Here is a 60,948-nt window from a genome sequence, read left to right on the forward strand (position 1 = left end):
CTTGATCACTGAGACTACCAGGGAAAGTTCCAACATTACCACAATAAATGCAAATTCCTGATCACTTATGTTTAAGGCTGAATTTTTTATTTAAGACACCAAAAATTCACCTCTCATAAAACAGAAGGCCAATTCACGTGCGATTTTTCCTAAAGTAACAGTGAGCCATGCTTGCTGGAGCATGAAGATTTTTTGGAGTGTTTTGAAGTTTAATTGAATTAGCTTTTCATACGTAAAACATTTTTTCCAGAATCAAACATTTTCTTAATTTGGCAACATTACAGAAGTGTGACTTTTTTGCACCCATGCTTTAGAGCCAAAATTACTCAAAAACAAGATTCATGGTCAAAGTTTATACAAAAAAGAATGTGTTTTCAGCTAAAATTCATAAATGAGAGATTTACTACTGCTTTTATTGATAGTGTATTGGTAGTGGAGACATTGAGATGGCGCTGTTTAAAGTGGGTGTGGCATAGTGGCTTTAATGAATGTCTTACCTTAAACACCCTGCTTCCAAGTCCCCAGATGTATTGACTGCCTTGGTAAGAGCATCAAAAACCTTTGAGACATTGTCCCCTCCTTGAACATCCTGGTCATCAGTTGATATTATTTGTAGGGTCTGAGACTGAGAATATATCTGCAGGAGAAAGAAAATGATTATCAAGAATTGTCAAAAATATAGACAAACATTAAGAGCAAGATTTGGAGAGAAAACATTGGTAAAGAAAATGGCCAAAAACAGCTTAAGTCTACAATGAAGGTCACCATATCATGCACCATTTATCTAAACAAGATGAACATTTTTCTTTGAGAAATACAACAAAAAGATTCCTTGATTATATCCTGGGTTTGTTGACCTCAAATGACCTTTGACTAAGAAACTTGTCATTCATTTGTGATATCTAATTATCATACAAGTTTCTTTTTATTTCAATTCAATGTTTTGTAAAATAATGAACAAAATATAAATTATTATCCAAAATGACAAAGCCCCAACTTCCAATCAATCTCATCTAATGTCTGAAAGCTGTTTACCATAACATCCATGCATGGAAAGAGTGAAAATAAGTATGGAAAAAAGATCCTTACTAAGTTCTTGATATTTTCTCTTTCCATACATGCCAAACAAAAGTTAATAATTCAGATCACATTTTTCTAGCAGCCATATTTTCCCCTAAATTAGGGAGTTTGGTGACTTTTTGAAATCTTGAAGAATCCCAACAAATTTGATATCATTGGAAAGCTTGTGAAATAGGAAAAATAATGGTGCCTCAATCAACTCATTGTCTGATATATTGATGGAGATATTCCAATTTACAGGGGAATATATGCAGATTTTTAGTCTGTCAAAAAAAAATTAAAGGCTTGTTTGAGTTGGGGAGACAGTTACTTTTTGAAATCTTGAAGGAATCCCAACAAATTTGGTACCATTGGAAAGCTTGTGAAATTAAGAAAAAGAATGGTGGATAAATCAATGCATGATGTCAAATATCGACAGAGATATTTTTGTTTAAAGGGGAGAATATGCAGATTTTCCTACAGCAAAATTAGATTTTTCATAACGTACACAAAATGCAATAAATGGGACTATGTAATACTTTTTTTTAAGTGCAATGCGCTGTTATGCGGGGCAAGGCATGACCTTGAATTACACACCATTTTATTCATAAAACCTCGCAGTTTCTCATGGTATAGGATTTCTATAGGGTTTTTCCTCCTCCTTTAATGGCTTTATACTTGTTTTATACATGGGTGCACAGATAGATACAAATTCTAAAAGTGGCATTTTCACTGAACTCCCTACCTAAATCAGCCTGATTTATGTTGACACTTTTCAGAATGGCTTCAGACACCCCAATAATAGTTAAAACTTAAATGTCTGGCTATTTCTTTAATATCCGATATTGATGACATATTCAATAACCAAATTTGGTTGGTCTGATTCTACTTTATCTATTCAAATTATATAATTTTCAGCCTAGTCCTAGAGTACCCTTTGAATTTGTTTACATATAAGACCGTGCACAAATATAGTCACGCTCCAATTATTGGTCACTCCATTTCAAGACGGATAAATCCATCACGGAAACGTGCCAAACTCCGTACACTTGCACGTACAAAAAATCGTACGCGCCAATATAAAGTCGCCCTGTCATCCCTGTGGCGTGGACGTGGGTTAAAGAAAATCGTACGATACCTTCTTGGTTCCATCAGAAACCATCAGGATGAGTAGCTGCAAATTCCGATTTAGAGTCAAGTAACTAGCACATCATCCTTCTCCTCTGCAGTTCTGGGTTTTATCGTGACCAGGATAATGCTCAGTTCTGAGTTCTGTCATAATCCCGTCTTAATTCTGAGGAAATATTCGGGTTTCGGGAAGATTCATCTGGCATCTATCTGCTACATGTAATTGGGCAGCTGGCGCCCGTATTCTGATATGATAGCAAGTTTAAAGTTGTGCCTTGTGGTTGAAGTATGGATAGCCAATTGTCACATAAATCACTAACAGTATAGATATCATACTTCAGCTCATTTGGCTCTCAAATCATTCATATTTGTCTAGGAAGTATGATTGTATTCACCATCGATGAATCAAGAAAGAGCAAAGTAAACATTAACTCCATGAAAATTTTGATACTTATGGCTTCCCATACTTAAACCACAACTTTAAAGGGGTGGTCCAGGCTGAAAATATTTATAGTTTAATACAATAATAGAACTCACCGAGTAAAACGCTGAAATTTTCATCAAAATCACATAACAAATAATAAAGTTATTGAAGTTAAAAGTTTAGCAATATTTTGTGAAAACAGTCGTCATGAATATTCATTAGGCGAGCTGATGATGTCACATCTCCACTTTCCGTTTTCTTATGTTATTACATAAAATCATATTTTTTCATTATTTCATACTTGTGTGAATAAAATGTCTCCCTCATAATGAAAAAAGTTGCAGCAATAAATATCTAATGCACTAATCAGTTGTCAATAATCCAATTTTTCTAGTTCTTGGAGGAAAAAATTTGAATAAACCTAATTTCATATAGGCCTAATAAAATACAAAAGAACAAGTGGAGACGTGACATCATCAACCCACCTAATGAATATTCATGACGACTGTTTTTACGAAATATTACTAAACTTTAAAATTCAATAACTTTATTTGTTGTCCGATTTTGAAGAAATTTTTGGCATTTTGCTCAGTGAATTCTACTCTATTTATTAAGCTATAAATACTTTAAGCCTGGACCACCCCTTTAAACCTGAGTTTAAGTTAAACACGACTTCAGAATACGGGCCAGTGTGTTTGCTTGGTTTGCACGCGCGCACTGTATATAGACGGGTCTATACGACCAAAAATACCCCTACCCGGAACAAATTGCAACAAATAATTTTGTACTATCTGACATCAGGAACAACATATTAAAAATCTACCAAAATCCGCATCCGGGAAAGTGGTTATTTTCAAGATGGCGTCCAAGATGGCGCCATTCACTGAAAATGGATACAACTGAAACATTATCCACCCGAGATCTTATTTCGGCCCATATTCCGTGGTCTATAGATGGTACGGTACAAAAATTGTTGATACAGGCTAGAGTGAAGCCCGCCAGTGTACCTGGAAAATTCCAAGATGGCGCCCAAAATGGCTGCCATAGACTGAAAATCCACAATTCATTCGTCAAGTGGCTTTAATTTTGGTTTTTATTCATTGTTTTAAGGGTGAAGTAGTACAATGGAACAAGTTATAAGGACAGCCAGTGGTCTGGTCCAAAAATCCAAAATGGCTTCCGAAAAATAGAGTTTAGGCTGTTGATAATTAAAATTGTCACAGTTGATCATTTTATAAAAAAAAGGGACAGATATGAAAAGTCAATAAAATTTTTGTTTCAAATTATGATCTCTATATTTTGGTGTCAATATATGTGCTCTGAAGTCTTATCTTTCAAATGCCATTAAAATAATTTAGTTTTGTTCATGCTTGAGCCAACATGGAATGTTTTTGTCTGAGGTTAAAAAGGAGGCTTGCGCCAAAATGGCACAAAAATAATAAACATGATGGTCGGACTTCTTGCTAATCAGCAGACCTCCTCTCAACCTTTTCATTAGGCCTATATTTGCCATAATTTTCGAATACTGCGGTCAAAATTCTTAAGAGCAAATTATTTTACTGACAAATGATACGAGCTATCTGATTTTCTAAGAGCAATTTTTTTCACTGACAAATGATACGAGCTATCTCATTGGCTAAGAGCAAATTATTTCAGTGACAAATGATACGAGGTATCTTGTTGGCTAAGAGCAAATTATTACAAATGAAACGATCTATCTGATTGGCTAAGAGCAAATTATTTCACTGACAAATGATACGAGCTATCTGATTGGCTAGAGAGCAAGTTATTACAAATCAAACGACCCACCCATCCATCCATCAACTCACCCATCCATCCACCCACCCCTCCATCCAATCTACCCATCGATCCAATCCACCCACCCATCCATCCACTAATCCATCCGTCCACCCATTCATCCACCCACCCACCACCCATCCATCCAATCCATCAATCCAATCCACCCCTCCAATCCACCCCTCCATCCATCCACCCATCCATCCACCCACCCATACATCCATCCCTCCACCCACCCATGCACCAACAATACTATCCATGCAGGCATCCACCCACCCATCCATCCATCCACCCAACCATCCCTCATCCAATCAACCCATCCATCCACCCACCCACCACCCTCCCATCATCCACCCACCCATCCCTCCATCCAATCCACCCATCCACTCATCCATCCACCCATCCATCCACTCCATCCATCCACCCATCGATCCATCCCTCCCTCCATCCACCCACCCGCCACCAATCCATCCACCCATCCCTCCACCTAATCCACCCATCCAGTCCACCCATCCATCCACCCACCCATCCATCCACTCATCCATCCATCCACCCACCCATCCATCCAATCCATTCATCCACCCACCCACCCATCCATCCACCCACCCACAAGACCATCCATGCAGGCATCCACCCACCCATCCACCTACCCATCCATCCCTCCAGCCAATCCACCCATCCATCCACTCATCCATCCACCTACCCATCCATTCACCCACCCACAAAACCCACCTATCGACCCATCCATCCACCCACCAACAATGCAGGCATCCATCCACTCATCCATCCACCCACCCATCCATCCACCCCTCCCTCCATCCACCCATCCACAATATCACCCAATCCATGCATCCACCCACCCACCACCCACCTGGTTACACTTCGTATTTCCGAAGCTTCGTAATTCCGAAGGTTCTTTATTCCGAAGGTTCGTAATTCCGAAACACGTAAATTGCCTATACCTCGATGTTCGTTAATCCGAAAACGAAAAAGGGTTCGTTAATCCGAACATTTGTGGCGTAATTCCGACGATTCGTTATTCCGAAGGTTCGATAATCCGAAAACGAAATAAGGTTCGTTGTTCCGAAGGTTCGTAAATCCGAAAACGAAATAAGGTTCGTTGTTCCGAAGGTTCGTTAATCCGAAAACGAAAAAAGGTTCGTTATTCCGAAGGTTCGTTGATCCGAAAACAAAATAAGGTTCGTTTTTCCGAAGGTTCGTTAATCCGAAAACGAAATAAGGTTCGTTAATCCGAAAACAAAATAAGGTTCGTTTTTCCGAAGGTTCGTTAATCCGAAAACGAAATAAGGTTCGTTAATCCGAAAACAAAATAAGGTTCGTTAATCCGAAAACAAAATAAGGTTCGTTAATCCGAAAACAAAATAAGGTTCGTTAATCCGAAAAATGAAAACCGGGAAAGCAGAGGCAGAGGCAAGGGAGGGGGGCGGGGGACACTGTTGCCGTTCAATTATCATATGAGGATGGGAAGGCAAGGGCGGCGGAACGAATTTTCGTTGGGGGTAAAGCCAAAAAATGAAACTCATACGTCAAAATTGGGACTGTGGTGATATTTTCACCTTAAGATTATCATCTGCTTGAAGTCATTGTCTGTTTGATAGTGATTAAGTAGAGAATAACTTTTTTGAAGTGACTTCTTATTATGGCAAAATGTATATTTAGGCTTTATTTTTCGGGAGAGAGTATAATGAGCGAGCGGCTTGGTAAAACAAATTCAAAGGTGAAGTTGTACACTGTTAGAAAAAATAAAAGAAGTTCTGCAGCAGAGTCTCGAGAACACCTGTAATCTTACGGAATTGCGTAATAATCACTCTGTAAATTCATAAAACAAGAATTTTTCTGCAATTTAACAGAACAGGTCTGTTTAAAAAGGGGAAAAGGGTGTTTTATTCAAGGAAATTTGTAAGATTCCATACATCAAATACCAATTTCCTGTAAGATTACGCAATTCGGTAAGATTAAAGGTGTTCTCGAGACTCTGCTGCAGGAACTTCTTTTATTTTTTCTAACAGTGTATAACGTTTTTTGTGGTCAGTTATTCTTAAAATGGCATTATTGCGAGGTGTTGCGAGCGTGAATCACTAGCTAAATTTTAGGTTATTTCAATCAAAAATGAAAATTAGTTTTTAAAAATCCGAGCAGATTTCTGCTGTCATTAAAAAGATGTGCATCTAACTAAAGAATTAACATGAGCGCAAAACGCGAGCTTAAACATACTGACCAGAAAAGGAACCTGTTAAAGAAAGCATTTAGTGACCTCTTTAGGATGCATATTTCACCAATCGAATGAGAGTGCGAAGCGCAAGCTGAAATTTTCAATATTCCAGCCTGAAAACTTAACTTAACTTGTATACTTTAAAAAGAGTATTTTATTTCGAAAAAAACATGAAAAACGGCATATTTATTTTTGAAAAAGGAACTTTCCCATTTTGGAAAATATTAATTCCCTTGTTTTTTATTCCATTTTTGATGCCCCTGCCTCCCTCCCGGCGGATCCAACTTTCGTCAAATAGAGGGGGGGGATTTTTTTTAGCCATATTTTCCTTGATCGGCAGTTTAAAGTTGATTTTTGTTTGTTTCTTTGAAAGGGTAGTCCTAACAGTCAATAATTAGCTTTATCCTTATAAAATAAAGTAAATATGTAATAACATGATAAACCCTTTTTAAATAATGCGAGCGCGAGCTATATTTTTGTTAATATGATGGGCAATATGTTTGTGATCTTCAAAGCGAGATGCCTATGTAACTAAATTTAGATAATAACTGCTATAGCAAGAAGCGCGAACAGAATTTTTAAATATATAAGCTCTGATCTGATCTAAAGGGGACATTTTAAGAACTTTTTGCAGTTAGCCATGAAGACGATGCGTGTTTTAGCCAATGGCGGCGGAACGTATTTTTTTTTTTTTGGGGGGGGGCAAAGTAAAAAAAAGGGGGCCAATAGGGGCAATTTGGTGCAAACGGATATTTTCACCATTAGATTATCATCTGTGTAAAGAGGTTGTGTGTTTTTGTAGTAACTAAATTGAGCACAATTTTTTAAGTGATCACTAAACATGCTAAAGTTATATATTTACGTTTCATTTCTGCGAGCGTAGAGAGCAAGCGGTTTGGGGGAAAAAGTCAAATCTGAAGATGTAAAATTCACCTTTTTGGTCAATACTGTGAAGGGCATCCTTGTGAGATGTTGCGAGCGAATCACGTGCTCAAACTTTTGGAAATTTCATGTGGGCCTAGAATGATGATATTGATATAGATATCATTTACCCAGGGAAGCCACTTCAGTTCTGAAAACTATTCTCCCAGCTATTATTATTTTTTTTTACAAGAATGCTATAGAATGTCCAGTTTTCAGGTTGGAAAATCGGAAAAATTTGGCTCACGTTTCTCGCTCGCATCAAGTATTGTTTATTGAGGAACTCATTCTATTCCTGGTTACAAAAAAGAAGTATGAAATGTCCAGTTTTCAGGTTGGAATATCACAAATTTTAAGCTTGCGGTTCGCGCTCTCATTATTTAGTTCGTGAGATATATATTCTATTCATGAGTCACTAAATGCAGTCCTTAAAAGATTACTTTCTGAAGCCTGTTGCATAAAACTTTTTACCTGAGAAAACTCTGGTAAAAACTGAAAACTAAGGTTAGTCTGATTTCCGCCAATTACTTTAGCACAGGGCAAAAACTCCTGTAAAAACAACCTGAGTTTTCTCAGGTAAAAAGTTTCATGCAACGGGCCCCAGGTCAGTATATAAACAAATTACAACTCGCCCTCGCTTTAATTCTTTAGAAAGATACACATCTTTCTCACGATTACAAAAAATGCTCCGAATGCTCACTTCACGTCTTGTTACATGAAATGTCTACTATAGTTTCAGCTTGCGATTCGCGCTTTCAACATCTCACAAGGATCATTATTAGTATTATTTTTATTTTTATTACCAGCAGAAGCTGTTATTAAAAATGACATCCCCTCCAATACAAATCCTATTATCTAGAGGTTGCTCGCACGCTTCCAACACACTTGATCCCCTGCATCTTTAATTAAACCGTTTGCTTATAGGCAGCAATTGCTCAGATAAAATCGAAATTAGCCTATGCTTGATCAGGGCGCCATTCTTAATGAAATACATGCTTTGGCCCCAACACACATCATCGATCGTTATTACTATCATTGCATAATATCGTGTAATCTTGTAATGACAACATCGTTTTTGTTACCAAAATGAATTATTTTCATTTTCGGAAATACGAACCTTATTTAATTTTCGGATTAACGAACCTTATTTCGTTTTCGGATTAACGAACCTTATTTCGTTTTCGGATTAACGAACCTTCGGAATTACGAACCTTATTCGGTTTTCGGATTAACGAACCTTCGGAATTACGAACCTTATTTCGTTTTCGGATTGACGAACCTTCGGAATTACGAACCTTCGGAAATACGAACCTTCGGAATAACCGAACCTTCGGAATTACGAAGCTTCGGAATTACGAATGTATGCGCACCCACCTACCCATCCCTCCATCCACCCACCCACAATACCACCCATGCAGGCATCCACCCACCCATACATCCATCCCTCCACCCACCCACCAACAATACTATCCATGCAGGCATCCACCCACCCATCCATCCATCCAATCAACCCATCCACCCACCACCCTCCCATCCATCCACCCACCCATCCCTCCATCCAATCCACCCATCCAATTCACCCATCCATCCACCCACCCATCCACTCATCCATCCACCCACCCATCCATCCACTCCATCCATCCGATCCACCCACCACCCATCCATCCAATCCATTCATCCACCCACCCATCCATCCATCCATCCATCCACCCACCCACAAGACCATCCATGCAGGCATCCACCCACCCATCCACCTACCCATCCATCCCTCCAGCCAATCCTCCCATCCATCCACCCACCCCCACCCATCCCTCCATCCAATCCACCCATCCAATTCACCCATCCATCCACCCACCCACTCCATCCATCCGATCCACCCACCACCCATCCCTCCATCCACCCACCCACAAGACCATCCATGCAGGCATCCACCCACCCATCCACCTACCCACCCACCCATCCACCTACCCACCCATCCATCCAATCCACCCGTCCATTCACCCACCCACAAAACCCACCTATCGACACATCCATCCACCAACAATGCAGGCATCCATCCACTCATCCATCCACCCACCCACCCCTCCCTCCATCCATCCACCCATCCATTAATCCATCCACCCATCCCTCCCTCCATCCACAATATCACCCACGCATCCACCCACCCACAATACCACCCATGCAGGCATCATCCACCCACCCACCTACCCATCCACCCACCCATCCATCCCTCCCTCCATCCAATCCACAATACCGCCCATGCAGGCATCCACCAACCCACCCATCCCTCATCCATCCACCCATCCACCACCCACCCATCCTTCCACCCATCCTTCCACCCAAGTACCCATCCTCCAGTTTTCCTTCCAAGAATGATAAATTTGGACCGACTCGTGATTAAGATCATCATTCATTGCTGCAACATACAAGAGCAAGATATCTTACACATATGTATGAAAATATGAAATAAAGATTTCATTTAAGTGTGGACATGACATCACTCAACCTATTGCATATTCATCAGCCCAAGTACATGTAACCCTTTGATTTCAATGAATGATTAATATTTATGTCGGAAACACAGATCAAATTGAACACTACCAATTAAGTTAATTTATATAATCCGTACATTTTATTCACATAATCAGAAGGTTAAAAATCTCATTACTTAATAGATATATTCACAACATTGCTTATACATTTACATTCAAAGTCATATATCTTCATAATAAAAGTAGCATATACATAAAAATTTATTGAACTTATTTACAACGAAGGCACAAAATTCTCATATCTACACCATTAATAAAAACATGGTGATTTATGTTCATAAATAAGTATGGGAAATGGCTTTATGAAACACTAACTTGATCAAGTGGAATGTAATGTTACTGCTGTAAAGTCAATTTCTCATCAGTCATACAGGTTTCTGTGGTCCATATACAGTACGAAGCGATGACGTCAGTTGCCATGGTGTCATGGCGGCCTGGTTCTAAACAAATGAACCCGCCGAATGAAAGCGTGTTTCTCATAGGAGAAAATGGCTGCTATCGGAATTTGATCGCTTGCAACCTATTTTTGTCAGACAAGCCAAAGTCATACAAATGTGTACAGACGATCGTCGGCTGCAACGCTGTTTAGAACCAGCCCGCCATGACACCATGGCATCTGACGTCACACTTCGGTAATCTATGTAGATTCAATTCAGAGGAAGCTACATGTATTTCTTCTCTATTGGTGCTGGATAGTCACCTACCTCCTGTGATTTTGCAATTGCGCATTTCTTATTTCTATTTGAGGCAAGCAGAAGGCGATATTTATGATCACTTAATTATTACTTGCTTGAAAGTCAATAAACGTGTACACTTTACAATCAAACATCTATGCTAACTATCTACCTCATTACGTTACTTCCATTGCAGTGCATTGAAGTGGTCAGTATACACAGTGCTTGGCTTTTAAAAGTACAATGCATTTAGTTGAAACCTTAAAAAGATGGAAAGATTGAAATTCATAATCCTCTCAATCGATTTCAATCAAGTATAAAAGGAGACAATCTCAGGGATGATGGGCATAATCCCAAATCAATGGGTGATTTCAAGTTCAGTGTTGACCTTTTGATGTTGGTGTCAATTTTAACATCAAACACTAGTTGTTGAGATGTTAATGTGATCTGGTTCGGATTAAAAAAACTCAATAGGTTTTGGAGCTGAGGGGAAGCAATCCAATTTGTGCTTCCAACACCAACGCCAGACTTGAAATCACCCAATGTAGACATTAAGACTAGCAAATCTGGAGAGGACTTTATGAAACAAATACCGGTAGTCACGATTTTCCACTGCGAAGAAATCTGTGAACACCTCCCACTGGGGACTGAAGACCAGCACAGGATGAGTGTGTCTTTGCCTTTAATTACTACTTGTTATAAGCTAATTTCATCTGATAGGCTCATAACAAAATTGTTGTGAAAATAACTGACAAGTTGCTTCATTAATTCCATGAATGTCAGCAATATTCTGATTTTTTTAGGTTTTAAAAAAACCTTTTGGACTGATTTAGTTTCAATTTTGCTAGATACAGCTTTGGCAACAATACACCACACAGACCTAGATATTCTCCAATGTCTCTGCAACGATGCTTTATTCCCTTGCTTCTTAGTGTTGCAGCTAGCTCAGGAACAATATCATCCCCTGATTACCCTGGATACCAGTGATGTTGTTTATAGGTTTTGTGGTCCCTTGTTTATTCAATAACATTTGTTGGCCATAAATACACCACACAGATATATTATATTGCATAAAGTCTTTCTAGCGATGCCTTGTTCGTTTGCTTCTTGGCGTTGTAGCGAGCTCCGATCCTCTGCGTTTGGTAGCTGGTCCTGCTTGCTCCACAAGCCTAAACAAACAAGAGAGGTAAATGGTAAAAGAAAAACAAGAAAACAATGGTTTCAATAACAGAATAAACTAGATTTTAATTCGTCATGCGGACGAATTAGGTGGTCTGTCTTTATTCTCGCCATCATGATTACTATTACCATGTTCATGCATATCAATATGATCTTCATGATGACAACGGAATGCTCATTATAGATGGAATACTTGTGAAAGACGGGAGATGATAACGCCCTGTGAAAAGGGTCTCTTTGATGTATGACAATACATGTGATATGAAAAAATTGAAATCTGTTTTATCTTGCTAAATTTTAACTTTTATACCATTAAATTATCATGAAGGATCATGTACGAGGTGGTAAAAAGAAAAAAAAATGGAAAAAAAATCTTGTTTACCCCAGGACTCGAACCTGCGCCCTTTAGAAAGCAAGTCAAATGCGTTATCCATTGAGCCACGATATTCCCCATAGAGAATACACGTAAGCAATTTTGAGAATTACAAGTCCAATTTTGCAAGTAAAAAACGGGCATGATCCCGGCATCTGATCAAAAAATGGAGGGCACATTTTGAAAGCTTAGAATCTCAGCTACAACATACTAAAAGCTCAGGGAAAACTGACAAGAAACAATGGAGATATGGCTCACGAAATAGAGGAATGTCGAATCTAGTTTTGACAAAGTCATTTCCCATTGACATTACACACAAAATAAGGAAAAATGACATCCCTCTTTTAATCGCTGTTTTACGCAATGATGCATTTCTCAAAACAAAAATTTTATGTTCATTATGGAGAAAGTACATTCTAAACTACTACATATCAAAATTTGGGCGAAAAACGATCTATATTTGAGAAGTTACAACCAAATTTGCATAAATTTGATGACGTCATTTTTGAAAAAATAAAATTTTTAGTTTAGGCGCCATTTTGATGACGTCATGATATAATTTAGGGACATTGATGACATGATGTCAAATCTACATTTCATATTCTATCGATATATGAAAAAAAATTGGGGGTCAATGGACTATTTAAAGAGCTACAGTGAATTTTCAATAGGCATGTTTTTGCCCATATATGGCCTATAGTGAGAGCTCGCGCGCGCACGTGCTGCAAACTTTAACGGGTGTTAATTTCGTTATTAATGGTCGTAGAAGGTTGATCAAGGTATCAAATTGCTCAGAATTTTATTATCAATGCAATGATATTAAAAAAAACGGTGTTTCTGCATTGCGTTAAGGCGTTATGATAAGCGCGCGCGCAAATTTTTGAAATGCTTAAAATGACCTGAAACGTACCCAAAAAATTTTATAGGCCATTTGGACGATTTTTTACCTTTGACGCGCGCGTCATGACCTTTACATGACCTTTGATGACATTGACAGTTGACCCTTGACCTGAAGTTAATGTCATGTAAATATTGTTAATTTTTGATAATTGATAATGAAGATATGATCAAATGAAGAATTTTACAAAATGGCGCGTAGATGACGTCATCATGACCATATGACCTTGAAAAGCTTAGTATGCCGTCTCTATGATAGATTCTATGTATGACGAAAAAATCAGCAAAATTGATTCAGCCAATTCCGAGAAAAGTTGGCGACAAACATAGGTGCCAAGAATAAAGAAAGAAATAAAGAAAGAAAATTCTGACGAAAACAATAGGTGATCTTTCACAGACAGACCACCTAATAAGTGATAAAACCAAAAGCAACAACCACAATGCCTGCATAACAAGCACGGGTGTCACTGGCATCATCATCATCACAAACACTATCACCATCACCACCACAATTACCATTTTCATCATCATTGTCATCATCACCACAATTACCATTTTCATCACACCACCACCACCACCATCGTTGTCATCATCATCACCACCACAATTACCATTTTCATCATCACCATCACCACCACTACCACCATCATCATCACCAACACTATCATCATCACCACAATTACCATTTTCATCATCATTGTCATCATCACCACAATTACCATTTTCATCACCACCACCACCACCATCATCGTTGTCATCACCATTACCACCACAATTACCATTTTCATCATCATTGTCATCATCACCACAATTACCATTTTCATCATCACCATCACCAACACCACCACTACCACCATCATCACCAACACTATCATCATCACCACAATTACCATTTTCATCATCATTGTCATCATCACCACAATTACCATTTTCATCATCACCACCACCACCACCACCATCGTTGTCATCACCATTACCACCACAATTACCATTTTCATCATCATCGTCATCATCACCACAATTACCATTTTCATCATTACCACCACTACCACCATCATCATCACCAACACTATCATCATCACCACAATTACCATTTTCATCATCATCGTCATCATCACCACAATTACCATTTTCATCACCACCACCACACCACCACCATCGTTGTCATCACCATTACCACCACAATTACCATTTTCATCATCATCGTCATCATCACCACAATTACCATTTTCATCATCACCATCACCACCACCACCACTACCACCATCATCATCACCAACACTATCATCATCACCACAATTACCATTTTCATCATCATCGTCATCATCACCACAATTACCATTTTCATCACCACCACCATCGTTGTCATCACCATTACCACCACAATTACCATTTTCATCATCATCGTCATCATCACCACAATTACCATTTTCATCATCACCATCACCACCACCACCACTACCACCATCATCACCAACACTATCATCATCACCACAATTACCATTTTCATCATCATTTTCATCATCACCACAATTACCATTTTCATCATTACCACCACTACCACCACTACCACCATCATCATCACCAACACTATCATCATCACCACAATTACCATTTTCATCATCATCGTCATCATCACCACAATTACCATTTTCATCACCACCACCACCACCACCATCGTTGTCATCACCATTACCACCACAATTACCATTTTCATCATCATCGTCATCATCACCACAATTACCATTTTCATCATCACCATCACCACCACCACCACTACCACCATCATCATCACCAACATCATCATCATTACCATTAATATTTCATCATCATCATGTCATCATCACCACATTACCAATTTCATCATTACCACCACCACCACCACCATCATCACCACACTACCATCACACCACACATTTACCATTTTCATCATCATCGTCATCATCACCACCACAATTTTATCATCATCACCACCACCATCACCATCATCGTTGTCATCATCACAATTACCACCACAATTACCATTTTCATCATCACCACACCACCATCATCATCCTCATCCTCATCATCGTCGTCATCACTATTACCACAATTACCATTTTCATCATCGTCATCATCACCACCACAATTACCATTTTCATCTTCATCACTACCACCATCACCACCACCATCGTCATCACCACCACTATCACCACCAAAATTGCCATTTTCATCATCACCACCGCCACAATTACCATCCTCATAATCATATGCAAGATTATCATTCTTTTTTTTTTTCATTTACTTACTTTGAAAACTTAAGTAGAATGTATACTTACTTCTGTAAGATAGGCTTGGCTTCGTTGATTATGTAGTTTTCTGGATCTGGGCTTGGGTCTAGGACCAGATAATCAGCAATATATTCAGGCTTCAAACACATGATACCAGATTGAACCAACTCATCAAGGGCAACCTGAAATGGCAAAAGATGTTGAAATGCTTTAAATTTATCTACAAGTATGAAAAACTCACATTAAGAGCATTTTACATCAAATGATTGTTCTAAAAATTTTTACATTCAGACTTACTTATCACAATATTGTATACAAATATACTAACCACTTAAATGGGATAAACAAACGTAGATATATGGGCAATTTTATAACATGATTTTGAATTTTTGAACATCTATCCTAGATTTTCCTACATGCATACTCCAAGAACTGCTCAAGCCAAAACAGAAACAAATCATTTGAGGATGGTCTAACATACAGTGGTCTCAACTGCAAATAAAAAAAAATTATCCTACTTATTTGAACAGAAGGCTAATGTGCGCATATCCTTACCGCTTCGGCTGTGACTTTGACCTTATGAAGGTCAAAGAAAGCATGGCTAGCATCAAGATGGTTGGTAAATGGAGGTCTGACAGCAAGGACTTTAGCGCCACCAGCTTCCAGAAGACGTTTGAAACACATCTCTTTACTCTTCTCAACCATCAGCACGACCTTCCAGCCATCAAACGCTCCAATGCTTGAGCCCATCTAAACATCAGATAATAATCAAATTTAGATGGTTACAGAAAAAACAAATAAACACACAAGTTATGCCCAAAAAATTGTGAACCCAACTACAAATTGCACTCCTTCATGTCGAGTGTTGAATGTAGACAACACTACACTGTTCGGTGAGCCCAGAGAAACAAACATTATAAAATGTAATATTTTATCACCTGACTTCAAAATTAAATATCTAAAACATGGCAGGACTTGAACTCTTTAGATATGTTCATTTTCGTGTGGGTTACTTATGAGCACCATTGTAGGTGATGACTTTGCCTCTTGCATCATGTATACATGTCTAAGCCCCTCAAACAAAACAAAGTCGAGTCTCTTTTCTGCATTGATATAATGAAAATAACATTAATCCAAGATATGTTACCTCAATATGTCATCCCCATGGCAACACATCAAAATATTCAGAAAATGCCGTTTGCATTTCTTTGCTCCATGACCACTATGTTTAGCAGTAGTATAATTGAAGCAATGTGCCAAGTCATTTAGTAATGGTGGCTCACATATTTTGATATTTAAAAATCAAATATATGTATATAATTGTAAGGATATTCAAGCATTCCAGCAGTTGATTTCTCACATTTTTTCAATTCTTTTGAATACTACAAATCCTCATCATGTGGATAATTCCATATTAATAACGCATTTTCTACTGAATAATGCTACATTAGGTTTTCACTTTATAAAGTGATCTTCTAACCTTTTCTTGTTCCTGAATCCGACACCTCCATCTTGTAGCAGCACGAGCCATCTTCTTACCGGTCTCACTCAATTTACTCAGATCGGTCCTATTACCCCACTCGTGAGGTTCTTCCTATTAAAAAAAGAGATCAATCGGAATGTTCATGTGGTGAATTCCACTTATTTGATTAATAGCATTACGCTCATATTTTAAATTATGAAATATTTCTGATTTCATGTAACAAAATAAGGGAAAGTACTGTCATGACATCATCAGTCTACTGAATATTCATGAAAATGTGAATATAACTGTTTTTACAAAACATTGCTGAAGTTGAAAATTTGAAAACGTCACCTATTATCATTCTGCTCCTTGAAATTTAATATATATATCTAGATGTAATTTTCAGTCAAGAGTACCCCTTATTTTATTCTCAAATTTTTGATATATACCATCAATATTTATTACACCATTGCTAAGGACAAATTTGGCCAAAAAAAGAGATAACATTTGTCTGGTATAAACATGTATGGGAAGTTGCTTCGACTTAGGTCACTGCTTGAAGGTCTACTTATACAAATTGTGGGGGCATCATGATCTAGTGGTTTTGACTCGTCTTTCAATCCGAGAGACCTGGGTTTGATTCCCAGCCATAGCGTGTTTTCCTTCAGCAAGAAATTTACCTACATTAGGCTGCACTCAACCCAGGTGAGGTGAATGGGTACCTGGTATGAAGAAATTCCTTGAATGCTTCGGCACCTACATGGTAGCACAGCTACTGCCAGGGTAATAATAGCAGCGATTTGCATCATCAGGCAAAAAGCACTTTATAAATCCAGCTATTATTACTATAATTATTTAAGGTTGACTATATACCTAGATGAAGTCAAAGATGACATACCTCAACAAAGGCCTTCTCTGCTCTGCAAGCCTCAAAGTAGGATTTATGAAGAACCCATTTACCGGTAGCGAGAGCCGCCAGATACTTCTCATTCCTGGTTGGATTACCTGAAATAAAACCAAACAAAATATAACACATTTTCACATTATAATAAACACAATAAACATAAATATATAATAATCGATTCTTAGAGAGGCGTAATACCATATAATAGTCTATACATGTGGAAGAATTGTTTTAAACTTTGTATAGTTCTAATACATGTACTAATAATACTAACAATAACAAATTGTATTTACATTGCAGTTTAAATCAAGTTAGATAAGAATTCAAACATCGAATTGTTACATCATAAACCAAGTCGTATCGTAGGAGCCTAATGAAATATATCTTAGACTTAATGTCGGACCTCTCGAGCATCCAAAGCTTGGCTAATATTGCCTTATGTGGGGTAGCACTACGCAAAGCAGACTTCATCTGTATCTTGCCATAAGAAAGTCTGAAGATATTGCTAATCCGACGCCAAGTGATACGATCACATACCTACAATAATATGAGAGCAAGAGGCATCAAAGTATTGAGCGTCTTTAACTTCTCCGCCAAGCTCTTCGATGAGGGCGCTATAATCAATCTTCTCATGAGCTCCCATTCCAGTGAACAGAAACTTGGGAGGCAATGCTGGTTGCTTAGTCAAAACCTGGGGAGAAATAAGAATATTGATATTTCACATCACATCTATGGACAGACCTTGATTGATTTTACTGAATACAATTTTTTTAAATTAATATTGCAAATATTACTCTCCTCTTCCCTCTACAATAATCTGAAGTCCTGACAGATGTCTCATGCCACAAAAAACTTTTGTTCCACTCATCTAAAACAGTCTCAACTTTCATCATGATCATTTTTTTTTGGGGGGGAGGAATGGAATGGTATACACAGGTTGAATGCTTTATTTCATTGATAATTTTCAAGTTAACACAAAGCTGGATAGCCAAGGTTAATTTTTTTGTTAGATGATATCAAGGGAAAGAATGACTAACCTCTTGTTGTGGATCATCCTGCGTATCGTCCATTGGTTGTGGAGCCACGGCGGGCCTTGCAGGGGGTAGTCTAATAGGAGGAGCTTTAGGGGTAGGACTAGGTGGGCTGTCCTCGTGTTTGTGAGAACTGCTTGCACCGTGTCGAGCTACATCGGTCTTGGTTTCCGCATGATCCTGGTATAAACAAGAATTTGATCAGTTTAGAATGTATGCAGCCACAAATATTATGTATCATATCATACCACCACCACCACCATCAATCATCACCATCGTCCTCATAACCAGCTTCACACATTCATCAATATGAAATATAATCTAGCATTAGTAAAGTGGAGGATGGGGTCCTTAAAATTCTATACAAAGAATAATTTGTGAGTTTCAACAGTCCGAACATTGAAAGGTTAGGTCACTCAGTCAACAAAAAACCTATCCTTGGCCGAGGGGTTTCTACCTATAATTATACTAATCTGACCAAAATCTTTATTTGCATTGGAAATATTTCAGTGTTCTCAGAAAACAATGAGTCTGGATTTGTAGGTACCTCGACCATTTGCTCTTCCATCTGCTGGGCATCCTCCCCATCTTGTTCTTCAGGTTCATCGAGTCCATTGTCTGCTCGCTTGATCTGAGCCATGATCTTTGCTTTCTCTTTCCGGCTCGTAGGATCATCCCATGTAATCTGAACACTCTGAGAAGCCTCAACATGTTGACCTATAACCAAAGAAAAAAGAATTCTTCTACTTGTTACCGGTACTAAAATTAGAAATGGTCTTGCTCCTACATACCTCCAAAATCTCATTTCAGATAAAGTAAAAGATAAAAATCTCAGAACTTCTTCTACACACTTGTTACAGTCTCCTTCACTTCATACTTTTTATCACTATGGTACCATGCTTTCACAGTCAGTGCTCCCACTCTCTGGAATAATCTTCCCTTACAAATCGGTCAGTCCACTATCGAAAATCCTTTAAATATCTTCCTATCCTAATTATAATTATTCTGGATTTCTCTTATTCCTTTTATTTGATTTAATTTTTCATGAAATGCATATATTAACTAATTAGTATTACGATTTTGTGCTATTTCTATTCTGAAGTTCTTTGAAACCTGTATTAAGAAGCTATAAATAAATATACAGTCCGACCTCTCTTCTCTGGCCTCCCCTTATCTGGATCTCTCTATTATCCGGACATGCACTTGCCAAGATTTTTTTTTAATTCAATCTAGTACCTGAGGAAATGAGATTTCAATCTAAACTCAATCCTATACGTAAACTCACTTTGATTACATATATTTCCCAATAAAGTCAACCTACAACAAAATTATTTTTCATGAAAATATTTCACCCAAATCCCCAAAAGAACTTGGGCATAATAGTTTCCAGTAAATCAGGGTGCTGCTCAAACATTTCATTACGTTTCTCTTTACGCTTCGCGGGAAAAAAACACGTATTGCTAGCTAACGTAAGGCCTCAATACGGACAGCGCCATCTGTCATGTTTGAGCCTACAGTCAGTGTAATAATGGCTGACATTGCGAAGCTGCGATAACCGCCGCGATGATCTAATTGTAAAACTTGGTTTTATCGAGTCATTCTCTTTCTTTCGAGATATGCTTGATGTATACCTCAGTCATTTTAGCAGGTAAATTATCAGAGCTTTGGCCATCGATCGATTTCATTTTCGTAAAAACACTGCATACCGGTATAATTTGCACTGACACTGCAGTGAACACTGTCCACTACAATAGTGTAGCTATGGCCGTTGGCCTAGGGAGGCAGCCGACAGCGCAGCTTTGTGTATTTAATATTGGGTCTCCCAGATCCGGATAAATCCCTTATCCGAATCGGTGCTGGTCCCAACGTGTCCGGATAAGAGAGGTTGGACTGTAATGTATTATTTCATTAAGATCATTTTGTCATGATGACAAATTGAGACAATTCTATGAAGTACGTACATGTGACCCTCTGCATGCAAGAACTGACCAGATTTATCTCTTTGTTCTTCAGATAAAAAGAGGGGTCTACTGCTCATGGCTTGAGGAATGAAATTAGGAGAATAAGGGGTCGGATGGACAAAAAAGTTGGTTTAATGGATTTGCCCAGAACAAAACCAAGCTTATACTTTTAGAAAGCTTTGGTTATTCTTTTTACCTGAATACCATCTTTTATTACTTTGATCTACTAACATCTTCATGCTCATCAATTTCTTGTTTTCTAGCAATTCCTGAAATTGCAGCTACATAAACACTGGCGATCATTTAATGGCAAAAGTTCTTCAAAATGGAACTATATTCACTGTAACCCTAAAGCTTGAGGTATGCTACACCATGGGTGGGTGGGGACAGAATCCACCGGACATATACAAGATATTGCATAATGTTGGAAACCTTAGCTGGATATTATTTTGCTCTTGGATACACAAGATGCTACAGCGAAAAAAAAGTCATGCAGAGAGATCACATGAGTCTTCTAGAAGGTGGATTTAACTCCACCTAGCCCTTTTAGGGTTAAAAGAAATTACAAACATTTGGTAAATTACCTGACAAACATTTCCAAATCCATCTTTGGCAAAATAAGGAGTAGTCTTGACACTATGCAAGTTAAGATTCTCGATCTACTTCTCATTATCATAAAAGTCGCATACTTTACCTGAATCTTTGCTAGTCCCTTCCTCCTTTTTCTTCACCCTAGACCTTGTACTTCTCCTTCCATTGCTACTGTCATCAGCACTGGTCGTATCTCCAGCCAACGAGATGGAAGCGCTGCTACCAGGCCGCCGGCTACGTCTTCGACTACCCCTTAGATTCCTACAATAACACCAGTAATAACAAAATTCACGCTCTAAGATATCTATTTCTCAAGATTTGTCTGACTATGGACACATGCAGGGGGGTGTTTCATCAATATTGTCGCGCGACAACTGTCAGCGCTGACAAAAATTGCATTTCACGAAACTCACGGAGCTCCTCTGACAATGGTCAGAGCATTTTTATTTTACAAATCGTCTTGAACGAGGTTCGCTGACTAATTAGGCCATGCCCACTTCCAAAGTCGTGAAAAATAGGAAAAGTTTGATGTTTTCGCCGCGACGATTCAAAATGAAACAAAGAAATTAGTAGAAGCGAAGGTCCCCGGAGAGGTGAATGAGGATTTTACCGTAAAACCCTTCAAAATGTTGTTCATATTGTATGTAAGGTGATTGAATTATTTGTGGTGCGTAATTATCAAATAAATTTCAAGAAAAGGATCTTCTGGCAGGACCCATGTCCAGACCAACAACGGCCAACGGCAACGTATAGTCTGTCCATACACGTTTTTATGATCCGCACATGGCTGCAATTTTATAAATTTTGCAAAGAGAATTCTTTATATTGTTCTACCTTTATGTCATTCTATGTTACAAATCATAATTTTTCATTTCCTTTGGTCTTGTATTAATTCTTTTGCTCGGTGTGGTCGGAGATATCCTCGATCACCAGGCAAACCAGCATGTGCAATTGTTAATGTACACATAATCTATAGGGCCATCCTAATTCTGTGTTACAGATATTGGAATTGAACAGGAGCTAAACCACATGGTAATAGCGTGAGTGGTAAATTGGATGTTCTCAACTTATTTAGCATATAGGCTTCCGTGCTTCAATAGAAATGAACAGCTGCTTGAATAATTTTGTTGCTAGTTGCAAGTCCAGCCATGAAAACTTCTTTGCACTGTGCAAGTGACCCTGCCTTGAGGTACTAGTAATGACTAGTGTGTTTGGGTGTGTATGAGTGTTTGTGTGTATGTATACTAATATGCATGCATATAACCAAATCTCCATTCTTTGTCATTTTTTGTGTATTTTTTTTATTTTATTTTTTTTTGGAACAGGAGGTCAGGAGAACAGCCTAAGTGAAAATATGATTTCTCTCATTGCAAATTAAATAAAATTTAACGACCAAGAAATCCATTCTATCATTACCAGTTATCAGAAGTACAGACAGACAAAATACTACAGATAAATGCACAAGTTATCCATTACAAAGTTGTAGGTAGTATTAATCGCCGGGAGAGATCACTTACCCTCAATGGACTCTTTCTCCAAACTTTCCCTCTGTGGGTGCCTCACTTTTTACAGTCCATTGTTTATAAACATTCGAGAAAGCAAGTCTCATTTACCCACCCTTGTTCAGGGTTCAAATAGGGGTCAATGTTCGGAGTTCACATAATTTCAATTTCGTTGTAGATTGTGCAATTTATGGTGTGATCTCTCTGATCTTTCGTACTTACTCTGGAGTGAGATTAGTGATTTACCACATGTTTGATACCAAAACAGTATACAGTCAATCTGAGAGGAGAACAGGGCTTCTTATCTGCTCTGTAAGCTCTAACACAATTTATTCAATGGGATCATTTCTGAAAACTGAGACGCACGGTCGGGGCGCCTGCTAATGTTGAGCCCTGGATTACCCATGGCAAAGGAAAGGAGATGGAAAGTCCACGACTACATAAGCATCAAATGTGATCAAAGATATCTTGCTTGACCCTAGATTTCAACAGCTTATATTGAAACTCATGTTCAGCAATCGCTTCGTACACTGAAGCTTGATGCTCAGGCCCAAGAGGCCCGATATTGGATCTTGAATTAAGTGTTTTACAAGAAATCTAAAAAAAAAAAATTGACCACTTGGAGTCACAGGTAGAGACCCAATCCTAAACCAACAAGCAAGCTCTTCACCAGATAATTCAGCAAGAACAATATAGGAGGAATTTTCTGGGTTTTTTGGTCTTCCAAAGACAAAAGATGAATCTACAGATGCTTTGGTCATCAAACTTTCATCAAAGACCCTTGGAGTCCCACTTTCTACTGAAGATCTTTAGAGCGTACCCATCGTGTCCACAGGAAGCTGGCAAGTAAGAAGAAGTCGATACTTGAGAACCTAACACCAATTAACTCCAACTTGCTCAACAAGGCCTGTAACAGCAAGCATGTCAAGTTGGTGTGGTCAAGGAAGCAAGAAGACATTACCAAGCTCTTGCCTCATTAGGAGGATTGATATGATCTCAGACTCCAAGAGTGAAAATCATTGAACCAAATCATTCTCAACGATGTCTTCTGGTCATACTTTTTTTTCTCTTATTTCATTTACCCGAACTTTTTGATTGTTTTCTTGTATCCTCGAGTGTGCTTTGTATTTTTATGTGATTGTGTGGTGGAACTTCAAAATGTTTTTCTTGCCAAAATTTTTCTCTAGAAAGATTGGTGATGCAGTGTGTGTTTGATATATGGACCTGTTCTTTTGGTTTTAATGATCCTGTGTCAAATTATTTAAGTACCCAGTGTATAAATATATTCCCTATTAACCATTCTGAAGATGATGATTTTAGATTAATTTTAATGAGCCTTTTCTCCTTGAACAAGGATGAACATTTGCAAGACTGAAGCATCTGAAAATTAATCCTCTTTGTTTAAATATCAACATATTTTAAAAAGATAACGTATTCTGTGACATCCAAACTGGAGGCACTCTTTATAAGCCAACCCATTGCAAGTATTTTTTTACTGACAAGCTGAATAAATCCCCTTATAATAATTCCCTTAGCCGTATACACTTCAATGCACAAAGTTTGCCCAAAACTTTGGTGATATTTATGCACTTTTAACTTCTTCTGGGAGAATGTTTACAGCAATAGGTACATCAGAAACATGGCTGAATGAAAAGATAAATAGTAACATGTACAATGTTGATGGATAAGGATCCTATGTGTGTCTAGGTGTGTTTATGTATGTGTGGGATGTGGTGCGAGCAGTGGGTGTGTTTGCACAAGGGTGCATTTGTATGAGTCCCTGCATGTACAATTTCTTTTTTTCATTATTTTTGTAATTACTTTGTAATACACCATATGTAAGGGCCAATATTTTACAAGCTTCTGCTTCTTTTTTGGTCCTAACCATTTTGTTATATATTATGCTTTTGTAATTGAGTTATATTTTACATTGCTTGAATAAAATGAGTGGATATATAACTGGCCAGTGAGTTGTTAATCACAAGAACAATTAGACAAAGTGTAAGAAACATTCCAGACAAGATGCATCAAGTTTACAGCCAAAGGAGAAATTTTCTAGTTTTATACAAAACTATGATGTACCAAAGTGTGGTGTCACATTTTTTTTGCGCATTTCAGCATTTTGTGAGCATATTTTGATAGAGCAAATTGATAAATCTCCACACACTAAATTTGACATGACTTGGTTCATGGTGGACCAAGGTATGGCTGCATAAATACCTGAAAGACCAAATTGATATCAGCTTCACTTGGTCTGGTCCATATTAACACAGCCCGAGTTTGGAAACCAAGGACAGCTACAAAATTCAGGTTCTTGGTTTTTTTCATCATGCTTTGTCAAAACACTGACATGGACAAGTTTTTTGATTGCTTTCAGTACTGCATAGATTAGAATACACTCGACTTACATTGTCGATGGCATGATGTCCTCAAGCTGTTTCTGAAGATTAATAGAAGTCCCATGATCCCCTGCTGTCTTGCTTTGCTCTTCGTTCTCTACCGCCCTCAACAGTTCATCATCGGACATGGTATCTGCTTCAATGTCTTCTTTCTTCTCAACGGCTGGTGGAGGTTTAGGTGGAGGTGGTTTAGGGGCTAGTGGTGTGGCCACGGCAACGGGTGTGACCTTTGACCTCATTGAGCGAGCAGGTGTGCGACCTTGGGAAGCAACCACCGACTGCAAGAGAGTTTATGATTAATGCAGAATATTACTATTTACCAATTGAGAATTTTTAAGAGGTAATGTAATATAACCAAGAGACATACTAGTAGGAACAAATTGATAATTTTGCTAATGTATGTAAATCCTGAGAAATAGGTTGACATTGCTTGCATAAGTCACTGATTCTCTCCTGTTCAAAGCAAATACAAACCATTAAATACTAGTTTTACTGGCATCTCAGTGCTATATCTGATTAATCTTTCTCTTTTGTGCTCATTATTTTACCAAACCACAAAATGAAAACAGGTATGAATGAGTAAAAAAGTAGAAAGACACACAAGTTCCTGAGAATTATTTTAGACAAGCCAGTTTTTATTGTATTAAATATGAAGTCACTAAATCTTTTATGATCACAAATATCTGAAAACATGCATTATTCCGGTACGCACCATAGATCTGGGCATTATTTCAACTGATTGAAGATGGCCATAAACCACTCTTATCCAGTGTGACTTATTTTTCATAGAATGATTTATTTTTTTCACACAAAAACATGTAAAGGTGACTTTCATCCTAATATACATTATTTTTCATTTCAATAATCGTATAGATAAAAAGAAAACAACTTATTAAGATACTAACCAGACTAAGTTTTGGGTTGTAAGTGTGTGGGTAGCAGGATTCATCAAGTCTCTTATTTTCTTCTTGACAAGCCAGCAGCCAATGCGAGGAAACGATGATCTTCCCTTGGCTCTTGGCTAGACGGAATTCCTTGGCCGTGTCATTGGCTTTGCCCTGAAACAAAATCATACAGAAAGCAGAAAAATAGCTGATTTACTGTGAACACGAGCAGACTTTTCACGAAAATCAAACAATGAAAATGACAAGTTATTAAACAAGTCAAAATCAAGGAAAGTTGTCAAATCTGAATGTTGATTGAACACTCTCTTGGGTCCTGTGGGCATGTTGTAATAAACACATAATTTCCTGAACAAACTTATTGTCGGCATATCAAATGAAAGAATTATGAAATGTTATTGCACTTGTATTAATATAATAAATAAGTTTTATGAAATAGGCCCTAGAGAAAGATGGTGACTGATGGAATGGAGAGATGAAATGTGACAGCTGACTAACCTGGAAGATAAAATGAGTGCACTTCTCATCGTAAGTCCAGTGGTACTCGGCGCCCAATGCCATGGCAATGTCGTTGTAATCTCCTTGCTTTCTGCTCAGTTTCTTACTCACACAGATGACAACTCCATGAAGAATACCAGGTGCAGGCTCCTAGATGTGGATATACAGAGATCAGTTAGATATGTTATAAAGGCACTGAGATATGTTGACAACAGTGTCCTAAACACCATGGTTAACAATGCTCAACAACGAATCAAAATCAAGGATTCCTTACATATTACCATAGAAGTTACAACTATGCAACAGGGACCTGATATTTGCTTTCGTTGGCTCTAGAAACTGTTACCATTAGGTTTGAGATCAAGTGGCGAGTTAGGTCACAGAGAACCTTGGTCTCGTGAGCAATTAACTACTTTACAGAATAACTGGCCGTCAAATCACATACAAACCCACCTCATTTATCAAACTTTCATTTATTCACTGTACTCTATGAACTGGATGCATTCTGTCTTGGCTAACTTATTCCAATGCACAGAAAATAACTATAAACATTAGTAATTTTCACATTTTTCCATCTCATACATCCAAAATGGAATAACATAGTAAAGAAATACCCACAACCCCAAATAAATTGATATATTTCAACAATAGATCCCTCTCCATCTACATAGCTTCTCATTACTTTAGTATTAAACCCAACCTTGTGTCTTACACAAATGGACACTGCTCCTAAGGCAGCTGAATAAACAAGATTGGATTGTATCAAGTCATGTACCCACTACACCAACCTCTTCTTTGAAGACAGTGTCATCATCTTCATCTTCTGACCTTCCTGCTTTAGTACTTCCCATCTGTAGGGCATTGGTGATGTTCTGATGAAAGAATTCCTCCAAGGGCTAAATGAAATGTGGACAGACTAAACTTTCGAAGTTCTTACTAGTATTTCCATGGTCTTCCGACAGTCTCTCAAGATTTTTAGAGATCACTGTAAGACTCATGAGAGGTCAATGAAAGATCATTTGAAGACAAGAGTCCATCGAAAGACAAGGAAGAGTCCATGGAAAGAATTCTAAAAGATCATTTGTTGCAGAAAAGATCTCTGAAACACCATTGAAAGATATCTATAGGACTTGTATAAAAGTATCAGTCTTTCATAGTTCTTTGAGGAGTCTTTCTGAGCCATTCCCCAGAGAAGACAAATTTCAGTGATCTTGAAGATTGCTTTAAGACCTTGCCAATTTTTGGTCTTTCAAACTATGTGGAATGGGGGCCGATGGTGGAAAAACTTACATGTTGAGGCAATTTCATTCATTCCCCCAAATAGTCCAACACAATACTGGTAAGATTCTGATATGTATAATGATTTTATTGTAAAGGATAAAGCCACTCTGAAATTGTAACAAAATATTTCACAATACCATAATTCCTTGGGAATAGTCTCTCAATGTATTCTATTATTACTCACATGTTAGAAAAGTATCAGGCAAACCATTTAACGGCCATATTGCAATAGCACAGGAAAAACCTGTTTTTACTCTCTAACATCCTATTATATTTCAAATTCTGAAGATTTGGTCAGGTTTGAGCAGCCTAAAACCAAGTTTTGATACTCCCAATAAATCATCATCACCATGATCAAATAAAACTCACCAGACTAGACTTCCTTCGATGACCCTTCCCTACTGGCATTCCAGGAGAATCTAAAGCTTCTACAGCATCATCCAGGTCAAACGAGGGTGTGAAACCTGGACGTAAGATCCTGCTTGGAGTGCTCTCTTTGCCAGGAGTCTGACCTCTGACCTGTTCAATGCTCTTGTTTGCGATTGGTTGTTTCACCATCTCTAGGGTTTTGTTCCTGACAGGCCGTCCAGCAGGGGTTGTGGCTTTAGACATCAGTTTGCTAGTACTTGCTCCTGTATCCTGCACAGATCTCTCCTTGATTGTTACACTCTTTGGTGTCTTCTGAGGATGATCCTCAAGAGGCTTTTCTTGTTGATTTTCTGACTTTGGAATGGTTTTTGTTTGTTCTGGTGTGGTTTCCTTGGCTTTTAGCATTTCCTCGGGAGGTGAAGATGGTTTCTTTGGTGGTAACGGTTCCTCCTTAGTAGACATGTCACTTGGTTCTTCCTTTGGGAGATCCACAAGGTAGTTCTTTTCTGGTTGTTTTTTACCTGTTCTGGCGCAGTCCAGAAGCCATCTGCAAAATACAAGATTAATATTTTAAGCTGCTCACTAGATAAATAATTGTCTCAAGAAAAAAAAATCATTTTAAAACGAAACTTGAAGATGAGGTTTAATATAGCTTCAAGAAAAATAAATTTTGGAATTTAAACAATATCAAATTCTGATCCCAACATGTAATGGACAAAATGAATTTCTACAGCAAAATTGCAAAAAAGCAAATTCCGAGCTGTGGAACCCTGGAGATGAATCAACTGTCCTCAGAGAATTTATGGAAAGATCAGAGCAAATGACCTGGATGAAAGACGACACTTACCGTCTAGTTATGGCAGGGACCTTCCATTTCTTAGAAGCCACATACTTGGTACCCTCTGGGTCTCTTAGTAGTAGATGAGTGTTTGCTTCTAGGTTGTTTATAGCTTTCCTAACAAAGTACTCCTGGCATTGTGCTCCCAACAGCTCAGCAATGTGAAGGAGACAGTCGCGTTCTACGAAGCTGTACTGACTACAGAAGCAGAAAGAATACAATCTTTAATCATATTAGGAAGGCAAAATATAATTAACATACGCTCACATCAACTATACACAGTGTTTTTTCAAATTCAGTTTAATTTCAGTCATAACAATCAAAAGATGACTTATATTTGCTCAAAAGGGTATCATTAGAAGGTTAATTTAAAATCAATATCAAACATTATCTTGGTAATTTTAAATAGATGGACTAAATTAAAAGCTGCGATAAAAATCTGATGAATAGATCATATCACTCAAGATACACGTCAGGATCAGACCAGTAATTTATGTTAGTTTTTGTTTAGTATGCTGATCGTCTTGCAGTCAAATCATACATACAGCATATCATGTAATGCTTTTATTTTAAAGGGACTATCTTGGTAAGCAATTTTAGATCAGTGAATTATCCCAGATAATCTTAACCTACTGAAATCCTTGCATCTGATTGGCTAAGACGTAAGTTGTCTGTGGATGGATATCACTGACAAGACCCTTTCGTGAAACCCGCCCTGTGTGAAAGAGAACTGACTGACCTTATTGATATGACGCAATTCCTGAGAGGCATGGCTTCTTTCATGATAGGGATAGGAGTGAAGAGATCGTTGCTGGAGGGTTCTAGTAGTGTCTCCGCCTCAAGGGACATCTGAAGCCAACAGTTGGTGACTATTTCACCTACGGTCATGTTGACGAGGGTTCCGATGATGGGAACCACCGCGTAGTCCGGTATGGAGCGGGTGTTGAAGGGTAAGACGATACCTAGAAGAGAGTGTTCGAGATCAAATAAAATCATAATCTCACATGCTTTCGTGTTGACAGAGGTAATGATAGGAATCCTTGCATAATCAGGTATTTAGGGTAAAGACGAGACCAAAAATAGGAGAGTGAAATGATCACTACACCCATGGTCATATCAGGGGTTCAAAGTCGGGTACGGAGCAGGCATTGAGGGGCAAGTCCATACCTAGAAGACGGCTGAGAGAATTTTGTACAACTAAATAGCACAATTTTGGTACCATAATTGACAATATTTCAAAAACAGGATAAACCTTAAAGTCACGCAAGTAACAATGATATCTGTTCTGTCATAATATTGACTACTCTACACTTCACTTTTCATGAAATAGCCCCCCTGGACCCTGTAACACAAAGCAACGCAATAGATCCTACAGATGATTTGTACTTGAACATAATGTAATCAAACATAAAAATCAGCCTTATGATTAATCACAAAGTTTCGTGTGACAGGGCTCATACGTTTCTAACCTGCTTGACTCGGGATCATTTCACACAGGTTATGCTCTTGCTCTGGAAGGAAACCAAGAACAACAAACTTCTTCCCAGCAAAGATTCCATTCTTCTCTCCATCGTCCCCTTCTTCATTCTCATCTATCTGAGTCTCGTCATCATCTTCTTGGGTTCTATCCCCGTCACTACGAGTCCTGTCTGCATTTTCTTCCTGGATCATCGTCGAGTCGTTGTCACCATTACCTATTAGGAATCCAAAAGTGTGACATTTAAAATCAAATTACGGAAAAGATAACACTAAATTACAATTTAGTCTCTTTAAGTCATTATTTATTACATAATCTACTTTCCCTTCAAAGCATTCAAAGCAGCAAAGAACAATTATCGTTAGTAAAAAGAAGAAGCAAGTGGTCGTACAAATTCCAGAAATCACCATATCAAGCATAAATTACCTGCAGATGTAGCATTTGGTAAATACTGGCTCAATATGTCCTCTTCTTCTCCATGTTCATCAGATCTCTTTCTCGATCCAACTTTTGACACTCTCTTTACTTGATTCGCTGGGAGTCTAAAGATGGAAATAGATAGCATTGTTACATGGACTTAGTAGAGATCAATAGACATGGGAAATTCTACAATTTTAGAGCCTACATAAAAGCTATGATAAATGGTCAGTAATATGAACTATACTAGAGTATCATTGAACATTAGAATATCACAAAAGCCAAGTTGTCATTGAATGAATTTTAGCCATTAGAATTTAAATAGAGCATTTTTCTGGTCGTTGGGATTGAAATTTAATTCTAGTTCCCTCTTGGCAATTCAACATTTTCATTCAACATTGTCATTTGAGCAGTTGCTTTAAATAATATATTAGAAGCTACTGACAAAGATTACCGGTATACTGAACTTTTTAGCCCATTCCATTGTCTTTTAAAAATGTCTTTTATACAAATAAGACACAAATACACAGATTGGGCACCCAAACAAATGATATTTTTTATGTAAACTCTGTAAATATTTTTTGTTTATATTACACCACTGCCACTTTGGGTGTATGAATTAATATGATCATGAACTGAAATATGAAAATACCTGATTTTCTTATTTACGAGATAACTCATACATCTACTTGATTTGCTAGTTCAGCCCTCTGGACTGCCATACCCGAATAGAACTCCCAAGGATTTAAAAAGCGCGAGCGCGCCCTCTCCCGTTCAGGCTTACTACCCATGATCACCGCGCAATTAGCGTCCATCTTCCTCACCTTTCGCAAGCCCATACGTTGAAACATGTTGCTACGCAAGGCGGAGGGTCGGTGGGAGGGTATCAAGTAGATGTATGAGTTATCTCGTAAATAAGAAAATCAGGTAAGTATTTTCATAATTTACTTCAATAACTCCATACATCTACTTGATTTGCTAGACCAGCACGGACTCAAACCGTAGGGAGGCATGTTTTCAATTGTAAGCCTAAGAAAATTTAAAAGAAAAAACAAAAACAACGAAATTTAGGGAGAGGGGGAAAAAGCCGCAGCTGCTTTAAGCGCCGAAGCAGCAAATCTCGCCTCGCTGGACGGAATGTCCTTCAAGTAGAAAGAAGTGAAGGAGTTAGTTGAGCGCCAAAAGGCGGCCCTCAAAAATGTCCTCGAGAGGAATGCCCTGTATACTCAGGAATACTAAGTATCATGGGCCCTCGGCCTAGTGTCAGGAGAACAACATCACCTGCTGACTAGAGCGTAAGAATCGAAATTTGTTGAAAATTTCAACAAGAATCGTGATCGGAAAACTGAAGCTTTTAAGGTTCAGTAAGTGATCAATCGACCAATCTGAGAAGGCGAGATATCTCAGAACCCCTACCGAAATTTAAGCGTGCCGCTTGCTAGTAACTAGCATGCGACTAGCAGGGCACTCGCTTAATAAGCGAGTGCATGCTAGCGAACAGTCCCTGCTCGCTAAAAGATCGCTTAACTATTACTCTGCACGCATATCACACGCTTATTAAGCTAACCGCATGCTAGTTACTAGCATGCCGCAAGCTTGCGCAAGCTAGTCGCACGCTTCCCGCAAGCTTGGAAATTTCTGTAGGGGAAGCCTCCGCGTGGGAGAAAGCGCCCAGAATTCGATATCTGTCTCAAATGCGTGAGGGCAGAAATCTGCAGAATTCTGATAGAGAGCTGTGGTAAAAAGTTACTAGCGGTCCGAAGGGGACCAGGAACGACGGAGAGTAGGGATTTAGGAAGAAAACCACTCGTAAGGCAGACAAGGGTCGAGAAAGCGACTGAGTGCCATCCTGTTAATAAGGAATGCCGCGGACATGTTGCCTATGTAGAATAGAGCAGTCTGGTCAAAACAGCTCAACCGGGCGTGTCAGGGATACAGCGCGGTACACATCACGACAAAAGTGTGTTAGACCGAGTGATCGAGAGAGAACTCAGGATCCCCTTTCTCCCATACTGATTGAAGCACCCATCTGAGGGTGCAGTGCCCGCGGTGGAAGAGGTGGCTTGGCTCAAGCCACCATCGCCGAGAGAGCCCGTGAGGCTAGGCTGCGATGGCTGTCCGCTGGGCGGGGGAATCCCTAGCAGCAGCAAGTGTACGCCAGAGGGAGCTGGCGAAAAAAAATCTGTCACGATATTACGTGTAAACGACCATCAAGAGATGCTCTAAACGAACAGACATCGCCAGATATGATACCTCAACCGTTACATTCCCAACGGAATCGAATGAGGTAGCAACGGCCCTGTCCTATCAAGTTAGGGACGGAAACTGGCTAAGAGTGTCGAAGTCCTCGCTTGAAGAAACAAGCGAAGGAGACTTGAGGAAGTAATCACAAAATTTCCATCAGTCTGCGGTGAGAACCAGTTGTTTATGAAAACAGTCACAAGGCCTGTTTCTCAGGTGATTGTAAGAGCGAGCACCGCCGGCGCCGGTTGCGGCAGCGTGGAACAGTCCGATATCGGTAAGATAAGGAGCTCCAAAAAGCTGCGGGGGGGCGGCAAAAATGACGCCCTAAGCAGCGGGGGATGAGAATCTAAATTTCTAAAAGAAGAACTCCAGTGAAGTAAATCACTTACATGGAGAGGCTCATCCACAGTCGGCCCGAGAGAAGGCGGGTCGTAGTGATCGTGGTTAGGAAGGCATAAGCATACATCCATCCACTGTTACATCATCCTCGGTCGTGCGGTGACCCTGGCCACATGCCTTGCATGGAAGGAGGATGAAAGCAGCATGCGGGGCGACTCGAGTGTGCCGTGAAAAAATTTCTAAGAAAGAAGCCGATTCGACTAACGGGCACGGTAAAGACATCCACCGTAGACCACTCCGCACAAGGAGGGAGCGGCGGAGACGCCCGCAAGATTGACCCACATAGAGGGCAGTCTATAAGATAGACAGTTAGAGCTCGACCGATGGTCTGGCGGTGTACAGTTTGGTGTGAACTCGCCGACCCGGTACGGTGGGTGTGCCCAGAAAGTAGGCATAGAATGCCGACAGAGAATCCTGGGGCTTTAAACAAGTTTGAACGCACGTACATAGCCAACAATCTCATGAGATGTACGGCGGTTACTTTCCTCCGAGATGATGTTTACCCAACCGGGAAAGACTCGGGGAACAGCTGTGAATGTCAACAGGAGGGATATCTAGCATATGAAAAGCTGATTCCTTCCACGTATTCGGTGCGGGTGCTGCCGGCGGTGTCCGGGGGGACGACCGGTGATGGCAGCTCGGGCAGGGTTCGTACGAGCCGCCCGAATACGAGTTAATAGGTTAACATAACCATAATGCACCGGGTGGTGAAGGCATAGCGATTATTAAGCACAGGAGAACTTTTAATCGCCGTGACATTCAGATCCGATATACATACTCATAAGCTCGGAGAGCTATGAGATAGTGAGACATACCGCTGAGCGGTGATGGTGCTCATATCAGAGTCGCCCTCTCTTCAGCGGCGATCGCTGGAGAACGGGTGTCTGTACTAGCCCTGACTCTGGCGCTGCAAGGGTAGGAGCTAAGTAAGACAGGGCACCCTTACTTTCGAATAGAAAGTGAGGTTCAGGCCAGAAAAGCGACGGTCCCGTCGCCTGGGCGGACGGTCCGCGGACGTGATAGGTTGTCCTCTCAAAGCAGCCAAACATTCTCACGAGAGAAGTGCGGCATGCGGTATGTAAGAGATTCATACCTCCAATCTACGGGCCCGCTTAGGGGGAAGAATGGAGAGAGTTACCGCTGAAGGAGTCGTCGCCGTATGTGAGCTTGACGTAGAGGGCGAATTCGGGAGTACCTGCATAATAATCGCCCCCCCCCCCCTGCCTCTGCCTTCTCGCTAGCCTCGAGAGGCTTGAAAATTTCGAGACGGCGGCGCCGGAGCCTGGTGCTTCCGGGCAGCAGCAGAGCGGGGGTGGGTTTACACCCACGGAGCTGGCGGCTTCCTCGTCGTAGGAGCCGCCTCGTCTAGAGCGACCCCGTCACTCTCCGAGACCCCCAATTCGGCTGATTGAGCTCGGAGCGCCTGAAGAGGCGGGGCGAGAAAATATGGACTCCCTTGCTTCATCAATACCCCCGCTCGGAGGGTAGATGTGAGGTAGATACTTGTCAAGCAGCGCCTGAGCGCTTACTGAAAAGTCGACCGCGGGTAGGGGTTGTCCTCGTAAAGGGAGTCTCGCTCTATGGACTGAACCGGGGGGTTGTCCAGTAAGCGCCGGGGTGGCCCCGCGTGTCGGCTGGGACACGTGCTCTGAGATCGACGAAAATGCTGGAAAGCACACGCGATCTTGGGGCACCCGGTTAGTCGGTGCACTGGCTGGCGATTTAACAGAATCGCTCGAGGATTTCCCGGGTGTCTGGTGGTTATTGCCCACTTGTCTCGCTTGATGCTCAGGGGCATCAGCGGGGTGAGTAGACGTCGAGGGTGGGGTGAACCCGCACTACTCGAAAGCAGAATGTAGCAGCATGAATAGCTGTGACATCTGACCACTGACACAAGGGTCTGAAGGAGGGACGCCCATGGCAACAGGGCTGGCCGACCTCACCTTCGACCTCTTCTTCTTCGCGGCCTCCGCCGGTGTGGCCGGGGCAGAAGAAGGCACAAGAGGCACGGGTGATTTCTTACGATTTGCCGTCCCTGGCAGGGCGGCCGTCAACAACGAAACTTCACCCGAATCTGACGGGGTCAGATTGTGGTCACAGTCTGATGTGTGACGCCTCTCGCGGTAGCAGAATGTAGCAGCATGAATAGCTGTAACATCTGACCACCGACACAAGGGTCTGAAGGAGGAACGCCCATGGCAGCAGGGCTGGCCAACCTCTCCTTCGACCTCTTCTTCTTCTTCTCTTTCTGCGGGCTCCGCCGGCGTGGCCGGGGCAGAAGAAGGCATGAGAGGCACGGGTGATTTCTTACGATTTGCCGCCCCTGGCAGGTAGCCCTGGCAGGGCGGCCGCCGACAATGAAATTTCACCCGAATCTGACGGGGTCAGATTGTGGTCACAGCCCGATGTGTGACGCCTCTCGCGGTAGCAGAATATAGCAGCATAACATGTATGACTGTAACATCTGGCCACCGATAAGAGGGTCTGAAGGAGGAATGCCCATGGCAACAGGGCTGGCCGACCTCTCCTTCGACCTCTTCTTCTTCTTCTTATTTTGCGGGCTCCGCCGGCGCACAGTGGGCCAGGAGAGAGCAAAAGTGCGCCAAAACTGGTTTTTGGTCATGAAACAAATTTTGTTTTTTTCATGTTCTAAGCAAAGATAAGAACCTGTAGGATGTCTCCATACAATATTTCTCCATGAAATTGATTATTAGTTGCCCATTTTATTCAATATTACCGAAAAATGACCCTTTACGGCTACCGCATGTGAAAATGACACGTTTTAGATATTTCACTGTTTCAACAAAACGGATAGCTTAATTTATTTCTAATTCACGGTACTTTTTGATGAATGATTGTTTTAAGTGATCAAAAATTTTTAAGATAAAATGATGATCCCTTCAGAGGTAATTTTGGACGAAACCATTTGACAATGGGGGGTTTTAGCAATTTTTTTTTTCATGAGCATTTCTTTTACAAATTGCTGCCGATTGCTGCGCTATAAATACCATGACGGTATTTGTTATAGTTCATGCTTTACAATGATACCAAATTTAGCTGCAGATACGTGCATTTTCTGGAGATATAACCAATTTTCCAACCACATGTTCGCCGTATTTATCACAAAAAGTCGTTCCAAGTTAGTGTCCCATTATGCGCGTGCCGAACGTTGCGGGTGACATTAAACAAACTCCCCGCTCCCTTCGGGACCGTATAAGACCGTATCTCTGTGAAACTCACCGTCGCGTGGTGGGAGAGAGAGGGGGGGGGGTCTGGCTCAGGTGTCTGGTTCTTTAGACTGGTATCTTCCTAAAATATTTTCGTTAAACATACGTTAAGACAAGCTGTCATTTCCACTTCCACTAACTATATAGTAATACATGTAAAACAACTTCATTTTGATGTCAAACTGTTCCATCCCGTGTTGCATATGCTGTCATTCTGAGAAGATTAATTCTTAAGGTAAGATTCCCGGGTAAGATTATTAATTTGTTTTGTTGTTCATAAACCAAGTCCTACTGTATATCGCTATAACACACATGACTAGGGATGTGATTGGTTTCACTCAGTTTTCTGCCAAAAAATGAAAATGACAGATACGTGGGATCTATACATGTATAAAGTTGCATTATCATTATTAGTATTTATCCCCCCCCCCAAAAAAAAAAAAGAAGAAAAAAATGAAGGGTTTGTAACTTCACATACACGTATGAATTCGTTTATCTCTTGGCTCATTCTAAATTTGCTATAAATTATTGTTAAAATCAATCAAGAAGGAAGTGCATATTATCATTTCAAGGATTGATTGGTCTATGACTCTTATTGACTTTATATGTATTCCACAGACTAATGGTAACAAGTGACATTGTGATTAGTAGCAAATTTTTAAGAGTACAACAAGCACAGCCTCTTCCTCCTGATGTTCAAAAGTACATGTATGCTAAAAGATCCTCTCACCAAAGACATAATGGCTGTTGAGATAACAGAGAGAGACTCTGTTTCGGAATAACTTTGTATACGCTGTTCTTGGTGAAATATATAGGTAGGCCTTGTACCGATTAACCTGCAGAGGACCCGGCCTCTATTATTTATCATTGGGAAATTATTTTAAAGATTTCACTGTCCAATACTGGCATCAATCCATTTTAATTCATGTAGGTGTGGTTAATCATTGTACCCATTGAATAAAAAATACCCCTTTGCATTTTTTTTACAATTTCACTTTGAATTTTACAATTCCGGATTCATGGTAAGGCGCCCTCTTTAACCCTAAATAGACTGGGCTATTTCGACGCCTAAGAAGACCGGGGGGGGGGGGGGCTGATTCAGCCCCCCCTTATGATCTCGGCCGTCGATCGCGCGATCGCGACGAAAATTGGCACACGCATTACCCTTGGCATTACCTACAAAACTATAACATCAAATTCTTCAAAAAATCTCATGTCTCATTAATGATGCTAATTTATGCGTAAAACCATAAGTTTGCTCTAATTAATAAAATAATGCCCCTGAATTGCTTATTTTTGTTTCACATACTCTAGATAGGCATCTGATCAAATTTATTTTTAAAAATTTCAACATCACATTTATTTTCTTATGTTTTCTATTGTTTTCTAAATTTCTTATGTATTTCTTTGTTTTTCGAATTTTTGTTTTTTTATTGTTTTTTCAATGTAAATTGTCAGGGGCTTAATTGATTTTAAGCAGTAAAAGGAAAAATAATGATACATTTATGAATTTTGGCTGAAAACACTTTTTGCATTGGATTTGTACACAAATTCACGTTTTTGAGTAATTTGGGGTCTGCATGCACTTACAAAATGTTGCGTAATTTCGGAACCGAGTACCCGGGGTCACAATTTTGGTCTCAAAAGTTGCCCGAGACTTGAAAGTAAAAAGTCAGTGAGCGACGCGGTCAAAAAATTTTGCGCGGCGGATTTATCGCGAAAAATGTCGAGGGGGGGGGGGCTGAATCAGCCCCCAGTCTTTTTAGGGTTAAGCGATACTCAAGTCACAAATTGAATTGTTTGTACCCCGAGCACAGACTTTTTTTGTTTGTTTGCCTGTTTATGTGTTTGCTAATATGCTTCCTTATTGCTGAAATTTCTCTAAAACTAGTTTCTGAAAATTTGAAAATTATTGTAGAATTAGAAACATGTAATTTCTTCTCAAATGTTAACAGCCAATCAGAAAACAGTATTTTAATGACGTCATCAATATTTGAAAATACTTTTATTGAATTCTACGGGTGAAATTACCCCTATCTACCAAATTTAATCGTATAAATATGTGAAAAAAGGGTTTTGTCGCACTTTGGGTTCATTCTGGCCCACTGTGCGGCGTGGCCGGAGCAGAAGAAGGCACAAGAGGCACGGGTGATCTCTTACGATTTGCCGCCCCTGGCAGGGCGGCCGCCAACAACGAAACTTCACCCGAATCTGACGGGGTCAGATTGTGGTCACGATCAGATTGTGGTTACAGTCTGTGTGACGCCTCTCGCGGTCAGGGGCTGGGCGATCTCTCCCGATGCTGTCAACGGAGGACGACTTATACGGCAGAGATCCTGACCTGTGCCGGGGGGAGAGAACCGCACTCTCCCTCCGGACTTCTGGTGACCCGGTAGCCGGTGGGTCGCATAGCCCTATGGGTGCTGCGGCGGCAGGACCTAGTTTAGGCTTGGAAGCCTTGGCTACCACTTTTTCCTTTGTCCGAGACCGTGGCACCACAGTCTCGGCCTTCCTTCTCTTAGCATCCGACCGCAAATTCGGAATGCTGATCGACGCACCCTCATACTCACCGCGGCGTCCCTCCTGCTCGCCTGGAGGCGGCCGACTTCTGTAACTTGCAATCGGGACGGTCCCCGTGGAGGGCACCAGGTCCTCTGGGGCTGTGTTAGTCCCATTCAAAGATACCTCTCTCTACCCTGAAAAAGGAAAAACAAGAATTTTTCTTTTTCTTTTTTTTTACAAAGATCTCGCTTAGATTAAAGGTGGAGACCGGAGTGGTCTTTCCCTCCTCCTAAAAGGAGTTTGTTTGAGCAAACAGAACAAAACAAGAGGGGAGGGGTAGGGAGGAAGAAGAACCTAAGAATAGTTTAGGTATCTGCCTGTAAGAAAATAAAAAGGAGGTCGGAGACTTTGAAAAAAGAAACTCCTACAAGGTTCCCCTACTATATTCTCTTTTTTTGTGCCCGAAGGAAAAATTCGAAACAAAAATTCAAAAATGAATGCAAGTTCAGAAGAGAACGAAGTTTCCACCTGCGAAGAAACACAAAAACAAGCATTTCAGAGCAGGAAGAAAAGGGATTGAGAGACAAATAATTCCAGATAAGAGAAATTTTACGATAATTTCCAAGAGGAAAAAAAAGTAACCTCCTGTGGAAAGGTAAAGAAATTCAGAACAGGAGGAAGGAGGAACGTCTCTAGTAACGATTCCAAGAGGAAGAACGACACAGTAAATCCTCAAAGGGAATCGTAGAGCCTGCCTGTCGAAATAAAAAAATATATAAGACTAGGAGGGAAGAGGGAATTGAACGAAGAAAACAATTCCGGGACAGGTCAAAAAAAAATTTCTAACAGGAAGGAGACCCCACCTGTAAAGAACAAAAAAATTTTTTTTTTTTTTTAGGGGGGATTGAATAACCAAACAATCATCAGGTATAATTGCGTAAGCCGAATTAAACAATCCCCGAAGCGTCTGTGAATAAAATATTAATCAAGAATTTTATTCAGAACAGAAAGGAAAAGGAATTGAGCTTTAGGATCCGCCTGTGAATAAAATATCAATCAAGAAATTTATTCAGAACAGAAGGAAAAGGAATTGAGCTTTAAGATCCGCCTGTGAATAAAATATCAATCAAGAAATTTATTCAGAACAGAAGGAAAAAGGAATTGAGCTTTAAGATCCGCCTGTGAATAAAATATCAATTAAGAAATTTATTCAGAACAGAAAGGAAAGAGAATTGAAGAATTAATCAATCAATAATCAATCGAAAATCTTAATAAATCAATTCCAGAAAGCAAGGAAGGAACAGAGTTGAAGATCCCAACCTGCAAAAAGAAATAACAATAACACCCTCGACAACAAAGTGTAGAGGCTGTTTAGAATTTAATTCAAAAACGGCACCAAAAGCCACCACGCTTTGAACGTGAAGAACAATAACCATGACAGGTGGTGAAGGCTTGCTGCCACGTAGGCAGGCCAAGCCCGGTGCCTCGCGAACGCGCTAGCGATGCGGCGCGACGAGAACTCAAACGTTAGAAAAACAATTTAAGTGTCACCAAAAACACGTCTAAAAAGTCACGCCAAGTGTAAATTCTGAACACAATCTTACACACAAATGGAAAGATTGAAATTAAAAGGGAGAATGCACCACAGATAAGCGAAAATAATATACCAAAGCTCAAAAAGATTTGAGCTCTTAGGAGACTTATCTGAGCACGTCTTGACAGGTGGCTTGCCGAAAGCAAAAGAGGAAGATGGACGCTAATTGCGCGGTGATCATGGGTAGTAAGCCTGAATGGGAGAGGGCGCGCTCGCGCTTTTTAAATCCTTGGGAGTTCTATTCGGGTATGGCAGTCCAGAGGGCTGAACTAGCAAATCAAGTAGATGTATGGAGTTATTGAAGTAAATTTAACGTTTCTTTTTTTTAGGATTAGGTTAGCAATTGTGACTCCTTTGCAAAGGAATGACAATTTTTTCTAATCTTTTGTGTTCATTTTAAGACAATCCAAATTTCTTAAGGGTCTAGGGCCTTAGGCGTCAGAAAAGTGCAGATTCTTGAGCAGATGTTAACTTTATAGCATTTTAACTTTCATCGGATAATCTTTTCCTTCCACTGATTGAAATTTCTTTAAATCGTTGTTGCCAAAAGTCTCATCTCTGAAAAAAACATTTTCTGTACAACGGACAGTCATAGATCGGTAAAAAATTTACATATCAAATATATCAGTAAAATCCTTGGACCTACGCTTTTTGTTGTCAATTTGGATTGTAGGATTTGCTATCTGTTCACGAGATATGGGAAAATTACTAGATACTTTTTGCCCCATATACAGGGCGCTCCAAGAAACGTATATTCAATTGCAAATAAAGCGCAAGTTCTAAATTAAGTGTAATGTTGAGGGTGCAAGAAAGTAGAGTTGCAATTTTATGCAACCCACTACAATTTGCATTTAATCAAGGGCATTTGGGGACTTAACCCTTATGAGAACTGAATGTGAGTTTCTTGAAATACCCATCAAGAATCAAAATGGTATGTAATGTAATTTCCTCTCAATTGGAAGATATTGAGTAGAATTTGACTTACTTGAAAGTGATTTCATTCTCCTTATCATCAGCCTCATGGACATCCAAGATATCCTTCACGATAAAGTCCTGTTCAGAAACCTGTCTGCCTTGCTTAGCACACTCAAGCAACCAATGGACGGACACTATGGATGGTCTGGTGGGAAAAACAATATTTGTTATTTACAAAGTATTAGTCGTTTAGAACATGTCACCACCCATTTTGTACATTTAAAAGTTGATGGATGCATGTTGTTTTGTGTCAGACATGGAAAATAAAGCAATGAAAAGTTCCACATTTCATCTCTGTGTGGGCAATGTAAAATACAAGACAAATTGCTCAGTAGTCAATAATAGTTCAATTTCCTATCAATACTTAAAGGGGATGTTCACCCTCACAATAAAGGTGTTTCAATAAAAAGGGAAAAAAAATATATATATATATGAATAAAGAAAAATATAAAATCAAAGTTTGAAAAACAAATTATGTTTCCTGTGATTTTTACTATTATTACCAACTTTACACCAGAGTAAACTTCTCTATTTTTAGCAATCTGCTAAACATTTCATATATGAAAATCATAACATTTGCAAAGACCGCAATCATTTTGACACAAAAAACTCAGTGGTGCAAAACAGTCTTCCTATACTTACAGTTTGTATAAATTCTGTACCATTGTAGCCCTGTGCATAAATTTCTAAAATTGGCGATATTTTTATATTTTTTTTTAGATACTGGTTTGTAGTTCATGTTGAAATGAACATGCGTGCCAAGTTTTGGCCCAAATCATCAAGACACCTCAAATAACCCAGTCCTTTCAGAGTTGAATTCCTATCAATATTAATTACCTGTTTGGTAATTCTTTCAGCTCAGTTACATGATTTTCTATCCTATTACCAATGATGACATGAGACACATTCTCATTAATCTGATTAAAGCGTGTCCCACCTCCTGCATTCACAACTTTACGTAGCTTCTCTAAATGCTGCCCAGAGAACCCACTCAAGAAAATCTGGAGAGAAGAAAATAAGGCATAAATTCAGCTCATTAACTGAAACTATATCAAGGTCATTATTTGCCAATGAGCCTGCTATGCTGGAAATTTGTCCTATCTCTGCGTATCCCAGGGGTAAGAGTGGTCACAAAAAAAAAAGATCTGAAAAAAGCTGAAGAGTGCGGAAAAAGTCTGTAATAGAGAGAGCTCCCGTACCTTTTGTACAGAGAAAAGCCGAAAATAAGCTGAAATAAGCTAAAAATAGAATTCAAAACAAATCTGAATTTAGCTAAAAATCTGAACTCTCACACCCCTGATATCCCCCCTTTTCTGTAGTGTTTATCAGAAATTGTATTTTTTTCAGCAACCACCCCCCCCCCCTCCCCCATTGTTCTTTAGTTTTTCCTTTAACATGAGAACTATAGGTTCTAAATTTTTGCCCAGCTTGAATTCATTGGAAATTACAATTCTGCAGATCACTGTGAAATTTTAGATGTCACAATTACTTCCATCAATATAGACATGTGGACAAGAGAACAATATTGGCAAAAAAAAAAACCCACTACAGACCTATACAGTGCGTCCCAGAAAAAACGAAACCGAGATTTAGCGATCATTTATCATTACTTAATCATACATAAAATAGACAAATAACCTACCAATTTAAAGCTTAGAATCTCCCCTTTCAATACATCTTATTACTTAGATTATTTCTCATTCACGCATGAGTGAGCAAATTCAATTTGAAGAAAGGATATCAAAAACTCATTTGGCGGGGGTATCTGGGTTTCAAAAAGAAAACCACATTTCTGAAAAGTTCAATATCTCCTCTTTAATTTGATACCTAAATAGAGAAAATGGTCACGAAATAACAAAGTTCTGTTTATTTGAAATAAGGCTTGAATTTCAATAATTTCATAAATGAAGAGGTTCTCCAGGCTGGCTTTCAAACTCTCTCTACACTCTGTTTTGTTGACGATCAGCCATGCATTAAATCTTTTGTTCACCATGCGAAAGCTTCTGTGGGAAACCGTGAAAACACGTTTATCTCATGAAATTATGGAAATACAAGCCTTATTTCAAATGACTAGAACTTTTTTATTTTTTGACCATTTTCTGTAATTTTGGTACCAAATTAAAGAGCAGATATTGAACTTTTCAGAATGTGGTTTTCTTTTTGAAACCCAGATACCCCCCCCAAATGAGTTTTTGGTGTATCCTTTCTTCAAATTGGTTTTTGCTCACTCATGCGTGAATAAGAAGTAACCTAAGTAATATCAGATGAAAGAGGAGATTCTAAGCTTTGAATTGGTAGGTCATTTGTCTATTCTATTTATGATTAAGTTATGATAATGATCGCTAAATCTCGGTTTCGTTTATTCTGGGACGCACTGTATACTTGAATATCTAGTTACCTTACATCCATCAAGAAACATCTCTGCTTCACATGTGGCAAGATCGAGCTTCTCTAGCTCTGCTAGGCCAACCTGAGGTTGAAGAGGCGGTACAAGTCGACTCGTTTCCATGGTGATGTTTGCATCACTTACAGCCGTCTCATCTATGGGATGGATACTGCTAACATTTATTGCACTGATATTTCCAAGGGCTGCAAATATTTGAAGAGAAAATTTTAAAAAATACATTCTTTAAATTTGACACTGCATTGCAATAAGAATGCTACTGGGGGTAGCACATTGTAAAATGACTATTCAACATTCAGAAAGACAAAAACATCCTGTATCCATTTTCAGTCATACACTGTAATATCAATACAAAAAGTATTTTCAAACTACAGAAAGAAAGAGACAGGTCTTGGCTGAGATTTGGCACAAGTTTTGAATTCTGAACAGTCAGGATGTAATTGGAATCCTATAACTTGTTTCTATCCCAGTTTTCTTATGCAACTGGTGATTGCAGCACAATTCATGCTTATAAACTCTATTTGTAAGATGTAAGGACTTCTTGTTTTCCCCCTATCTTTCACAATATTAAATTAAAACTTTATATCAAGTAAATCACTTTACAAAGTGGAGTTAGCATGGTGTGCTTCTTCATTTTCTTGTCAGAATTTATCTTCTCATAAGTCCAACAGCAGCAGGCACAAATGATCTCTGTACAGTTGATAATGTACTTGCAAGTTCTCCAACAAATAATGCGTGTATAAAACAGTTTCTACTACATATGACATAGAATTGCCCATGAGAACATGTGTCGCTAAGGCGAGCAAATTCTACGCCCACCTGTAAAGCGGAAAATGGAGATATTGGTCAAGCAAGAAAAGTGGAAGGTGGCGACTTCACCTTTGACTGTCTGACCTCAATATCAATAGAATTACTGAGATCTACAGTGTATGCTTCTATCATACAAACCAAATGAGCCAAAAGGTTAAATTAAACTAAAGTTATCACGTTAACAAGTTAACATGTCACTGTGACCTGGCTTAACCTTTGACCTTTTGACCTTAAAATCAATAGGCTTCCTGGGATCCATGCTAGTATCATACACACCAAATTATATGAGCCTAGGTTAAGTTAAGCTGAAGTCATCACTTTTACAGACTTCAGAAGGGCAAGATAAAAACATGTCACTGTGACCTTCACCTTTGACCTCAAAATCAATAGGCTCCTGGAATCCATGCTAATATCTATGTCAAATTAATTCGAGCCTAGATTAAGTTAAACTGAAGTTATCATGTTTACTAGGACTGCAGCAGGGTAAGGTTAAAAACATGTCACTGTGACCTTGACTTTGACCTCAAAAATCAATAGGCTTCCTAAGATCTATGCTATTATCATACACACCAATTATATGAGCCTAGGTTTAAGTTTAACTAAAGTTATTGCGTTTACAAGGAAAAGTTAAATGGACGGACATACGTCCCGTTGAGTCTACATTTGGGACTACAAAATTACGATGTAAAAATGTGAAAAATTTTAGTAATCTTTTTTTTAAATTTTTTTTGGTGAGCGCAAATTTTGGCTCTCCTTATTTTTTTAGGAGCGCTGTAGGAGCGCCGGCGCGATCGCGCTCCTCAAATATGAAGGTCTGATCATGTGACCTGAAACACGGGCAGAACGTCCATTGATTCTTGATACGTTATGTCCAAGTTTCATGAAATGGGTCCATATACAAGGTTCTTAGCTTTCCAAGAAAACATTATTTCCTGATTTTTTTCCTGAAGTTTAATATTCCCTGATAATTATTCAACCATTGCCAGTTTCACATGTATTCTAAGTTGTTGCAGTGAGTTATATGTATTTTCAGTATAAAAAAATAATGTAAAACTTATTAGTACCACCATAAACCAGTCATTCAGTGGATGTTGTGATATGCAACAAAATTTATCAGTCTGACTACTGTGCATTTGACTTTTGGGGCTGATCAAAATTTCCTCATTTTAGGCATTTTCCCTGATTTGAGGTATTTTTAAAAATCAAATTCCCTGATTTCTCTGATGGGCTGGTAAGCCAGACCTTATTTTTGAGCGCGATCGTGCCGGCGCTCCTATCGCGCTCCTTAAAAGAAATAAGGAGAGCAACAAATGCACTCCTTAAAAAAACAAAAATGTAAAAACATAACGTATTGACGTGACCCAGGCCTAGTTTCATCACAGATTAATTAATAGCTAACACAGCTATTGCATATACAATGTTAAGAAAAATCTACAATTTATCATATACGCATTGTAATGCATTGATTTGAGCTCCTCACTGATAGTGATTCTGAGGAGCTCAATTGAGCTCCTCAAAAAAATAAGGAGAGCGAATTATTGAGCTCCACGAAATTATAAACGTGAAGGCCTGGTAAGCCCGATATACTTTCTAGGTTACGATATATACAAAAAAGGCACCTATATAATCTTGCTCTGCTATGCAGGCGAAACCAAAAATAATATTTTCAGGCATTTTCATAGTCTGAAATTTTGCGAGATTGCATGTTTTAGTTACATATGCCCTAAGAATGCCCGACACTAAAATAGTAGATTTCATTTACTACCAATTCCTGAAATGAGAATCGATATATGAGAACTAGCGCTAAACTTTTCCAGAATGATCAAGAACCAAAAAGCAAAATACAATGATTCAGGCCTAAACTTATGTACTTCTTTGAATTTCAAAAACTTTATTTAATTAAATCTCATAACTAAAAGCTACCAACAAAAATATTATTTCACTTGACAGTAATACATGTACTTATTTCAATTATTTTGTTCTTTAATTCAACTTATTGATTAAAATTTTCAACTCATTTGGTCAGTATTCAATAAGACAGGCCTGAATAAGATCCATTTAGAATAAAATATTTTCATTAATTTTGGGAACTAGAGATTCAGCAGATTTCTGTTAATAATACCATGACCAAAATGTGTTTTTATCTGTTGTTTATTGAAATGCAAATTAAATTCGTTTGTGAAATAAACTGGTGTTGCTGGATGTAGGTAGCTGTCATTCAAAGGCCGGGGGGAGTGCAATACTGGCTTTCAAATGAACACAGGATTACACAAGCTCCGCCCTGTGCAAAACAGCCAAATGGGAGACCACTATAAAGAGGGAGTTTGCTCGCTATCTTCTTTTCACACAATTTGTTAATGGAAAAGTATTTTCTTTTAAACTTGCCTGTATCCTTTTTTTTTCAATTGATTTTGATTAATGTGAGCTTTCTTCAAAAAAAAAAAAAAATATGCCACAGAAAATATAAATTAAATTTCAGCTCCAAACTCCCTCAATACAATGATGATGGCCAGTTTATTTCACAAAAATAAAATTCAATACTATTTCTTGAAGCGTTCATAGTGAAGTGTTCATAGTAGATCAGATGATGTTGGAAGAGCTTCTGACAGGTAATAGAGGTCCAGATGAGAAATGAGAGCATCAAATAAGCCGGGGTAAGTGCAATATTATCGTTCAACACAACCAAACATTGCACTCACCACGACCTATCTGACAGCCCCAAGCGTAGTGCACACGCCAGACTTCAACTGCTTGGTCAATGTTTCTTGCATTATCCATTTGGCAGGGCTGCTACGAGGCTGAATTGACTTCTGTTCATCGTCTTCATTATTGACAGCAAAGTAGAGTGAAGTTTGACTCCTAATGTAAACATCCTATCTTCTATCTAAACAGTGGTAATATGATTGCAATAACCCCAATGCAGACTTTAAAGGGATGCTCCGGGCTGAAGATATTTATATCTAAATACACAAAAGTAAAATTCACAGAGCAAAATGCTGAAAATTCGGATAACAAATAACAAAGTTATTGAATTTCAAAGTTTCAGTTATATGCACGTCATAATGAATATTCATAAGGTGGGCTGATGATATCACATCCCAACTTTCTTTTTTCTTATGTTATTACATAAAATCAGGTTTAATTTTTTCATACATGTGTAAATTGACTACATTATGATGAAATAAGTTGCAGTAATAACTAATGCAGTTAATCAGTTGTCAGTCCTGTTGTTTTAGATCTTGATATACAAAGGAACAAGTGGGGATATAACATCAGCCAACCTTATGAATATTCAGTAAGGCATGCATAGAACTGTTTCACCAGAATGATGCAAATCTTTAAATTCAATAACTGTTATTTGTTACACGATTTTGATAAAATTTTCACCATTTTGCTCTGTGAATTTTACTCTTATTTATTGAAATATAAAAATCTTCAGCCTGGAGTATCCCTTTAGGAACTATTCTTTTCCATTAAAAGGAAGCCACCTAGAAGAAAAATTTATATCATTCATCACAAAATGTAATCCCTACTTTGCCACATTTTAGAAGATTGTGTCCAAGAAAGTTGCTTGAATTTTACTTGAAGAGCAAATGTGGAATAAACACCCATTTATAATACATCTTAAATTTTAAACAAGGTATATTTGCTCACATTATTAGCATTGATAACCTGATAGCCATATATTGTTTAGCTTTCCATAGGAATGGAATGTAACCCAAAACCTTGCTCTTTGATGAAATATCTGCTGTGTATCAAACGTGTTGTCGTGAGCTCGGCATGATTCCAGACGATGTAAGAGACAGACGCATATCAGCCGGGGTAAGTGCAATACTTGCTGCAATGCTGTCACAGAATTACACTTGCCTCGACCGATATGAAGCAGTCTATTGCAGGTTACCGAGATCCTCAGAGATCAAGATGTATCAACAGCTCCTCTCAGGGGAATCACCCATCTTCAACTTGCTGAAACTTTTATGCAATGCTTGGAAGAGTGCACAGCCTACTATTATGAAACCTTGGCAATCTGCTAGCCAAAATGGTGCTCCTAAAGAGATGATTCAGTTGGTCGAGAGGCTACGTACAATGGTGCTAAAAATTTAGTAAACCCTACCAGAAAAATGCAGTCTTTCATGCCGAATGTTGAATGAGTCACAGAGAAACAAACTTTATTGAATGCAATATTTTATCACCCGACATCACAATTAAATATCTAATACATGGCAGAACTAGAAGACTTGAGATATGGCATTTTCTGATGGAGTTCACTAAATTTTTTTGCACCACTATATGTCCATCATGTAGTCCGTGAAAAGTGAAAAACAGGGCATTCAATCTCAAATAGGCAATTACTGAACATTCTAGTGAACTTGGTGAAGGTCAGTCCTATGGTTTAACTTACCACTAAGCCTTGGTTGTTCTTGATTGGCCTTGACGGGGGTTGATGTTGGTTGTTCCTGTGAAAGCACATTGTAGAGTTGTTCATCCAGACAGTAACCAGCTTCTACACTGTCATAAAACCACTGAAAAATAAGACATGATCATCACGACACTCCGCTTTTATATGATGCTTGTCACATTGAAACATCTCAAGCGCTATATATAAATGTGATACCACACAACAAAGTCAAGATTATGGAATATTTTTCTGCACCAAGAGTTGAATGCTTTTTATGCAGCACCAAAATGTCATCTAGATAAAACTACTGAGGTGCTCACAATAAATCTTTGTTCATAATTAATACAAGAATGCTTGAATCTCTTAATGAGCAGAGAGGATTTTTTTTGTAAAGCAGTCACAAAATAAGTCACTAGTCTCTTTGGTTCTGCTTATTTTAAAAGGAATTTGAGCTGCAACATGTATGAATCATCAGCGAATATTAAGAATATTTGGCAGGGACCAGTTTTCATAAATACAATGGTCGCTGCCATTATTGCAACTACCATGGAAACCTTGATTGTGATTGGCTGCTGACCCTTGTTGACATGGTAAATGCAACAAGGCAAAGTTACCACAGTAACCCTTGACCAGACATATTCCCCTCTGAATAAAAGTCTGAAATATAGCCAAGAGTTGCTAAGTCACCGCCGAAGTCCTAGCGCTCTGTTCGGAGTTGCAAGCTCTTGCATACCAATTAGCAAAGAAATCGAAAATGATTTTTCAAGGTGAGTCTGCATGATAGTTTTATCATTTGACTTTAAAAACGCAATAAAAAACTTGTTCTTGGGCAAAAGATTTCACGTAAAAAATAAGAAAAAAAATTATAGATTTTTTTTTTAACTGATGGACAAGAACTACTTACATTGATTGAAACAGTATGAATCTTCCACTTCCTTGCAAATTCGAACTTTGGACCTCTTGCAGCCCCTACGATGAGATGGGTACACTCATTGTACTTCAGCTCTCCAGTGTAGTAACCACCTGAAGAAAAGAGGTGGTGTTGACATTTATATCAATTTACTTTGCATTTATGGTGTTTGAAGTAGACATTTTGGAGTTAGCACCATTTCTTCTCAACTATCCTTTGTTCTGCTGAACTACCTTTTTCTTCTGAAAGAGGGTGTCAGAAAAACAAACAGACATCGCCAAAACTGAAAGTATACTTGTCTGTATAAAACTGCTCACATTTTGCAGTGATTATTTCTATGAACTATATACATTCAAGAAAAAATGCATTATTTAGTATAAGTAGTATGAAGTCCCCATAAATCTAATGAAGTTCCCTCTGGAATGGCATGGTACATTATCAAAAGCCTTGGACTTACCACATTCAGGTACACGTTGCCTAACATCTTGTCTCTGTGATGCCTCAACCCCTGTCACACAGATGATACAGCCTTTGAATGCAGGACATCTGTATCTACTATGGAATTCCTCGGATTTCGCACTGAAGTGTCTGAATTTGAACAATTCAAAGGAGAAAGGGCTATTCATGGCAGGCGATTCGACCAGATTCCCCGTTTCATGAAGTGATCTGTCATGCATATGTATTTTTTTGTTTGCTCTCTTTTTATAATCATTACTTCTCTTTATGAACCAATCAAACTTTTCATATGGCGCGGACATATCATTTCTGGATGGTTAACACACGGGTTGAACTAAGGAAATCCCTGTTATGACCTGGGAATCTTAAAATAATGTATTAGAGGGGCCTTTCCTTATTTTCTGAAAATGTAACACTGCTAACAGGAAGTGAGAGATATATCATTGCGATCTCTAGGTAACACCTCGCCTTCTTTTCTCTGCATACTTACTTGGTTTGGCTCTCTTCCCAAGCTACTTCTATCCATTCTGGCAGCATTATATGCTTCTTCAGATTAGCAGCAACCTATGCAATAAGACATTAAAACAAAACACATGTAGTTGCAGCAACCATGAGAAAGTAAATCAAATCAAGGTTAACTCACTATTTCAAAGTAAATCTAAATCTGGGTCTGAATCCTATCCTACACAAAGAGTTGCGATTGATCCAATCAACTATATGGTAATCCATCAATGTAATGTTTTTTTCAAGATGTCCCATTGTAAACAAAAAGCACATTGAATTGTCAAAACAATGTATCTAGGAGAGGCAAGGTCAAAAAAATTTGCACAGCAGATAAATCGCAAAAATTGTTGAGGGGGGGGGGGGCATTATCCCCCCGGGAGAATTAGGGTTACCTTGATTATCGTTTCCTAAGAAAAAAAAGAACTACCCATCCTCCTAGTCTAAAGGCCTGGAGTGATTACAAAGTGATGAAAAAAAATATAGAAACTTAAATACATGTATTACTTTTATAATTCATCACAAATGTGTGTTGGACTCAGCGTTCTCGCCAGTGTATAATACGCATGGTGCAAACACCATGCGTGCGGAAATGGAGACCAAGTGGAACCATGCGTAAAATTTCAGCGACATGCGTGGAAAAATTAAATGGAAATATTCAGAAAAAAATAATACACTCCATGAACTCATCTTAGTGATATCAACTTCATTTATCGGGTTGCGCCGAAGTCCCACCAACTTAAGACCACTTACAGGCCTACTACGGCTAGGAAAGTGGCAAGGCGCCCAGCTAGCTCGCGGCTGCTATTGCGGGCATATGACGGCACGGTACGGTCGTTCCGTTGCCTATTCCCCCGTCTGCCCCGCACATCACACCGGCTATGCTCCATGACCGGTAGCTGCGCTTACTGATATGATGGGAGTGGAACTTGGAATAAATGCATTGTATTATAAAGGAACATGTACTTGTACTGTGTTTGTGTCATTTATCCCGCCCTCTATACATTGTCAATGAACGAATAGCAAAGGAGTTTGAGAACTGTGCGTGACCGCTATGGTGCATGGATGTTAGGCCTGGGACGATTGTCATTTTTATCATTCAATTATTTCCTGAAAAAATAATCGAATGATTCGATTGTACGTCGGGAATCAGGTCTTTTAAGTCACAATAGTTGACCTACTTTATGGTGAAATCTCCATCAAAGTCACATGTTTAGAATAAATGAAAGTAGGACCTTTTTCCCCTTCTCCATGATATTTATATCAAAAGAAACTACATGAAATGAGATTAAAACTTTCAGTTTATTGTTCCAATGAAAATCCTTCCTAAATCCATGCTGGTACTCTGGTATTATGCATGCATCCCTCCAAGTGCCACACCCCTGCATATGAATGAATCAGCCCAGATCAGCCGTCCAAAGTCCAAAGATGTAAACAACTCATTCATGAACTATTCTTTGAGACTGACCCCAGGTGGAGCATTTCTTGAACAATTTCATCCCTTGCCCACACCATGTCCCCGCCCCCACTTGTGGCACTGCCCACGATTCTACACATGTATTTAAAAAAAATATTTTGCAAAATATTTAATTTGAAATACCTTTTAAAATTACGATTTTTTATCATTTGAACCTACATGTATAACTGGGTCTATTTTTGGAGACTAGTCGAGAAAGTACCGGTGAAGACGGGCGCATGTTGGAATGTAGTTTTCATTGTGTGAGGGGGATAGAAAAAAGGTTGCATTATTGTTTTGAAACATGAAAGGAATTCTCCGGCTCCCACCCTTATCTTTCTCTCTCCCTCACACACACACAGATGGGGGAGGGGTCAATTTATTTCTGAAGTCATGACCTCTCCTGATAAGGGAACCACTGCCTTCTTTGTTTCCCCAAAAGTTTCATTGGCTATCCGAAGGTCCAATCAGCTCAAGTGAGCTTGGTTGTGTGTTTTCTTACTGTTTTGTGCACGCAGACAATGAACTCATTTTGTGTATCGAGGGCAAGGTTGGGTGGGATTAAAAAAAATTCGGAGCGCTTTCATGTTGGTGTGTAACTGTGAATGTAATACAATCATTGATTATTTTTGAAAAATTATCTCGGTAACATAATTTTTAAACCTGTATGAAGTGTCATCATTGTTTTCTTGTAATTTTGTTATTATTACTTGGGTATTCGAGTTCTCCCAATGTCATAATCGGGATCTGCCGAACATTCGATTTGTGTAAATTTTGCTAATCGATTGGTGATTGGCGGCATGCCAATCGAACCATTCGATCAATCGATGTTTACTCCAGGCCTAGCATTTATGTGCATTTGTGTGGCGTAAAAATATGCCACAATGGGGCTTCCTTGGCGTCTCTATTTGATGAAAAGGCCGTCGCTTCCGCGCTCGGGAGTGGCAGCACAAGTCCCGACATGGGTAAATTTTTTTCTGGCGAGAACGCTGGTTGGACTATTAATTGACAAACTAATGATCATTAATTACGCCAATAATGTAAATTGAGGTAACTCACATGATACTTCTTGGAGCCAACTTCTCCTACAACCAGGTGGGTTACTATCTCAGTAAGGTCCTTAGATACCTTTCCACCCATCCATTCTAACAGCTGATGGATTCGAGCCTAAAATAAATGAAAAAAAAACAAGGATTCAAAAATTATACTCAAACACCTATCAAATATTGCTATAAGATTTCCCCCCACCACATTTTAATTACCCACTTCCACTTTTTGGCCCAAATCGTTAGCACCAGTATATTTTTTAAAATAAAAAGTCCATTTACAGTATACAAAAATATTTTTTAAGTCGGGTGCTGAAAATAAGGGTTTTTTTTTTTTTTTTTACAAAAGCTTATTGTGCAAATATTACAGGCATGAAGTGATGGCAGATAAATGACCAAGAAACTGATAGTGACTCATTTTGCATTCAGAAATCAATGCATCTATAAACTGAGAATATGAACAAACTGAAGACAATAGCAATGACAATGGGACTGATCAGAACAAATACTATTCCAACATTGTTTTAGTATTTTCCAGACCCACTATTGACATCACTCTTTTTCAACCCATGGCTGACACCCTACCCCCCCTCCCCCAAAAAGTGCTTCTTACCCTCTGTGCCCTCTCAATGCTTGAGCAGCTGACGACCACATCTTGCATGGCTATGTTGTTGATTGGATGAGGGACATTGGGAACAGCTTTCTGAAGCTCTAGACAAGATATCACACATTGGGGACCAACGATCCTAGAGAGAAAGAGAGATAGAGATTCAAACATCAAGAAATTAGCTGATCAACACACATGCCTACAATATCATATTTATCGGCCGATGGAAATATTTTTTTAAACTTAACTTGTCACTGCTCATGATATTGTTGCTCTCTATACGCGTCTTGTAGCTATAGGCTACGGTAACAAAGACGGCAAGATGTCGACATTAACATCTGTGAGTATCTGCTCATCTTCTTACATGATTTTTCTTCATTTTGATTCTAGTTTTCTAAAAGAAGCTTATTAGTTTGGGCTCAAAACCTGAAAGAAAAGTATTTTGGAGCAACATTGTTGTCTCACAAATACTCAGTGCAGATGGAGGCATGGTATGCCGTCCCAGGCTTCATGGAAAGTAAGCCCATCTCAGTAAAATGACTTTTACTCTCCAGAAGCCTCCAGGCTATACATTGATGAAGTGTTTTGAAACCATGGTTTACTTGTTTGCAGATTGCACAAGTACAGGTGATAGCAATTATCCAAATAGGCCAAAGACAATACGACATACTCTAGCGGATTTTAAAATAAAATTGCATACAAGGCCATGTCGAAATTGTGAAAGCATTGAAAATAACAAATACACAATAGAATCATATAAATTCAAACCACTGTTTGAATACCTGGCTTACCATTTCAAATCCAGTGAACATTACAGGCAACAGTAATGGCCTCCACAAAGAATGGTATAATATGCCAAATTGATAAAAGTCAATTCACATCATCCAGAAGCTCTATGATGCTGCACACATGCTTCACCTACAATGTAGGCTGCTGAAATGCATGGCATGGATGCACAGCACAATGTGACTAATGAAATTCAGCACCTACTTCAGCCCATCCCATATCATGCATGAATGCATTCAAATGACAAAGGGAGATGCCATTAGAAAGAAGCAACAAAGAAAGATATGGTAGCATAATCCAAATACCAGCACACTGCAACACAATAGACCAACCAGATTCAGGCATGTGTTTGTACATATTGGAAGCAGTAAATCAGTTACTCTAATTGCATTCCTTTCATTAGGCTTTGAAAGCACTGGCATTGGAAAAAACTTCTTCCACCTGTTTCATTAAATGTCTTTCACAATGCATCTGAATATCATTAGGTCAAGGAGACTACTGCTCAACCCCTTAATACATCATAAAAAGAACCACTGACCCATTACATAGAGTGCCATTAAGCATTTATCTGCCTCATTTAACAAAGAATTTATCCATCCCATTTAACATTTATCATTTACAAGTCCAATGATGGATGTTTCCTTTTCAAATACTATGTCAGACAACACCTCCGTGAACTTCATTCTAAATTATTGCCTCACACCATCAACAGTTGATTTGATTACAAAAAAAGGGGGGGGGAATGAACTGGTTTAATACTAAAATTTCAATGAAATTTGATGTAAATAGTAATTACATTACTATTCCATTCATTTCACCATAGTTACACTTACATGCATGTTCTTTCTGGTGGGCATGCAAATGAGCAGAGCAATGACATTACTGACTCAGTATTCCATTTGCATTTCATTAAAAAAAAAATTAGTTTCAAACTTTCCATTCTAGAAAATAAAAATTTGATTCCTCCATAAACATGTGAAAACTGCCACTGCAATTTAAGATTTTTTTTGTAATTCATACAATAAATTAAGGTGACATCAATGCTCTCATTTGCATATCAATGATACACTTAAATGGTTTGTGATTACCCTTTCTATCCAAATCAACTTTCTGTTGGGGTGGACTTTCCCTTTATATGGCAGGCCTCTACAAAAAATTTTTCGTCACTTGCCCTGTTGGGCAAGTGATGAAAAAATTTGCTTGCCCGATAGAAAAAAACTGCTTGCCCAATTTTTTAAATAATACCTGTTCACTTATTAATGAATTATTAGTAACATTGTTTAATATTGTATGATTTTTAAGTATTTTTTTTCACTATGCTTAGAATCTTGGGTGTGTGTGTGTGTGTGTGTGTGCGCGCGTGTGTTTGTGTGGGTGTGACTGTGAGTTGAACTTTGATATAAATGAATTCAATATCTAATTTCTACTTCGCCTATTCCAGTACAATACCTGTACTCGGCCGTGTAATAAAGGCCCACATACCCTAACTTTTCCTGAAGTTCTTTGAAAACGCAGACTTCTACGAAAATTGCATTTCTCTATGGGGGAGTCTAAATTTGGTGAGAATGTATTCATTAATAACTTAAATATACATGACAATGAAGAAATCATCAAACTTTATTGGAAGTTTTGAATAATATACCCGAAATGTAAACTCTGTCTGAAACAGAAAATCACCATCATTGTGGCCTTTACTGAGCGAATTGTCCCCCAGAGCTCTGGCAGAGAGACAGAGCTCAGACTGGCTAGCTAGTATGCGCACGTGTGTGAGCCTCCCGCCGGCCTTGTAAAATAGATGGAGCTTTGTTTGATGATTTATTGTCTGATATTTACCTCATCCCCTCAAAAAGGGAAACAAATGAATTTTAAGTTATAATTAACAAATACGGCAAGTTATTTTGGATGTTAATAGGCCGTTTTGAAAAGCAAAGCCGAATGTCATGACAACTCACCAATGCGAAGTTACTAGACTCTGTGATTTATTTCCTGTGTAGTTCTAATTATTTTATCACAGAATTGTGATATCGGAAGGTGGAAAATGTGCATTAGAAATTGCACATGGTGGTAGTCATAATGGACCCCTATACTACATTCAACTGTTTCCCGGCCATTGCGTTGATTTTTTTCATACCTGGTACCACACCGTACCATGTATGGAAATACGTGGTACAGAAAAAATAACGCAATTTCGGAATTTGAAACGGCGCTACTCCTATTTTTTAAGGCTTATTCATGATTTTGAGTGTGGATTTTGGATGATTTATGGAAAAACGAGGTACGGTACAGAAAAAAAAGATGCAACAACCACTTGCCCGATCGGGCAATTGACTTTGAGAGGTGCTTGCCCGCACGTCATTTTCACTTGCCCCGGGCAATCGGGCAAGCGGGTTTAAAGCAATCCAACAGATTTCAAAGATTAATTATAATCAAGTGCTGCCAACTTTCATGGAACACACCAAAAAAAAATCAAGATCTTTATTTATTAATGAATTCAATAAAAGGTAGAATCAAGGCACAAAATACTTATAATATCTTGGCATTTTATGTGAGTGGGGATGGGGGAAGGGTCACACCAAGATCATTCAATTTGTAGAAAATTTATGACTCAATTATACATATTCTTCCATACCTTGAAAAATTTCTCCATATCATCATAACAGTTTTGATATATCAAAATTGGAAATAACACTGCAGGAACTCGAGGGGGGTCACATGTATTTTTTTTCAACAATATACCTGCACTATCACATCCCTTCCCATGCTGCTTTTTAACTTAACTTACCTGCATTTAATATTGACCAAGTGATCAAATGCTTCACCCAAGAACTGACCACAGACGTAGAGGTTTTTGTCCTTGCTTTTCAGCTGCAAGACATCTTTACTGGTGATTTTCTCTGTTGGTAGACGGGCACTCTGAACAGACTGAATAAGGCAGAAGAGCAATTTTTCTTTTAATTCTTGATCAACTTTTTTTTTTTGGGGGGGGGTTGGGAAATTGGCAGAGATCAAAACAAAGTCATGTGATTCATTAGTGGATAAAAGGCTCACATGTATGAACTTTTTTTGTTGTTGGACCCTATTCTTTTGACGAAAATCAGTTTTATATTACAATTGCAGAAAATCGATAATTTAATTTTTGGTTGAAATTGCTTCATTCATCACACAGGCGTTAAATACATGCTGTCTTTGAGGCCTCAGTGCCACTTAATATACAATAAGAAAAAGATACAAGATAAAAAAACTACAATACAACAAAACTAAAATTATAAAGCTTTTTTACAATGCTTTCCATTCATATGTTCATACCTACAAATATATCTCGAAGAAAAGTTAATTTCTTCTACTTTATGAGTTGGAAGAAGGGCAATTTACACAAGATTGAAGGTGAAACTATATTGGGGGGGGGGGGATCAGAGTTTATTTACCTGAGCTGCTTTTAACATCAAATCCTGTTCACCAGATCCATCCACCACAAACTTCACCTTTGTGCTCATCTTTCCATTTGAAGAGCCAAATGAACGACTAATAAGAAAAAAAAGAACAGATAATTTTAACAAAGTGATTAAGTACTTTTTGCATGAAGATTCACATACAAAAAAAAATTAATCATTCTGTATCATTGGTCTTCCAATTTTCAAGCATTTGGAAAAAAACGATTCTCCCAGAATGGTTTCTTTCAGGAGGAAAAAAAATATCCAAACGTTCTTACTTCATATTCCATGGGTAAGTTAGGCCTACATTTTATTCTCAGGGATTAATTTTACACCAGTGTTGTAATTTTCATGTTTATTTTTTCAATCATAAAAAAAATGGCAGCTTACATCAGCTTGTGAAAGTGCCATTTTTAAACGAGGATTTTTTAAAATCCATGAACATCGGGGAATACCATGAAAAATCCACCTTTTTGGACCCCTTAATTTGTAGTGTGGGAGTGAGTTAGTGAATGTACATGTGTGTTGGTGATTTCAGTGGTGAATGTATATCGCGAGTCTGCTGAACAGCTACAAACTGACACCTAGCCGCACATCAGAGCAGTTGTCCCAGATATGAAGGATTTTATTCAATGGAAGTGATTCAAAATTAATTGAACTTTTTAAAAAATCACATTGATTCATATATTATCAGCCAAACCTGAAAGATCTTGCTGTGAGCGTGTGTTAGTTTTAATTCCAATGGCAATGTCCTGAAAAACACAATTTCCATTTTTACTCAGTTTGAAATGAAATTAAATGTTACATGGAAAAGACAAGTTGTTAAAATAAAAAATCAGTCCCTTTAACAATATCAGCAGACAGGCCAAACATTTATCTGAAATGTGCTGTGGTCTAGGCTAACAAAAAATATTTGCCTGCATTTTCTTTTTTCTGACACTGACAGGCCAAATCGAACATGTCCACGGCAAAAATTCAACTTGAGAGAGACTTGAAGTCGAGTCTTGACACAGCCACACAGGACTTTTTTTCCTTTTCAATTACATTGACTTAAATTAACTTATCAAGGGTGATTTCATTGTCACTCAGTTTATGATCAATGCCATGGTTGTATAAATTAGATTCACCAACTTTCAGACAAGTGCACGACTGATTTGACATTACAAGCTGAATTATCAAGCCAAGCACTTGTTTGACAGCACATGCGCCTGCATGCCGCATGCAAACTTTGTATACACACACACTCACAAGCACGTTTAAAACCACACGACCCAATGCACACACAAATGAAACACCACCACTCATCCGAGTCAGCCACCAACAAGATCACCAATCCCACTTCCCCATCACTTATTTGACACCCCCAAAAATACAATTTATACAATCTAAAAACCATTAAAAGCTACCACATAATTACCTCTGTCAATACTAGATGAACTTAATAAACTTTTTTAAGTCGATCATATCACCTGTTGCTCTATATTTTCACAAATCTTTTCGAAATATTTTCTCCTTGCTCCTTCCCGCCTTCCGCCATGATGCCTCCAATCCTTTTAATTTGAATGAAAACTTCGTGGGAGGCGAAAACGCGCGCGAAATGCACGAATCGCCAGCGTGCATACGCCCTCTTTATAATGATCTTTGAGGCTTTTCAATTGAACTGTTTGGCATTCCTGAGCGGTGATTTTTCAGCGGGGCTTATTCATTGTGTGCCGGGATATATTATCCTCAAATAAACCAGGGATATATAAACTATGCATTCAAGCATGCAAGCGCCTTTGCCGCTTTTACAAGGCCTACATGTATCTATTGTTCAACAGCTGCAGTGGATGAGCCCAAAATGTTGAGGGGTATCGTGTGAAATTAATAATTAAAAAAAAAGTTGCGAGCGAGCAAAACTTTCAACGTTTTGATTACAAAAATCCAAGTTGTGATGGATTTTCAACATTCTGAAAATTATATGATACATGTAGTTCACCCTTATCCCTTAATTTCTTTCCTTTTCTTTTTTTTCCGTGGGTTGGTCCGCAGGTCGTGACAAATTTAGTGGGGGCAAGAG

At 38.8% G+C, this 60,948-nt stretch overlaps 1 protein-coding gene and 1 long non-coding RNA gene across 3 annotated transcripts in view; both read right to left on the bottom strand.

Moving 5' to 3' along the window:
* LOC121412259 overlaps window positions 1–2,395 on the bottom strand; it is a 7,773-nt gene extending 5,378 nt beyond the window's left edge. Inside the window, exons 1-2 of the long non-coding RNA XR_005969583.1 lie at window positions 2,198–2,395; window positions 498–637 (exon numbers count right to left, since the gene is read on the bottom strand). This is a non-coding gene — a long non-coding RNA (uncharacterized LOC121412259). The remainder of the gene's footprint in view (window positions 1–497; window positions 638–2,197) is intronic.
* Window positions 2,396–11,599: 9,204 nt separating this feature from the next.
* LOC121411613 (DNA topoisomerase 2-binding protein 1-like) lies at window positions 11,600–60,473 on the bottom strand. Of its 2 annotated transcripts, XM_041604421.1 has the most exons (30): window positions 60,307–60,473; window positions 58,884–58,980; window positions 58,241–58,380; window positions 54,679–54,811; window positions 54,079–54,186; window positions 51,553–51,626; window positions 51,064–51,194; window positions 50,601–50,719; window positions 49,700–49,820; window positions 44,482–44,672; window positions 42,921–43,084; window positions 42,094–42,228; window positions 31,152–31,267; window positions 30,718–30,942; window positions 29,988–30,210; window positions 29,258–29,446; window positions 28,411–28,957; window positions 27,549–27,656; window positions 26,761–26,910; window positions 26,266–26,418; window positions 25,370–25,638; window positions 21,563–21,720; window positions 19,455–19,624; window positions 18,914–19,087; window positions 18,414–18,567; window positions 17,871–17,977; window positions 16,988–17,101; window positions 16,063–16,257; window positions 15,556–15,689; window positions 11,600–11,957 (listed from the first exon to the last, which is right to left on the bottom strand). In XM_041604421.1, the coding sequence occupies exons 2-30, from the start codon at window positions 58,950–58,952 to the stop codon at window positions 11,870–11,872; spliced, it is 4,659 nt and encodes a 1,552-aa protein (XP_041460355.1). In that variant the 5' UTR covers window positions 58,953–58,980; window positions 60,307–60,473; the 3' UTR covers window positions 11,600–11,869. The 2 variants fall into 2 exon arrangements, with proteins under 2 accessions (XP_041460355.1, XP_041460356.1); XM_041604422.1 differs by lacking the exons at window positions 58,241–58,380; window positions 58,884–58,980; window positions 60,307–60,473 and adding an exon at window positions 55,464–55,645.
* Between the last annotated feature and the right edge of the window lie 475 nt (window positions 60,474–60,948).

Source organism: Lytechinus variegatus, chromosome 3 (genome assembly GCF_018143015.1).
Source record: "Lytechinus variegatus isolate NC3 chromosome 3, Lvar_3.0, whole genome shotgun sequence".
NCBI classification, from domain to species: Eukaryota; Metazoa; Echinodermata; class Echinoidea; order Temnopleuroida; family Toxopneustidae; genus Lytechinus; species Lytechinus variegatus.

Bases quoted from the DNA above. Each gene is read 5' to 3' on its own strand.
- LOC121411613 (XM_041604421.1), bottom strand. From the start codon at position 58,952: ATGAGCACAAAGGTGAAGTTTGTGGTGGATGGATCTGGTGAACAGGAT. The intron at 54,187-54,678 runs GTAAGAAGCACT...CATTTATTTTAG, and splicing joins GCATTGAGAGGGCACAGAGG to GCTCGAATCCATCAGCTGTT. The intron at 17,102-17,870 runs GTATGTCATCTT...TTTTTTTAATAG, and splicing joins CAGAGAAGGCCTTTGTTGAG to GAAGAACCTCACGAGTGGGG.